At 46.5% G+C, this 72089-nt stretch overlaps 1 protein-coding gene across 2 annotated transcripts; it reads right to left on the minus strand.

Annotated features, from left to right (window-relative positions):
- Positions 1–11758: 11758 nt before the first annotated feature.
- Positions 11759–54215, minus strand: SNRPB2 (small nuclear ribonucleoprotein polypeptide B2). Of its 2 annotated transcripts, none has more exons than XM_063918522.1 (7): positions 54117–54215; positions 52868–52951; positions 36656–36828; positions 28878–29018; positions 26813–26854; positions 13341–13429; positions 11759–12078 (listed from the first exon to the last, which is right to left on the minus strand). In XM_063918522.1, the coding sequence occupies exons 1-7, from the start codon at positions 54193–54195 to the stop codon at positions 11919–11921; spliced, it is 768 nt and encodes a 255-aa protein (XP_063774592.1). In that variant the 5' UTR covers positions 54196–54215; the 3' UTR covers positions 11759–11918. The 2 variants fall into 2 exon arrangements, with proteins under 2 accessions (XP_063774592.1, XP_063774593.1); XM_063918523.1 differs by lacking the exon at positions 54117–54215 and adding an exon at positions 53978–54110.
- Between the last annotated feature and the right edge of the window lie 17874 nt (positions 54216–72089).

A 72089-nucleotide genomic window follows, 5' to 3' on the forward strand; every position in this document is an offset into this window, starting at 1 on the left:
AAAACGCGTCTGAATCCAAAACACGGCCGCGGAACCGAATCAAAAACACAAGACCTGAAAAATGTCCGGTGCACATCACTAGTTCAAACCAATGAGATTGAAGGAATTGCAACACCACGTTAAGATCCCACGGTGCCACAAGGGGCACAAAGGGAGGTTGGATGTGCAACACGCCTTTCACAAAAGTCTGAACTTCTGGAAGTGAGGCCATTTGTTTTTGGAAGAAAGATTCTCTGTAATTCTGTGTCCAGAATCATTCCCAAAAACAACAGCCATTTCATCAGAATTAACTGTGACTTTGGCAAGTTTAGGAGCCAACCATGTTGTTGCAGAACCGTCAGGGAGAGCGTAATGTCCTGCACCAGTTTGTCCTTGGATCTCGCCTTTATCAGGAGATCGTCCAAGTACGGGATAATTGTGACTCCTTGCTTGCGCAGGAGAACCATAATTTCCGCCATTACCTTGGTGAAAATCCTCGTAGCCGTGGACAGACCAAACGGCAAAGTCTGAAATTGGTAATGACAATCCTGAATGGCAAACCTCAGGTAAGCCTGATGCAGAGGATATATGGGGACGTGTAAGTAGGCATCCTTTATGTCGACAGAAACCATAAAATCCCCTTCCTCCAGACTGGAGATCACTGCTCAGAGAGATTCAATCTTGAATTTGAATTTTCTTAGGTAGAAAATTGAGGGATTTTAGGTTCAGAATTGGTCTGACCGAGCCATCCGGCTTCGGGACCACGAACAGACTAGAATAAAAGCCTTCTCCCTGTTGTGACGAGGGAACCCTGATAATGACTTGATTTTGACACAAATTTTGTATTGCATTGCATACTACCTCCCTGTCCGGAGGAGAAGCTGTTAACGCAGATTTGAAAAAAAATTGACGAGGGGGAATGTCTTGAAACTCTAGTTTGTAACCCTGGGACACTATTTCTAATACCCATGGGTCCAGGTCCGAACGAACCCAGAACTGACTGAAGAGTTTGAGACGAGCCCCCACCGGTGCGGACTCCCGCAGAGGAGTCCCAGCATCATGCAATGGATTTGGCAGAAGCCAGGGAGGACTTCTGCTCCTGGGAACCCGCCACGGCCGGAGATCTTTTACCTTTTCCTCTTCCTCTATTAGCAAGGAAGGAATAACGTCATCCTTTTTTGTATTTATTTTGCCGAAAGGACTGCATCGGATAGTGGTGAGCTTTCTTTTGTTGTGGAGGAACATAAGGCAAAAAAGACGACTTACCCGCGGTAGCCGTAGATACCAAATCAGCGAGGCCATCACCAAACAATACACCACCCTTATATGGGAGAGACTCCATAGCTTTCTTAGAGTTAGCATTAGCATTCCATTGATGAATCCACAATGCTGAAACTGCCATGGCATTGGCCTTTAATCCCAAAAGGCCAATATCTCTCGCCGCTTCCTTTAGGTAGGCTGCAGCGTCCCTGATATAACCCAGCGTTAAAAGGATGCTATCCCTATCCAGGGTATCTATATCAGATGACAAATAATCTGCCCACTTCAATAGCACTACTCACCCACGCAGATGCAATGGCTGGTCTGAGTAGTGTACCTGTGGTAACGTAAATGGATTTTAACGTATTTTCCTGTCTACGATCCGCAGGATCCTTAAGGGCTGCCGTGTCAGGAGACGGTAGAGCCACCTTTTTTAGACAACCATGATAGAGCCTTGTCCACAATGGGGGGGTGACTCCAACTTTTCTCTATCCCCAGAGGGGAAGGGATACGCCACCGGAATCCTTTAGGGAATCTGAAACTTTGTCCGGATTTTCCCACAGCTTTTCAAAAAGAGTATTCAGTTCATGAGAGGGAGGAAACGTTACCTCAGGTTTTTTTCCCTTATACATACAGACCCTTTTATCAGGAACAGTAGGGTCCTTAGTGATATGCAATATGTCTTTTATTGCCACAATCATGTAATGAACGCTCTTTACCAATTTTGGGTCTAATCTGGTATCACTATAGTCGACACTGGAGTCAGTGTCGGTATCTGTGTCTGCCAACTGAGTAAACGAACGCTTATGTGACCTCGAGGGTCTAGACTTGTGATAACACAACCTCCACAGATTTCTTCCATGCCTGGTTTTGAGACTCAGATTTATCTAATCTCTTACTAGTAACAGCCACATTAGCATTCAAAGCATTCAACACATTTACCCAATCAGGATTCGGGGAGCCGACAGCGTCACTCCCACAGTCGTTTCTGTCCCTAATACAGTCTCCTCCTGGGAAGAGCACTCAGCCTCAGAGATGCCGACACACGTGTACCGACACACTGGGCATATAGGGGACAGACCCACAGTAAAGCCTGTCAGAGAAACACAAAGGGAGTGTGCCAGCTCACAACCCAGCGCTTATCCCGGTTCTGAAACTTTTATATATTGCCTCAGACCTGTAGAGCTTATATAATTAACTTATTTTGCACCAAATTAACTGTGCCCTCCCCACCCCCCTCCCGTTTTGCATTCTGTTACTTGTACTGCAGTGTTGAGGAAGGACCAGCGTCTCTGGAGGTCTGCGAAGAGAAAACGGCGCTGAGTAGAGCTGTGAGGGCTAAGCCCCGCCCCCTTAATGGTGCGCCTCAGCCCCGCTATTTTTTTTAACATATTTATGGTGGCGGTAGTTAGGATTTAGTGCCTAGGCACTTATACCACTCTTTTCCAGTCTCATATGAGGTTTTATATGCTGCCCAGGGCGCCCTGTAGTGCCGCTGTGTGTGGGAGCATGTCGCGCAGCGCGTTTGCTGTGCGGTACCTCAAAGCAGTCAGTGAAGTCTTCTGATCTTCTTCTACTCACCTGTCTTCCGACTTCTGGCTCTGCAAGGGGGGTGACGGCGGGCTCCGGGAATGAACCCCCAGTCGTACCTAGTGTTCCAAACCCTCAGGAGCTAATGGTGTCCTGTAGCCAAGAAGCAGAGCCTTTAAACTCACTGGAAGTAGGTCTGACTTCTCTCCCCTAAGTCCCACGAAGCAGGGAGACTGTTGCCAGCAGCCCCACCTGTAAATAACAAACCTAACATAAGTCTTTTTCAGAGAAACTCAGCAGAGCTCCTCAGAGTGCATCCAATCTGCCTGGGCACAATTCTAAAACTGGAGTCTGGAGGAGAGGCATAGAGGGAGGAGCCAGTTCACACCCCTTAAAAGTCTTAAAGTGCCCATGTCTCCTGCAGATCCTGTCTATACCCCATGGTTCATGAAGTGTCCCCAGCATCCTCTAGGATGTATGAGAAATACAAATTTCCATATAAACTCTAAACAAACTCAAGCTGTGTTATGAAACTTTGTTGCCTCTATTTTCAAATTCAGCACTTTGTTATAAAACATGATAGAAACTTGTTCACCTTGAACAAAAATGACATAAAAAAAAAAATAATTATTAGTCCCTCGGCAGCGGTCCCAGGGAATTGTTTACATACTCTAGAACAATGTAGTAATAAATTAAAGGAATGAATGCAATGAAGCAAAAACAACCTTCTATTTCACTAGTCACATTTCAGTTTTCAAATGCTTTGACATAGGAACATCTAGATTAGAGGGACCTTGTATGTCATAATCACAGGAGATCGTTATTTAAGAAAAACTGGAGTTATTTCAAGCAGATGCACTTCCAAGGCTGTTACCCAGTGTCTGTAGCCGAGACATGGAAGAGTGGCTTCTTCTTGAAGGACGCACAGCGAGAAACCTTGTACATATTTTTAGAGATCCCCCCCCCCCCTCCTGTAAATTATTTACAGGGAGCAGAAACAAAACACGCAGGCTTGATGAGAAAAGGAGAAGTAGGTTTAGCATGCAAGAATGGTTCATTCAAATTAGTATTAAAAAACCACTAGTTTCATTTTTCTTCTTAACGGCAAAGTAGAGCGATGAATTGCAAAAATAAAACAGAAGCCTGCAGACAGCAGTGTATAGTTCTTTTACACGAACACCATGACTGAGCTCTGACAGGTGTCACAATATAATTGTACAATGGCACAGTCCGATTACACATCTGAAAAGCAGCTTTGTGGAACATTTTAATAAGACACTTCAAAAAACGAAAAAACACAGAATTTAAGGACACAGAAAATATTTACATATTCAAGTTTATAGTCTTATTATTGCAAAATGGATAGAGGACTGTGTAAGATGCTGGCTCCACAGAACAAATCTACATTATAAAGGCACACTGGGGCAGATGTATTAAGCCTGGAGAAGTGATAAAGCAGTGGTAAATGCAAGGTGATAGATAACACACCAGCCAATCAGCTCCTGTCAATTTACATATTGGAGTTGATTGGCTGGTGCGTTCTCACCTTGCATTTATCACTGCTTTATCACTTCTCCAGGCTTAATACATCTGCCCCACTGTCACTATAATAGGAGATGCACCTACTTGTGCAGGTTTAGGAAACCACCTGAAAATGTGCACGCTGTAAACTGCATAACATCACTTATGGGGACTAAAGTTAGATCACAATCAATATCCTAAAATACTGCTCAAGCCAGCTTCATTCATGTTATCCATGAGATTGAGGGGACATCAGGTCTGTCTTTATTACGCTTTTGGGTGGTTTAAGGTTTTTATTACAATCGGCTGAAGTGCACTTATTAAAGTTCAGCTGGAATTTGCCAAACACACTACATGTGCAGAAGTGGACAACAGGTCCTACCACCCATATGTACTCGTCAAACTGTTCAGTATTTTTGGATTGGTGTTAATGTGTAGTTTGTCCCTCACTGGTGTTATATCAACCCCCACCGTTCTGTGAAGGGTTTCCACTAGATCAGTGTTTTTCAACCACTGTGCCGTGGCACACTAGTGTGCCCTGAGCAGTCTCCAGGTGTGCCGCAATAGGAGGACAGCCAGGACTGTCAGTGTTTTGCCGCTACCGATGCCCTGGAACGATCATTACTGGTGGGTTTAGTGGTTGCAGAGCCAGTTCTAATTTTGGGCCTGGGCAGTGTTGGGCTCTTCTGGCTTTCTCAGATGTGGCTCAGTCGTTACCTATTGGAGAACATGGTTTCCTAGGACACTCAACTGCACCATGCATCACCATTATATTTGAATGTGCCTTGAAAATATTTAAATCTTGTTCAGTGTGCAGCGAGTTGTAAAAGGTTGAAAATCTCTGCACTAGATGTTGGAATATGGCTGTGGAGATCTACATCCATTGAGCCACTAGCATTAGTGAAGGCAGGCATGGATGTTTGGTGATAAAGCCTGGATCACATTCTGCGTTTCATTTCATCCAAAAGGTGTTCGATGGAGTGGAGGTCAGGGCTCTGTGCAGGACAGTCAAGTTCTTCCACTCCAAATTGGCAGTCTCTGCACCTCAGAGTACTGTATGTGGAATAGTAAATTCCTTTCAAGGGCAAAAAAATGCTGTAGGAAACATGAGATGTGTGTTCTCTTAAACTAGGCTTGCCATAATATACCTTTAATCCAGGACATGTATGAATTACACAGGTTCCGTGGCTGGCGAAATTAAGTCCTCCAATTCACCTGGTTTTAACAAGCAACAGAACCTGTCCAAATCATAGTTGTCCGGGATAAAAGGAATATTATGGCAAGCCTACTTTAAACCTGCTTTTAATCTACCCTTACCCCATTTCAATAATCGTGCCCTGTAATACTATTAGAAGAGAACATCAGGAGCGAAAAACAGACTTTTCTCTAACGTCCTAAGTGGATGCTGGGGACTCCGTAAGGACCATGGGGATAGCGGCGGCTCCGCAGGAGACTGGGCACAAAAGCAAAGCTTTAGAACTACCTGGTGTGCACTGGCTCCTCCCCCTATGACCCTCCTCCAAGCCTCAGTTAGATTTTTGTGCCCGAACGAGAAGGGTGCACACTAGGTGGCTCTCCTGAGCTGCTTAATGAAAAGTTTAGTTTTAGGTTTTTTATGTTCAGTGAGACCTGCTGGCAACAGGCTCACTGCATCGAGGGACTAAGGGGAGAAGAAGCGAACTCACCTGCGTGCAGAGTGGATTGGGCTTCTTAGGCTACTGGACATTAGCTCCAGAGGGACCGATCACAGGCCCAGCCATGGATAGGTCCCAGAGCCGCGCCGCCGGCCCCCTTACAGAGCCAGAAGACAGAAGAGGTCCGGAAAATCGGCGGCAGAAGACGTCCTGTCTTCAACAAGGTAGCGCACAGCACTGCAGCTGTGCGCCATTGCTCTCAGCACACTTCACACTCCGGTCACTGAGGGTGCAGGGCGCTGGGGGGGGCGCCCTGAGACGCAATAAAAACACCTTGGATGGTAAAAAAATTCATCACATATAGCTCCTGGGCTATATGGATGAATTTAACCCCTGCCAGAATACACAGAAAAACGGGAGATAAGGCCGCCGAGAAGGGGGCGGAGCCTATCTCCTCAGCACACTGGCGCCATTTTCCCTCACAGCTCCGTTGGAGGGAAGCTCCCTGGCTCTCCCCTGCAGTCACTACACTACAGAAAGGGTTAAAAAAGAGAGGGGGGCACTAATTAGGCGCAGTATTAAAAATACAGCAGCTATAAGGGGAAAAACACTTATAAGGTTATCCCTGTATATATATATATATATATAGCGCTCTGGTGTGTGCTGGCAAACTCTCCCTCTGTCTCCCCAAAGGGCTAGTGGGTCCTGTCCTCTATCAGAGCATTCCCTGTGTGTGTGCTGTGTGTCGGTACGTTTGTGTCGACATGTATGAGGAGAAAAATGATGTGGAGACGGAGCAGATTGCCTGTAATAGTGATGTCACCCCCTAGGGGGTCGACACCTGAGTGGATGAACTGTTGGAGGGAATTACGTGACAGTGTCAGCTCTGTATAAAAGACAGTGGTTGACATGAGACAGCCGGCTACTCAGCTTGTGCCTGTCCAGACGTCTCATAGGCCGTCAGGGGCTCTAAAGCGCCTGTTACCTCAGATGGCAGATATAGACGCCGACACGGATACTGACTCCAGTGTCGATGGTGAAGAGACAAATGTGACTTCCAGTAGGGCCACACGTTACATGATTGAGGCAATGAAAAATGTTTTACACATTTCTGATAATACGAGTACCACCAAAAAGGGGTATTATGTTCGGTGAGGAAAAACTACCTGTAGTTTTCCTGAATCTGAGAAATTAAATGAGGTGTGTGATGATGCGTGGGTTTCCCCCGATAACAACTGATAATTTCTAAAATGTTATTGGCATTATATCCTTTCCCGCCAGAGGTTAGGGTGCGTTGGGAAACACCCCCTAGGGTGGATAAAGCGCTCACACGCTTGTAAGAACAAGGGCTCTACCCTCTCCTGAGATGGCCGCCCTTAAGGATCCTGCTGATAGAAAGCAGGAGGGTATCCTAAAATGTATTTACACACATACTGGTGTTATACTGCGACCAGCAATCGCCTCAGCCTGGATGTGCAGTGCTGGGTTGGCGTGGTCGGATTCCCTGACTGAAAATATTGATACCCTAGATAGGGACAGTATATTATTGCCTATAGAGCATTTAAAAGATGCATTTCTATATATGCGTGATGCACAGCGGAATATTTGCCGACTGGCATCAAGTCTAAGTGCGTTGTCCATTTCTGCCAGTAGAGGGTTATGGAAACGACAGTGGTCAGGTGATGCGGATTCCAAACGGCATTTGGAAGTATTGCCTTATTAAGGGGAGGAGTTATTTGGGGTCGGTCTTTCAGACCTGGTGGCCACGGCAACAGCTGGGAAATCCACGTTTGTACCCCAGGTCGCCTCTCAACATAAGAAGACGCCGTATTATCAGGCGCAGTATTTTCGTTTGCAAGCGGGCAAAAGGTTCCTCATTTCTGCCCCGTGACAGAGGGAGAGGAAAAAGGCTGCAGAAATCAGCCAGTTCCCAGGAACAGAAGCCCTCAGTATGACGCTGGGGCTTTACAAGCAGAATCAGGCACGGTGGGGGCCCATCTCAATGAATTTCAGCGCGCAGTGGGCTCACTCACAAGTAGACCCCTGGATCCTTCAGGTGATATCTCAGGGGTACAAATTGGAATTCGAGACGTCTCCCCCTCACCGTTTCCTAAAGTCGGCTTTACCGATGTCTCCTTCTGACAGGAAGGCAGTTTTGGAAGCCATTCACAAGCTGTATTCCCAGCAGGTGATAATCAAGGTACCCCTCCTGCAACAGGGAACGGGGTATTATTCCACACTGTTGTGGTACCGAAGCCGGACGGCTCGGTGAGACCGATTCTAAATCTAAAATCTTGAACACTTACATACGGAGGTTCAAATTCAAGATTGAGTCACTCAGAGCAGTGATTGCGAACCTGGAAGAAGGGGACTACATGATGTCTCGGGACATCAAGGATGCTTACCTTCATGTCCCAATTTACCCTTCTCACCAAGGGTACCTCAGGTTTATGGTACAGAACTGTCACTATCAGTTTCAGACGCTGCCGTATGGATGGTCCACGGCACCCCGGGGTCTTTACCAAGGTAATGGCCGAAATGATGATACTCCTTCGAAGGAAGGGAATTTTAGTTATCCCTTACTTGGACGATTCCCTGATAAGGGTAAGATCCAGGGAACAGTTGGAGGTCGGTGTAGCACTATCTCAGGTAGTGTTGCGGCAGCACGATTGGATTCTCAATATTCCAAAATCGCAGCTGATTCCGACGACTCGTCTTCTGTTCCTAGGGATGATCCTGGACACAGTCCAGAAAAAGGTGTTTCTCCCGGAGGAGAAAGTCAGGGAGTTATCCGAGCTAGTCGGGAACCTCCTATAACCGAGCCAAGTCTCAGTACATCAATGAAATGGTTCTGGGAAAAATGGTGGCTTCCTACGAAGCAATCCCATTCGGCAGATTCCACGCGAGAACTTTCCAGTGGGACCTGCTGGACAAATGGTCCGGGTCGCATCTTCAGATGCATCAGCGGATAACCCTGTCACCAAGCACAAGGGTGTCTCTCCTGTGGTGGTTGCAGAGTGCTCATCTTCTAGAGGGCCGCACATTCAGGACTGGGTCCTGGTGACCACGGATGCCAGCCTGCGAGGCTGGGGAGCAGTCACACAGGGAAGGAATTTCCAGAGCTTATGGTCAAGCCTGGAGACATCACTTCACATAAATATCCTGAAGCTAAGGGCCATTTACAATGCTCTAAGCTCAGCAAGACCTCTGCTTCAAGGTCACCCGGAGTTGATCCATTCGGACAACATCACGGCAGTCACCCACGTAAACAGACAGGGTGACACAAGAAGCAGGGGGGCAATGGCAGAAGCTGCAAGGATTCTTCGCTGGGCGGAAAATCATGTGATAGCACTGTCAGCAGTATTCATTCCGAGAGTGGACAACTGGGAAGCAGACTTCCTCAGCAGACACGACCTCCACCCGGGAGAGTGGGGACTTCACCCAGAAGTCTTCCACATGTTTATAAAACTCGACAAGTATTGCGCCAGGTCAAGGGACCCTCAGGCATAGCTGTGGACGCTCTGGTAACACAGTGGGTGTACCAGTCAGTGTATGTGTTCCCTCCTTTGCCTCTCATACCCAAGGTACTGAGAATTATAAGATGGAGAGGAGTAAGCACTATATCCGTGGCTCCGGATTGGCCAAGAAGGACTTGGTAACCGGAACTTCAAGAGATGCTCACGGAGGATCCGTGGCCTCTACCTCTAAGAAGGGACCTGCTCCAGCAAGGACCCTGTCTGTTCCAAGACTTACCGCGGCTGCGTTTGACGGCATGGCGGTTGAACGCTGGATCCTGAAGGAGAAAGGCATTCCGGATGAAGTCATTCCTATCCTGATCAAAGCCAGGAAAGATATAACCGCAAAACATTATCACCGCATTTGGCGAAAATATGTTGCGTGGTGCGAGGCCAGTAAGGCCCCGACGGAGGAATTTTTCAACTAGGTCGATTCCTACATTTCCTGCAAACAGGAGTGTCTATGGGCCTGAAATGGGAGTCCATTAAGGTTCAAATTTCGGCCCTGTCAATTTTCTTCCAAAAAGAACTAGCTTCAGTCCCTGAAGTTCAGACGTTTGTGAAAGGGGTACTGTATATACAGCCTCCTTTTGTGCCTCCAGTGGCACCTTGGGATCTAAATGTAGTTTTTGGGTTCCAAAAGTCACATTGGTTTGAACCACTTAAATATGTGGAGTTAAAATATCTCACATGGAAAGTGGTCATGCTGTTGGCCCTGAATGTGGTGCCTGCGGCTACTAGGGACTTGGAGGACTCCAAGTTGCTAGACGTTGTCAGAGCCCTGGAAATATAGGTTTCCAGGACGGCTGGAGTCAGAAAATCTGACTCGTTGTTTATTCTGTATGCACCCAACAAGCTGGGTGCTCCTGCTTCTAAGCAGACTATTGCTCGTTGGATTTGTAGTACAATTCAGCTTGCACATTCTGTGGCAGGCCTGCCACAGCCAAAATCTGTAAAAGCCCATTCCACAAGGAAGGTGGGCTCATCTTGGGCGGCTGCCCGAGGGGTCTCGGCTTTACAGCTTTGCCGAGCAGCTACTTGGTCAGGAGCAAATACGTTTGTAAAATTCTACAAATTTGATACCCTGGCTGAGGAGGACCTGGAGTTCTCTCATTGGTGCTGCAGAGTCATCCGCACTCTCCCGCCCGTTTGGGAGCTTTGGTATAATCCCCATGGTCCTTACGGAGTCCCCAGCATCCACTTAGGACGTTAGAGAAAATAAGAATTTACTTACCGATAATTCTATTTCTCGTAGTCCGTAGTGGATGCTGGGCGCCCATCCCAAGTGCGGATTGTCTGCAATACTGGTACATAGTTATTGTTACCAAAAAATCTGGTTATTGCTGTAGTGAGCCATCTTTTCTAGAGGCTCCTCTGTTATCATGCTGTTAACTGGGTTTAGATCACAAGTTATATGGTGTGATTGGTGTGGCTGGTATGAGTCTTACCCGGGATTCAAAATCCTTCCTTATTGTGTACGCTCGTCCGGGCACAGTATCCTGAGGCTTGGAGGAGGGTCATAGGGGGAGGAGCCAGTGCACACCAGGTAGTTCTAAAGCTTTACTTTTGTGCCCAGTCTCCTGCGGAGCCGCCGCTATCCCCATGGTCCTTACGGAGTCCCCAGCATCCACTACGGACTACGAGAAATAGAATTATCGGTAAGTAAATTCTTATTTTTTTTGCAATGTTTCTTCTGTATTCTTTTTTCTTTGGACTATCCAATTTGGCAGCCTGAAAAAAATACATTCTCTCCCTAAAACACACCTGTTTTCGGGGACTTATTTCCCCTGCTTCAGGCATGAGAAAATCCCGGATAAGCGGCGGCTCGGCCGGTTTCTCATGGATAACTGAATAGTCCTGGCGCCTACAGTTACCTGCGGTCACTGACAGCAGGTAACTGAATTCCCCCCATAACCCAATTTTTACAGATAAGCGGCCAAGTAAGCCATTTCATGCACCTAGATTCTGCTCAGCAAGAGAAAAAACAAACTGTCAGCTCCTATCAATAGGTACAAATGTTCCATCCCAGCCATCAAGGCACAGAAAACCATAAATTTACCTGTAAAAATGGGCACAACTGTGTAAAGTTAGCTGCCGGAATTGGCAAAACAGCATTGGCACTGCCACTTGAAATCATTTTGAATTTGGGGGCATAATGCAAGGGAGATGAAACACTAATACCAGTCATTTCATATGAACTAATAACCCTTAGGAGTTTTTGACACAAAATGACATTTGCTTGTCATAACCCAACTCACTTGGAGTCACCATGTTGTACTACAGTAGTAAGTAACTACAAGTAACAGACATATAAAACACTTTAAAAGAAACAAAAACATTTATTTGTACAAAACTAGCATCAGTGTGAATTACAGCACATACAGAACCTGTAATTCCACTATAATCGAATGTTGCACCAGGCACTGTAAGTTCTTCCAACAATACAAAGTCATAAATAAATCCAGTAATCCCAAATGTTTTACTTTTTAGCATATGTAATCTTCATAGCGTGAGACGGCGTAATCTTAAATCCTTGAAGTGCATCACGCGCAGAGCCTGCCTGGTTCTCATTCTCAAATTCTACAAAAGAAATATCGTGTCTTCCAGGAACCAGACGCACTTCTTTGAAGCCAGGGAACCTGAGGGAAAGAAACATTAAATAATAATTACATAATTTGGAAGCAATCAAATACAGCAGTAACTTAGATTATACAGTAGTAGCAAAGGAAGACATAACTCAGTACAAAATTACATTTTGTATTGCTAGATCTGCTGAATCTGTCTCATAGCAAGCATTAGTAATACAAAGTAATCGCACATTCATTCAACGGATTAAAGTGGTGATGTGATCTAGTTTCCAACTTCAGTCAACAAGGTCAGGTGATGTCAGATCCGCAAACCAATGAGATTCAATGGAACGCTCTCTTGTGTACCCATTATTGATGCACTATCCCGACACTGTCATCACTTTGTTACTCGACTGATTGATACAAGCACGATAAGCATGTGTGCTATACATTTCCTCTGTTTCCAGGAATGAAAACTACATTTAGGTAGTGTATATTTAATTTTGTTTACTCAAATGAAAACCATCAACTTTACACAAGTCTTAGAACAACTGGAAAGCCAAATACACTTGGTGGCAGATTCAATAAGCCGTGGGACTTACTGCATGGCTGCAGCTCTGCCCCGAGCTATTAAATTGCTGCCCGCTACCCTGCAAGGTAAGTCCCAGAGAGTGCACTTAATGCTGATTTTTTTTCCTTGCAGCCTCTGCATCTGTAAAGAAAACTTTCCGTTAAGTGCGCCCTCTGGGGGCAATTCCATAGTTCCTGAAACCTAACATGACAGCTACGTGTTAACGCATGTTAGGTGTACCCATACATGGAATCTGCAAAGTAACTGATCAGCTGCGGGCATTGGTGGTAACTGAATCTGCTTCTTGGAGGCTGAATTCCAAACTTAACCTAAACTATATTGCATAGGCCCCAATAACACGAGTATGTGAGAGCTATACTGAGCATCTCTCTAAGGGGTAGATGTATTAACCTGGAGAAGGCATAAGGAAGTGATAAACCAGTGTTAAGTGCAAGGTGATAATGCACCAGCCAATCAGCTCCTAACTGTTAACTTACATATGGGAGCTGATTGGCTGGTGTGTTTATCACCTTGCATATATCACTGGTTTATCACTTCCTTAAGCCCTCTCCAGGTTAATACATCTGCCCCTAATTCTAGGTACTCTACATCCACTCATTACTGATCTAAGATATTCATGTAATATGCAACAGCGATACATCCATCTCATTCTGCAGGGCTGATCACATTTTATATTTTATTAATCGGACAACTGAATAAAATAGGAAATTAATATGTCTGAAATAAACTGTATAATACTTACTGGTTAAACAACATGGAAAGCATCATTTCATTGGTTTCCTCTGGTAGATTATTCAAGAAAAGGATGTAATTTGGCGGGTTGTCTGGCACCTAGTTTTATTGCAAGGTAAAAAGAAACGCAATTGAAAACACAATTGTAATAACAAGTACTGTAATTCTGTGTCACTAACTATTGGTGATACAGGGGGCTAACAGTAATAGTGGCACTTAAGGGTGAGGTTGTGGCACAAAGGGGATGCTGGACAAATACTAGCACTACAAGAACAAATAAAACAAAAAAAAACTAATTTGTATTCACAACTGTAAAATTAAGATTTTACTCACCGGTAAATCTATTTCTCGTAGTCCGTAGTGGATGCTGTGCACTCCGAAAGGACCATGGGGAATAGCGGCTCCGCAGGAGACTGGGCACAACTAAAGAAAGCTTTTAGGTCACCTGGTGTGCACTGGCTCCTCCCACTATGACCCTCCTCCAAGCCTCAGTTAGGACACTGTGCCCGGACGAGCTGACATAATAAGGAAGGATTTTGAATCCCGGGTAAGACTCCTACCAGCCACACCAATCACACCGTATAACTCGTGAAACTATACCCAGTTTAACAGTATGAAAACAACTGAGCCTCTCAACAGATGGCTCAACAATAACCCTTTAGTTAACAATAACTATGTACAAGTATTGCAGACAATCCGCACTTGGGATGGGCGCTCAGCATCCACTACGGACTACGAGAAATAGATTTACCGGTGAGTAAAATCTTATTTTCTCTGACGTCCTAGTGGATGCTGGGCACTCCGAAAGGACCATGGGGATTATACCAAAGCTCCCAAACGGGCGGGAGTGCGCGGATGACTCTGCAGCACCGAATGAGAGAACTTAAGGTCCTCCTCAGCCAGGGTATCAAATTTGTAGAATTTTGCAAACGTGTTTGCCCCTGACCAAGTAGCAGCTCGGCAAAGTTGTAAAGCCGAGACCCCTCGGGCAGCCGCCCAAGATGAGCCCACCTTCCTTGTGGAATGGGCTTTTTCTGATTTAGGATGCGGCAGTCCAGCCGCAGAATGCGCCAGCTGAATTGTGCTACAAATCCAGCGAGCAATAGTCTGCTTAGAAGCAGGAGCACCCAGTTTGTTGGGTGCATACAGGATAAATAGCGAGTCAGTTTTCCTGACTCTAGCCGTCCTGGAAACATAAATTTTCAAGGCCCTGACTACGTCCAGTAACTTGGAATCCTCCAAGTCCCTAATAGCCGCAGGCACCACAATAGGTTGGTTCAAGTGAAAAGCTGATACCACCTTAGGGAGAAACTGAGGACGAGTCCTCAATTCCGCCCTATCCATATGGAAAATCAGATAAGGGCTTTTACATGACAAAGCTGCCAATTCTGACACACGCCTGGCTGAAGCCAAGGCCAATAACATGACCACTTTCCACGTGAGATATTTTAGATCCACGGTTTTAAGTGGCACAAACCAATGTGATTTTAAGAAACTCAACACCACGTTGAGATCCCAAGGTGCCACTGGAGGCACAAACGGGGGCTGAATATGCAGCACTCCTTTAACAAACGTCTGAACTTCAGGTAGTGAAGCTAGTTCTTTCTGGAAGAAAATCGACAGAGCCGAGATCTGTACCTTAATGGAGCCTAATTTCAGGCCCATAGTCACTCCTGCTTGTAGGAAATGCAGAAAACGACCTAGTTGAAATTCCTCTATTGGGGCCTTTTTGGCCTCACACCAAGCAACATATTTCCGCCATATGCGGTGATAATGCTTTGCAGTTACATCTTTCCTGGCTTTAATCAGTGTAGGAATTACTTCCTCCGGAATGCCTTTTCCTTCAGGATCCGGCGTTCAACCGCCATGCCGTCAAACGCAGCCGCGGTAAGTCTTGGAACAGACAGGGCCCCAGCTGCAGCAGGTCCTGTCTGAGCGGCAGAGGCCATGGGTCCTCTGACATCATTTCTTGAAGTTCCGGGTACCACGCTCGTCTCGGCCAATCAGGAACCACGAGTATTGTTCTTGCTCCTCGTTTTCTTATTATTCTCAGTACCCTTGGTATGAGAGGCAGAGGAGGGAACACAAACTGACTGGTACACTCACGGTATCACTAGAGCGTCCACAGCTATCGCCTGAGGGTCCCTTGACCTGGCGCAATATCTCTCTAGTTTTTTGTTTAGGCGGGACGCCATCATGTCCACCTGTGGCCGTTCCCATCGATTTACAATCAGCGTGAAGACTTCTGGATGAAGTCCCCACTCTCCCGGGTGGAGGTCGTGCCTGCTGAGAAAGTCTGCTTCCCAGTTGTCCACTCCCGGAATGAACACTGCTGACAGTGCTAGTACGTGATTTTCCGCCCATCGGAGAATCCTTGTGGCTTCTGCCATTGCCATCCTGCTTCTTGTGCCGCCCTGTCGATTTACATGGGCGACTGCCGTGATGTTGTCTGACTGGATCAGTACCGGCTGGTGTAGAAGCAGGGATTTTGCCTGACTTAGGGCATTGTAAATGGCCCTTAGTTCCAGAATATTTATGTGTAGGGAAGTCTCCTGACTCGACCATAGTCCTTGGAAGTTTCTTCCCTGTGTGACTGCCCCCCAGCCTCGAAGGCTGGCATCCGTGGTCACCAGGACCCAGTCCTGTATGCCGAATCTGCGGCCCTCTAGAAGATGAGCACTCTGCAGCCACCACAGCAGAAACACCCTGGTTCTTGGAGACAGGGTTATTAGGCGATGCATCTGAAGATGCGATCCGGACCATTGGTCCAACAGGTCCCACTGAAAGATTCTGGCATGGAACCTGCCGAAAGGAATTGCTTCGTAAGAAGCCACCATCTTTCCCAGGACCTGCGTGCAGTGATGCACCGATACCTGTTTTGGTTTCAGGAGGTCTCTGACTAGAGATGACAGCTCCTTGGCTTTCTCCTCCGGGAGAAACACTTTTTTCTGGACTGTATCCAGAATCATACCCAGGAACAGTAGACGTGTTGTCGGAACCAGCTGTGATTTTGGAATATTCAGAATCCAACCGTGCTGGTGTAGCACCTCCTGAGGTAGTGCTACTCCCACCAACAACTGCTCCTTGGACCTCGCCTTTATTAGGAGATCGTCCAAGTACGGGATAATTAAAACTCCCTTTCTTCGAAGGAGTATCATCATTTCCGCCATTACCTTGGTAAACACCCTCGGTGCCGTGGAGAGTCCAAACGGCAGCGTCTGGAATTGGTAATGGCAATCCTGTACCACAAATCTGAGGTACTCCTGGTGAGGATAGTAAATGGGGACATGCAGGTAAGCATCCTTGATGTCCAGGGATACCATGTAATCCCCCTCGTCCAGGCTTGCAATAACCGCCCTGAGCGATTCCATCTTGAACTTGAATTGTTTTATGTATGTGTTCAAGGATTTCAAATTTAAAATGGGTCTCACCGAACCGTCTGGTTTCGGTACCACAAACAGTGTGGAATAGTAACCCCGTCCTTGTTGAAGTAGGGGCACCTTGATTATCACCTGCTGGGAATACAGCTTGTGAATTGCCGCTAGCACAGCCTCCCTGTCTGAAGGAGTAATCGGCAAGGCAGATTTTAGGAACCGGTGGGGTGGAGACGCCTCGAATTCCAGTTTGTACCCTTGAGATACTATTTGCAGGATCCAGGGATCCACCTGTGAGCGAGCCCACTGATCGCTGAAATTTTTGAGGCGGCCCCCCACCGTACCTGGCTCTGCCTGTGGAGCCCCACCGTCATGCGGCGGACTTGGAAGAAGCGGGGGAGGACTTTTGCTCCTGGGAACCTGCTGTTTGTTGCAGCCTTTTTCCCCTACCTCTGCCTCTGGACAGAAAGGACCCGCCTTTTCGACGCCTGTTTTTCTGAGTCCGAAAGGACTGTACCTGATAAAACGGCGCCTTTTTAGGCTGTGAGGGAACATGGGGTAAAAATGCTGACTTCCCAGCAGTAGCTGTGGAAACTAGGTCCGAGAGACCATCCCCAAATAACTCCTCACCCTTATAAGGCAAAACTTCCATGTGCCTTTTTGAATCTGCATCCCCTGTCCACTGGCGAGTCCATAAGCCTCTCCTAGCAGAAATGGACAATGCACTTATTTTAGATGCCAGCCGGCAGATCTCCCTCTGTGCATCTCTCATGTATAAGACTGAGTCTTTTATATGCTCTATGGTTAGCAGAATAGTGTCCCTGTCTAGGGTGTCAATATTTTCTGACAGGGAATCTGACCACGCAGCGGCAGCACTGCACATCCATGCTGACGCAATAGCTGGTCTAAGTATAATGCCTGAGTGTGTATATACAGACTTCAGGATCGCCTCCTGCTTTCTATCAGCAGGTTCCTTGAGGGCGGCCGTATCCGGAGACGGTAGTGCCACCTTTTTAGACAAACGTGTGAGCGCTTTAACCACCCTAGGGGGTGTCTCCCAACGTGACCTATCCTCTGGCGGGAAAGGGAACGCCATTAGTAACTTCTTAGAGATTACCAATCTTTTATCAGGGAAAGCCCACGCTTCTTCACACACTTCATTTAATTCTTCTGATGGGGGAAAAACTACGGGTAGTTTTTTCTCCCCAAACATAATACCCTTTTTAGTGGTACCTGGGTTTATATCAGAAATTTGTAACACCTCTTTCATTGCTTCAATCATGCAACGAATGGCCTTAGTGGACATTAGACTAGACTCATCGTCGTCGACACTGGTGTCAGTATCCGTGTCGACATCCGCGTCTGCCATCTGAGGTAGCGGGCATTTTAGAGCCCCCGATGGCCTTTGAGACGCCTGGACAGGCACGAGCTGAGAAGCCGGCTGTCCCGCATTTGGCATGTCGTCAAATTTTTTGTGTAAGGAGTCGACAAGTGCACGCAATTCCTTCCATAAGTCCATCCACTCAGGTGTCTGCCCCGCAGGGGGTGACATCCCTTCTATAGGCATCTGCTCCGCCTCCACATCATTATCCTCATCAAACATGTCGACACAGCCGTACCGGCACACCGCACACACACAGGGAATGCTCTAACAGGACAGGACCAACAAAAGCCCTTTGGGGAGACAGAGTGAGAGTATGCCAGCACACACCAGAGCGCTATATAATGCAGGGACTAACTGAATTATGTCCCCTATAGCTGCTGTTATATATACTGCGCCTAAATTTAGTGCCCCCCCCCCCCCCCCCCCCTCTCTTTTTTACCCTTTTCTGTAGTGTAGACTGCAGGGGAGAGCCAGGGAGCTTCCTTCCAGCGGAGCTGTGAGGGAGAAATGGCGCCAGTGTGCTGAATGAGATAGCTCCGCCCCTTTTTCGCGGACTATTCTCCCGCTTTTTTATGGATTCTGGCAGGGGTAATTATCACATATATAGCCTCTGGGGCTATATATTGTGGTATTTTTGCCAGCCAAGGTGTTTTTATTGCTGCTCAGGGTGCCCCCCCCCAAGCGCCCTGCACCCTCAGTGACTGGAGTGTGAAGTGTGTATGAGGAGCAATGGCGCACAGCTGCAGTGCTGTGCGCTACCTTGGTGAAGTCTGAGGTCTTCTGCCGCCGATTTTCCGGACCTCTTCTTGCTTCTGGCTCTGTAAGGGGGACGGCGGCGCGGCTCCGGGACCGAACACCAAGGCCAGTTCCATGCGGTCGATCCCTCTGGAGCTAATGGTGTCCAGTAGCCTAAGAAGCCCAAGCTAGCTGCAAGCAGGTAGGTTCGCTTCTTCTCCCCTTAGTCCCTCGCTGCAGTGAGCCTGTTGCCAGCAGGTCTCACTGTAAAATAAAAAATAAGATTTTACTTACCGATAAATCTATTTCTCATAGTCCGTAGTGGATGCTGGGGACTCCGTCAGGACCATGGGGAATAGCGGCTCCGCAGGAGACAGGGCACAAAAGCAAGCTTTTAGGATCACATGGTGTGTACTGGCTCCTCCCCCCATGACCCTCCTCCAAGCCTCAGTTAGGTACTGTGCCCGGACGAGCGTACACAATAAGGAAGGATCTTGAATCCCGGGTAAGACTCATACCAGCCACACCAATCACACCGTACAACTTGTGATTTGAACCCAGTTAACAGTATGATAACAAAGAAGTAGCCTCTAAAAAAGATGGCTCACAACAATAATAACCCGATTTTTTTGTAACAATAACTATGTACAAGTAATGCAGACAATCCGCACTTGGGATGGGCGCCCAGCATCCACTACGGACTATGAGAAATAGAATTATCGGTAAGTAAAATCTTATTTTCTCTAACGTCCTAGTGGATGCTGGGGACTCCGTCAGGACCATGGGGATTATACCAAAGCTCCCAAACGGGCGGGAGAGTGCGGATGACTCTGCAGCACCGAATGAGAGAACTCCAGGTCCTCCTCAGCCAGGGTATCAAATTTGTAGAATTTAGCAAACGTGTTTGCCCCTGACCAAGTAGCTGCTCGGCAAAGTTGTAAAGCCGAGACCCCTCGGGCAGCCGCCCAAGATGAGCCCACCTTCCTTGTGGAATGGGCATTTACAGATTTTGGCTGTGGCAGGCCTGCCACAGAATGTGCAAGCTGAATTGTACTACAAATCCAACGAGCAATAGTCTGCTTAGAAGCAGGAGCACCCAGCTTTTTGGGTGCCTACAATATAAACAGCAAGTCAGACTTTCTGACTCCAGCCGTCCTGGAATTATATATATATATATATATATATATATATATATATATATATATATATATATATATATATATATATATCAGGGCCCTGACAACGTCTAGCAACTTGGAGTCCTCCAAGTCCCTAGTAGCCGCAGGCACCACAATAGGTTGTTTCAGGTGAAACGCTGACACCACCTTAGGAAGAAACTGGGGACGAGTCCGCAGTTCTGCCCTGTCCGAATGGAAAATCAAATATGGGCTTTTGTAAGACAAAGCCGCCAATTTTGACAATCGCCTGGCCGAGGCCAGGGCCAACAGCATGGTCACTTTCCATGTGAGATATTTCAAATCCACAGATTTGAGTGGTTCAAACCAATATGATTTGAGGAATCCCAACACTACGTTGAGATCCCACGGTGCCACTGGAGGCACACAAGGGCTGTATATGCAATACTCCCTTGACAAACGTCTGGACTTCAGGAACTGAAGCCAATTCTTTCTGGAAGAAAATCTATAGGGCCGAAACTTGAACCTTAATGGACCCCAATTTGAGGCTCATAGACACTCCTGTTTGCAGGAAGTGCAGAAATCGACCTAGTTGAAATTTTTTCGTGGGGCCTTCCTGGCCTCACCCACGCAACATATTTTTACCACATGTGGTGATAACGTTGTGCGGTCACTTCCTTCCTGGCTTTGACCAGGTAGGTATGACCTCTTCCGGAATGCCTTTTCCCTTAGGATCCGGCGTTCAAACCGCCATGCCGTCAAACGCAGTCGCGGTAAGTCTTGGAACAGACAAGGTCCCTGCTGGAGCAGGTCCTTTCTTAAAGGCCGATGCCACGGTTCCTCTTGGAACAGACATGGTACTTGCTGAAAGCAAATCCCTTCTTAGCTCCCGAGGCCATTAGTCCTCTGTGAGCATCTCTTGAAGTTCCGGTTACCAAGTCCCTCTTGGCCAATCCGGAGCCACGAGTATAGTTATTACTCCTCTATGTCTTATAATTCTCAATACCTTGGTTATGAGAAGCAGAGGAGGGAACACATACACCGACTGTTACACCCACGGTGTTACCAGGACGTCCACAGCTATCGCCTGAAGGTCTCGTGACCTGGCGCAATACCTGTCCCATTTTTTGTTCGGGCGGGACGCCATCATGTCCACCTTTGGTCTTTCCCAACGGTTCACAATCATGCGGAAAACTTCCCGATGAAGTTCCCACTCTCCCGGGTGGAGGTCGTGCCTGCTGAGGAAGTCTGCTTTCCAGTCGTCCACTCCCGGAATGAACACTGCTGACAGTGCTATCACATGATTTTCCGCCTAGCGAAAAATCCTTGCAGTTTTGCCACTGCCCTCCTGCTTCTTGTGCCGCCCTTTCTGTTTACGTGGGCGACTGCCGTGATGTTATCCCACTGGATCAATACCGGCTGACCTTGAAGCAGAGGTCTTGCTAAGCTTAGAGCATTATAAATTTGCTCTTAGCTCCAGTATATTTATGTGGAGAGAATTCTCCAGACTTGATCACACTCCTTGTGTGACTGCTCCCCAGCCTCTCAGGCTGGCCTCCGTGGTCACGAGCATCCAATCCTGAATGCCGAATCTGCGGCCCTCTAGAAGATGAGCACTCTGTAATCACCACAGGAGAGACACCCTTGTCCTTGGATATAGGGTTATCCGCTGATGCATCTGAAGATGCGATCCGGACCATTTGTCCAGCAGAACCCACTGAAGGAGTTCTTGCGTGAAATCTGCCGAATGGAAGCGCTTCGTAATAAGCCACCATTTTTACCAGGACTCTTGTGCAATGATGCACTGACACTTTTCCTGGTTTTAGGAGGATCCCGATTAGCTCGGATAACTCCCTGGCTTTCTCCTCTGGGAGAAACACCTTTTCCTGGACTGTGTCCAGAATCATCCCTAGGACCAGCAGACGTGTCGTCGGAACAACTGCGGTTTTGGAATATTTAGAATCCACCCGTGCTGTCGTAGAACTACTTGAGATAGTGCTACTCCGACCTCCAACTGTTCTCTGGACCTTGTTCTTATCAGGAGGTCGTCCATTTTCTTTGAAGACGAATCCTCCTTTCGGTCATTACCTTGGTAAGGACCCGGGGTGCCTTGGACAATCCAACGGCATCGTCTTGAAACTGATAGTGACAGTTCTGTACCACGAACCTGAGGTACCCTTGGTGAGAAAAGGCAAATTTTGGGACATGGAGGTAAGCATCCCTGATGTCCCGGGACACCATATAGTCCCCTTGTTCTTTGCTATCACTGCTCTGAGTGACTCCATCTGGATTTGAACCCTTGTAAGTGTTCAAATTTTTCAGATTTAGAATAGGTCTCACCTAGCCTTCAGTACCACCATATAGTGTGGAGTAATACCCCTTTCCTTGTTGTCGGAGGGGTAATTTTATTATCACCTGCTGGGAATACAGCTTGTGAATTGTTTTCAATACTGCCTCCCTGTCGGAGGGAGACATTGGTACAGCAGACTACAGGAACCTGCGAGGGGGGAAACCTCTCGACATTCCAATCTGTACCCCTTGGATACTACTTGTAGGATCCAGGGGTCCTGTACGGTCCCAGCGTCATGCTGAGAACTTGGTAGAAGCGGTGGAGGGCTTCTGTTCCTGGGAATGGGCTGCCTGCTGCAGTCTTCTTCCCTTACCTCTATCCCTGGGCAGATAAGACTCTTATAGGGACGAAAGGACTGAGGCTGAAAAGACGGTGTCTTTTTCTGCAGAGATGTGACTTAGGGTAAAAAACGGTGGATTTTCCAGCAGTTGCCCTGGCCACCAGGTCCCATGGACCGACCCCAAATAACTCCTCCCCTTTATACGGCAATACATCTTTGTGCCGTTTGGAATCTGCATCACCTGACCACTGTCGTGTCCATAAACATCTTCTTGCAGATATGGACATCGCATTTACTCTTGATGCCAGAGTGCAAATATCCCTCTGCGCATCTCGCATATATAGAAATGCATCCTTTAAATGCTCTATAGTCAATAAAATACTGTCCCTGTCAAAGGTATCAATATTTTTAGTCAGGGAATCCGACCAAGCCACCTCAGCTCTGCACATCCAGGCTGAGGCGATCGCTGGTCGCAGTATAACACCAGCATGTGTGTGTATACTTTTTAGGATATTTTTCAGCCTCCTATCAGCTGGCTCCTTAAGTACGGCCCTATCCGTAGATGGTACCGCCACTTGTTCTGATAAGCGTGTGAGCGCCTTATCCACCCTGAGGGGTGTTTCCCACCGCGCCTTAACTTCTGGCGGGAAAGGGTATACCGCCAATAATTTTCTATCGGGGGAAACCCACGCATCATCACACACTTCATTTAATTTATCTGATTCAGGAAAAACTACAGGTAGTTTTTTCACCTCACACATAATACCCTTTTTTGTGGTACTTGGAGTATCAGAAATATGTAACACCTCCTTCATTGCCCTTAACGTGTGGCCCTAAAAGAAAATACGTTTGTTTCTTCACCGTCGACACTGAAATCAGTGTCCGTGTCTGGGTCTGTGTCGACCGACTGAGGTAAATGGGCATTTTACAGCCCCTGACGGTGTTTGAGACGCCTGGACAGATACTAATTTGTTCGCCGGCCCTCTCATGTCGTCAACCGGCTTGCAGCGTGTTGACATTGTCACGTAATTTCCATAAATAAGCCATCCATTCCGGTGTCGACTCCCTAGAGAGTGACATCACCATTACAGGCAATTTGCTCCGCCTCCTCACCAATATTTTCCTCATACATGTCGACACACACGTACCGACATACAGCACACACATAGGGAATGCTCTGATAGAGGACAGGACCCACTAGCCCTTTGGGGAGACAGAGGGAGAGTTTGCCAGCACACACCAAAACGCTATAATTATCCAGGGACAACCTTTATATAAGTGTTCCTCCCTTATAGCATTTTAATATATATACATATCGCCAAATCAGTGCCCCCCCTCTCTGTTTTAACCCTGTTTCTGTAGTGCAGTGCAGGGGAGAGCATGGGAGCCTTCCCACCAGCCTTTCTGTGAGGGAAAATGGCGCTGTGTGCTGAGGAGAATAGGCCCCGCCCCCTTTTCGGCGGGCTTCTTCTCTGGAGTTTTAGATATCTGGCAGGGGTTAAATACATCCATATAGCCTCAAGGGCTATATGTGATGTATTTTTCGCCATACAGGTATTATACATTGCTGCCCAGGGCGCCCCCCCCCAGCGCCCTGCACCCTCCGTGACCGCTGTGTGAAGTGTGCTGACAACAATGGCGCACAGCTGCAGTGCTGTGCGCTACCTGATGAAGACTGAGAGTCTTCTGCCGCCTGGTTCCGGACCTCTTCATCTGCAGCGTCTGCAAGGGGGGTCGGCGGCGCGGCTCCGGGACGAACCCCAGGGCGAGCCCTGTGTTCCAACTCCCTCTGGAGCTATGTCCAGTAGCCTAAGAATCCAATCCATCCTGCACGCAGGTGAGTTGAAAATCTCTCCCCTAAGTCCCTCGATGCAGTGAGCCTGTTGCCAGCAGGACTCACTGAAAATAAAGAACCTAAAAACTTTTTCTAAGTAACTCTTTAAGAGAGCCACCTAGATTGCACCCTTCTCGGCCGGGCACAAAAACCTAACTGAGGCTTGGAGGAGGGTCATGGGGGGAGGAGCCAGTACACACCATGTGATCCTAAAAGCTTGCTTTTGTGCCCTGTCTCCTGCGGAGCCGCTATTCCCCATGGTCCTGACGGAGTCCCCAGCATCCACTAGGACGTTAGAGAAAACCTAATTATATACTTTCTTTTTAGAAGCTCAGGAGAGCCCCTAGTGTGCATCCAACCTCGGCCGGGCACAAAATCTAACTGAGGCTTGGAGGAGGGTCATAGTGGGAGGAGCCAGTGCACACCAGGTGACCTAAAAGCTTTCTTTAGTTGTGCCCAGTCTCCTGCGGAGCCGCTATTCCCCATGGTCCTTTCGGAGATCCCAGCATCCACTAGGACGTCAGAGAAAATACAGAAACTCCCGTGCGAATAACGGGTAAAATAGCTAGTAGGAAATACATGGCTAATTAAATGTGTCTAGTTACTTAATAAGAAATCAGTGTAACAGGCAATAAGTCTCCAGGAAAGCCTCAAGTCCATATAATGATAAAGAAACGGTTGTACAGGTCAGTAAAGTACTATATTTGATACAAAGAAGCACTGTCATCATTTAAAATTATTGTATGAATATGGTACTGTATCAATTGTGCAGTTAGCAAAGTTCCTAGGCTTTTTAACTGAAGTCTCATAATATAACATTACAGGCTGTCTGCGTAAGTAGCCCACAAAGTTACTAATGTGAATAGGGCAAATATCCTAGTCCCCTCTCAGGAGCCTGCTAGTATTAATGCCTTCTCCAGGATTACAGCCATGTGCACGGAGCCTGGTCAATGAGAGCTGAACGCAGCTACAATCCCTGGCTATTCCAGCCGACTCAGACACTACTCTGTGTACATGGGCAGTTAAAAAAAACCTAAGCTTTGTCCCAGGTTATGACTACTCTGAGTTTCCTTCATGGAGACTGACGGACCTCACCCGTAGTTGAGATAGCGTGCCTCTCATCTTGACACATTACACTAAAGCAGCAGCCAGATGGGTGCCATGGTTTAAACCGTGCGTTCCCAACTCCAGTCATCAACTACTACCAATATGTCATGTTTTGTGGGTCTCTTTAATCACGCACAGGAGAGTTAATCTATGTTGCTGGGTCAGTAATCACCTGCTTCTAGACAGAAATCCCCAGAAGATGACCTGTTGGGAAAACTTAGGGGATGAGGCTGAGAACCCCTGATTTTAAATAGAAGATGCTCAATCACATGTACCACAGATATGGGGAAATTTGACCATTATTCTGAGAGCAAGGTTTTACATTGGGTCACAATTTAAGCAATGGAACTTGCACAGTAAAGACTTAAGGTGCATACACACGGTGCAATGTATTCTTGCGATTTTGACTATACAGTCAAAGTTAACACATATTGCACCATGTGTAGACAGCTTGCGATACCAATGCGCAGTCCCATGGGGTCAGTATCGCAAGAAAAAAAATAGGCAATTTTGACTATATTGTGTACAATCTAGTACAAAGTATAGTCAAAAACGTCCATAGTCAAAATCACACCATGGGCCTAATTCAGAGTTGATCACAGCAGCAAATTTGTTAGCAGTTGGCCAAAACTATGTGCACTGCAGGGGGAGCAGAGAGAGTTAGATTTGGGTGGGTGTGTTCAAACTGAAATCTAAATTGCAGTGTAAAAATAAAGCAGCCAGTATTGACCGTGCACAGAAACAAAATAACCGACCCAAATCTAACTCTCTCTGCACATGTTATATCTGCCCCACCTGCAGTGCACATAGTTTTGCCCAACTGCTAACAAATTTGAATTACCCCCCATGCGTATAGACAATATTGGTGCTTCTGGGCTCTGGGGGAGTTCAAGGGAAATCACAGTCAAAATCGGGCCGTGTATGCACCTTTATGCTACTGAAAATAACTGCAGAGAAACACTTAGCAGGCAGACATGTTTGCTGTAAGGCAGCATTCCATCGATTACGTATGCAATAGTGTCTTATCCACTGTACCCATGAAGGCCCACTGGAAGAATCAGCGAGGGAAGTTTCTGATTACGTAGGCCTATAAAGAAAGACTTGAAGCACTGCAGCTTGCTTTCTCACAAGATCTATTACGTGTATAGGATTTTTTTTTTTATTTTTTCTATTTAGTTTATTTTTTTTTTTAAATCCAGTTAAGCAGAAGGGAAGTAGTTTTCTTTGAGATAGTTATGTGAAAGATTAAAAGAGTTCAGTGTGACACTTGATGCTGCGTTACCTGTTGGTTCTGCGCCCCTCCCGGTGATGCATTATCCGTTTCCTGAAAATAGAACAGGGATATATTAGCACACAAACCAGGGTATAAAATAAGACCCAGTTTACAGGTGCTGAAGGAATGCAAAGCAATAGCAATTAACACAATGACATTTGCTTACAAATTAATATTATGCACACTACTATTCTCATAAATATTTCTTAATATTGGTATAAAAAAAAATAACAGACTCACCTGGAGCAAGTATAGAGATTCCGAGAGTTAGTGGTAAATCAGAAAGAAGGTGCAACTTTGCACCTTAACAAAACCATGTTTTAAATACTACAAGTCTAAAAACAAGTGGGCATCTACAGGGGCAGATGCAATTTATTCAGACGCGAACTCAATGAAATAAATTCAGAGCAAGTTGCAAGATTTTGCTTTACCATACAAAAAACAAAAACAACACACAACAGCTTGAACCTTTCAATTGAAAACACCAAGTCACTGACCTGTCACACCTTAATGTGCAAACTATGTGACGTGCATGGAGGAGGAAATCATCCTTAACCAGCAAAAAACGTTTGCAATTCCTATCTGCAAGATCAAAAATCCATTTTCCAGCAATACAACATAACATACATGCCCCAGGTAATTAAACCCATTTTGCTGCCTTTTTGAAAAACGTGCATGAATAAAATTAGGAACTGGACACATTTTACTATATAAGCACCTGTAAATCTATTATTAGACATTGGGGGGGTTGTACCAGAGGGCATCCAGATAGTAGGCTGAGAGATAAAAAGTCAACAAGGATATTAGGTTGACAGGTTTAAAGAGTTGTCGCAAAAAAAAAAAAAGGGGGGGGGGGGGGTGGGGGGAGACAATTCCCTACTCCCATCAAAAAGAAAGTTGGCACCCCCAAAAAAAGTTAGAGGAAACAGGTTGACACCTGGTTTTCCATGATTTTTAGGGTGAGTTAGGTTTAGGCACTTCGGGGAGGGTTAGGCTAGAATAACAAACAAAAAAAAAATCATCTTTTTCAAACGGTCGACCTAAGACACTGTCAGATATCTGGTGTCGACCTACTGACCATCTTCCTACAGTCGATAAATCAATCCACACCGGTACTGCACTGTGACTTGACATTGTTACGGAAAAAGAAGAACTTTCTCCATGGTCATCACCTAGTCTGGAGGTGCAAACTAAATCTGCTATTTCTCCACTAATAGAACATGGATTTCTAACTGGATAGCAAAAAGTAGCTCAATATAGTCCGTGGCAATTGGAATCTATCCCTTAAGAGTTTGGAGGGTACTCATGCTTGTAGAACTCTTAATAGCAGGGTAAAAACAAAGCTGACCCACAAGTGATGCTGCATTAGGCAATGCTATCCACCGCAGACTCTTCTATTTCCATTTTTGTGTTTTTTTTGTGTGCTATAAGCAAAAGCAGCCAATACGTTACCTGCATGGGGAAAGGGAACTGCTTTTGCAACCCTTGTATCACAAATTAGTTTATCTAGGGGCAAATGTGCAAACATTTTATGTAACTCTAAATCAGGCACAATATCTTAGGAACTATAAGTTTTTGTAAAGTATATGCTGCATGTTGCTATATAGAAAAAGAATGCTGTACTATTATCCAATAGAAAACCAGCACAGCAGGGATGAATCTACCAGGTGGGCAATGCCCATTATATAACTGATGTCAGCTCCAGGTCATGTTTTCAGGATTTCTGTAATCTTGTGTAGGAGATGTAATCTATTTTGAAGATAGAAAACATGACCTGATGGGCATACATGAGGACTGTAAAGGATAGCCTCTGAATTGTAAGAATAACTGGAATTAAAAACACTGCTAGTCAGACTTTGGGGCTCATTTACTAACCGCACACATATTTGCAAAATTTGTACGGAGCCACAGTAACCAATATACAATGAATCAGCTGCTAGGCTGCTATAGTTTACTGCACATCTTGTCACTGAACCCAGTGTTAGTAAAGGAGTCCTACGGAGTGCTAAATAACAGCTAACACTAGTACAGCAGCAGATTTACATCCGCATCATTACAGATTCCCGTCACTCACCTGTGCAGGCTTTTTATTCGCTGCATTAACGGCCTGTTCTTGAGCTTTATTTTTTTTCTTCTCTTTCTTCTTCTCTTTGTCGGCAAATGTTCCCCGCATCTTAGATATCACATCAGAGTCAGTCTTTGCATACTGAATGCGCTGCAGGAGACACCATGTGTTACAACAGGAGACTAGCCTACTGCACATCCTTTCTGGAAGGATAACAGTCACGCCAAATTTGTTTTCAGACACACAGGAATATTTACTTAAGTGTGGGATTATAGAAGTGAAGATGTTGCCCATAGCAACCAGATTCTAGCTAGTATCTTCTAGAACAGTGATGGCTAACCTTGACACTCCAGTTGTTGTTGAACTACACATCCCAGCATGCCCTGCATCAGTTTTAGCAAGGCCAAATAGTAAAACTGTAGAAGGGCATCCTGGGATGTGTAGTTCAACAACAGCTGGAGTGTCAAGGCTAGCCATCACTGTTCTAGAAGGTGCTAGATAAGTGATAAGTAGAATCTGACAGTTGCTATGGGCAACAACTCCACATCTATAAACCCTACACGTGTACAAATGCATGGATTTCAGTAGCTGTTACTGGTGTTAATGGCTATCAACATTCATGAAAATAACCTGTTTAAAAGTGTGACATCATACTTATAGGGAGTGATTCAATACTTGGCGATAAGCACAAATGTGTCCATTGTGATAATTAAAGTAGAGCAATATTGCAGATATTTCTGTGTACCGCTACCGCCTGCAAAGGAAAATCTGTTCAGACTGTAACCACGAGCTGCCGGGGAGACAGTAAATGCCGGCAACTTGCAGCCATCGCTAAACACTGAACCCCTGGAATGGACTTATTTAGCGAATTCCCCGCCACACTAAAGACACTGGCTGCTCAGCCACTTTATGCTGCCAAGGCCACATAAGCAGGAGAGAATAGACAGGAAAGCCACGAACCAGCGGGTAACATCTGTGTAGTATACAGTAAATGTAACCTGTACATTATGCTGGGCATTCCAAATCTCCACAAAGTTTAGACTGTTAAAGGACTCCTATTCTAATATGATAAGGGGTATCCGGTCTTTAGGTCGACCACTACTGCATTAGGTCGACACATCAAAAGGTCAACATGACTTGTTTTTTTACTTTTTAATACTTTACAATCCACGTGGACTACGATTGCGAATAGCGAATACTAACCTGTGCCGAGTGCAGTGGTAGCAGAGTGTGGCACCTTGCCGGAAGCATGGCGAGCAAAGTGAGCTATGCAAAGGGGCACGGTGCACTAATTGGGGTTCCCCGTCACTTTACGAAGAAAACAGCAATTTTTTTTAATTTATTTTTTAACTCATGACGACCCAACGATACACCCCCATGATAAGGACCTAGGAGTTCAGTAGCAATACATTTTGCTCTGTAATATTAGAACTGCAAATTAACATTACTTGTTAACCCCTGATATGTAATAAGCTACGGGAAACATTACGGAACATTTATTGCATATTCCATAAAAAGTACCTAAAAATAAGAATTTACTTACCGATAATTCTATTTCTCATAGTCCGTAGTGGATGCTGGGACTCCGTAAGGACCATGGGGAATAGCGGCTCCGCAGGAGACTGGGCACAAAAGTAAAAGCTTGAACTAGCTGGTGTGCACTGGCTCCTCCCCCTATGACCCTCCTCCAAGCCTCAGTTAGGATACTGTGCCCGGACGAGCGTACATAATAAGGAAGGATATTGAATCCCGGGTAAGACTCATACCAGCCACACCAATCACACCGTACAACCTGCGATCTGAACCCAGTTAACAGTATGATAAACGAAGGAGCCTCTGAAAAGATGGCTCACAACAATAATAACCCGAATTTTGTAACAATAACTATATACAAGTATTGCAGACAATCCGCACTTGGGATGGGCGCCCAGCATCCACTACGGACTATGAGAAATAGAATCATCGGTAAGTAAATTCTTATTTTCTCTAACGTCCTAAGTGGATGCTGGGACTCCGTAAGGACCATGGGGATTATACCAAAGCTCCCAAACGGGCGGGAGAGTGCGGATGACTCTGCAGCACCGAATGAGAAAACTCCAGGTCCTCCTCAGCCAGGGTATCAAATTTGTAGAATTTAGCAAACGTGTTTGCCCCTGACCAAGTAGCTGCTCGGCAAAGTTGTAAAGCCGAGACCCCTCGGGCAGCCGCCCAAGATGAGCCCACTTTCCGTGTGGAATGGGCTTTTACAGATTTTGGCTGTGGCAGGCCTACCACAGAATGTGCAAGCTGAATTGTACTACAAATCCAACGAGCAATCGTCTGCTTAGAAGCAGGAGCACCCAGCTTGTTGGGTGCATACAGGATAAATAGCGAGTCAGATTTCCTGACTCCAGCCGTCCTGGAAATATATATTTTCAGGGCCCTGACTACGTCCAGTAACTTGGAGTCCTCCAAGTCCCTAGTAGCCGCAGGCACCACAATAGGCTGGTTCACGTGAAACGCTGAAACCACCTTTGGGAGAAATTGAGGACGAGTCCTCAATTCTGCCCTATCCGTGTGAAAAATCAGGTAAGGGCTTTTATAAGATAAAGCCGCCAATTCTGAGACACGCCTGGCTGAAGCCAGGGCTAACAGCATTACCACCTTCCATGTGAGATATTTTAATTCCACAGTGGTGAGTGGTTCAAACCAATGTGATTTTAGGAACCCCAAAACCACATTGAGATCCCAAGGTGCCACCGGGGGCACAAAAGGAGGCTGTATATGCAGTACCCCTTTGACAAACGTCTGGACTTCAGGCACTGAAGCCAGTTCTTTTTGGAAGAAAATCGACAGGGCCGAAATTTGAACCTTAATGGACCCTAATTTTAGGCCCATAGACAGTCCTGTTTGCAGGAAATGTAGGAAGCGACCCAGTTGAAATTCCTCTGTAGGGGCCTCTTTGGCCTCACACCACGCAACATATTTTCGCCAAATGCGGTGATAATGTTTTGCGGTTACATCCTTCCTGGCCTTTATCAGGGTAGGGATGACTTCTTCTGGAATGCCTTTTTCCTTCAGGATCCGGCGTTCAACCGCCATGCCGTCAAACGCAGCCGCGGTAAGTCTTGGAACAGACAAGGTCCCTGCTGGAGCAGGTCCTTTCTTAGAGGTAGAGGCCACGGGTCCTCCGTGAGCATCTCTTGAAGTTCCGGGTACCAAGTCCTTCTTGGCCAATCCGGAACCACGAGTATAGTTCTTACTCCTCTCCTTTTTATGATTCTCAGTACTTTTGGTATGAGAGGCAGAGGAGGGAACACATACACTGACTGGTACACCCATGGTGTTACCAGAGCGTCCACCGCTATTGCCTGAGGGTCCCTTGACCTGGCGTAATATCTGTCTAGTTTTTTGTTGAGACGGGACGCCATCATGTCCACCTTTGGTTTTTCCCAACGGTTTACCATCTCTTGGAAGACTTCTGGATGAAGTCCCCACTCCCCCGGGTGAAGGTCGTGTCTGCTGAGGAAGTCCGCTTCCCAGTTGTCCACTCCCGGAATGAACACTGCTGACAGTGCTATCACATGATTCTCCGCCCAGCGAAGAATCCTTGCAGCTTCTGCCATCGCCCTCCTGCTTCTCGTGCCGCCCTGTCTGTTTACGTGGGCGACTGACGTGATGTTGTCCGATTGGATCAATACCGCCTGACCCTGAAGCAGGGGTTTTGCTTGACTTAGGGCATTGTAAATGGCCCTTAGTTCCAGAATGTTTATATGAAGAGATGTTTCCATGCTTGACCACAAGCCCTGGAAATTTTTTCCCTGTGTGACTGCTCCCCAGCCTCTCAGGCTGGCATCTGTGGTCACCAGGATCCAATCCTGAATGCCGAATCTGCGGCCCTCTAGTAGATGAGCACTCTGCAGCCACCACAGAAGAGACACCCTTGTCCTTGGCGACAGGGTTATCCGCTGATGCATCTGAAGATGCGATCCGGACCATTTGTCCAGAAGATCCCACTGAAACGTTCTTGCATGGAATCTTCCGAATGGAATCGCTTCGTAAGAAGCCACCATTTTTCCCAGGACCCTCGTGCACTGATGCACTGACACCTGGCCTGGTTTTAGGAGATTCCTGACTAGCTCGGATAACTCCCTGGCCTTCTCCTCTGGGAGAAACACCTTTTTCTGGACTGTGTCCAGAATCATTCCTAGGAACAGGAGACGTGTCGTTGGAATCAGCTGCGATTTTGGAATATTTAGAATCCACCCGTGCTGACGTAACACTAACTGAGATAGTGCTACTCCGACTTCTAACTGTTCCCTGGACCTTGCCCTTATCAGGAGATCGTCCAAGTAAGGGATAATTAAAACGCCTTTTCTTCGAAGAAGAATCATCATTTCGGCCATTACCTTGGTAAAGACCCGAGGTGCCGTGGACAACCCAAACGGCAGCGTCTGAAACTGATAATGACAGTTTTGTACTACAAACCTGAGGTACCCTTGGTGAGAAGGGTAGATTGGGACGTGGAGATAAGCATCTTTGATGTCCAGAGACACCATATAGTCCCCTTCTTCCAGGTTTGCTATCACTGCTCTGAGTGACTCCATCTTGAATTTGAACCTCTTTATGTAAGTGTTCAAGGATTTTAGATTTAAAATTGGTCTCACCGAGCCGTCCGGCTTCGGTACCACAAACAGCGTGGAATAATACCCCTTTCCCTGTTGTAGGAGGGGTACCTTGATTATCACCTGCTGGGAATACAGCTTGTGAATGGCTTCCAAAACTGCCTCCCTGTCGGAGGGAGACTTTGGTAGAGCAGACTTCAGGAACCGGCGAGGGGGAGACGTCTCGAATTCCAGTTTGTACCCCTGTGATACTACCTGCAGAATCCAGGGGTCCACTTGCGAGTGAGCCCACTGCGCGTTGAAATTTTTGAGACGGGCCCCCACCGTGTCCGAGTCCGCATGTAAAGCCCCAGCGTCATGCTGAAGACTTGGCAGAAGCAGAGGAGGGCTTCTGCTCCTGGGAAGAGGCTGCCTGGTGCAGTCTTTTTCCTCTTCCTCTGCCCCGGGGCAGAAATGAGTGGCCTTTTGCCCGCTTGTACTTATGGGAACGAAAGGACTGAGTTTGAAAAGACGGTGTCTTTTTCTGCTGAGAGGTGACCTGGGGCAAAAAGGTGGACTTTCCGGCCGTTGCCGTGGCCACCAGGTCCGAAAGACCGGCCCCAAATAACTCCTCCCCTTTATACGGCAATACTTCCATATGTCGTTTGGAATCCGCATCCCCTGACCACTGTCGCGTCCATAACGCTCTTCTGGCGGAAATGGACATAGCACTCACTCTTGATGCCAGGGTGCAAATATCCCTCTGTGCATCACGCATATATAGTAATGCATCCTTCAAATGCTCTATAGTTAGTAATATACTGTCCCTATCCAGGGTATCAATATTTTCAGTCAGGGAATCCGACCACGCCACTCCAGCACTGCACATCCAGGCTGAGGCGATTGCTGGTCGCAGTATAACACCAGTATGTGTGTATATACCCTTCAGGATATTTTCCAGCCTTCTATCCGCTGGTTCTTTGAGGGCGGCCGTATCAGGAGACGGTAACGCTACTTGTTTAGATAAACGTGTGAGCGCTTTATCTACTCTAGGGGGTGTTTCCCAACGCGCCCTAACCTCTGGCGGGAAAGGGTATAGTGCCAATAATTTATTAGAAATTAGCACTTTATCGGGGGAAACCCACGCTTTATCACACACCTCGTTTAATTCATCTGACTCAGGAAAAGCTACTGGTAGTTTTTTCACTCGCCACATAATACCCTTCTTTGTGGTACTTGTAGTGTCAGAAATGTTCAATGCCTCCTTCATTGCCGTGATCATGTAACGTGTGGCCCTACTGGACATTACGTTTGTCTCCTCACCGTCGACACTGGACTCAGTATCCGTGTCTGGGTCTGTGTCGACCCACTGAGGTAACGGGCGTTTTATCGCCCCTGACGATGTCTGAGACGCCTGGACAGGCACTAATTGATTTGTCGGCTGTCTCATGTCGTCAACAGTTTTTTGTAAAGTGCTGACATTGTCACGTAGTTCTTTAAATACAACCATCCAGTCAGGTGTCGACTCCCTAGGGGGTGACATCACTAACACAGGCAATTGCTCTGCTTCCACATCATTTTCCTCCTCATACATGTCGACACAATCGTACCGACACCCAGCACACACACAGGGAATGCTCTGATAGAGGACAGGACCCCACTAGCCCTTTGGGGAGACAGAGGGAGAGTTTGCCAGCACACACCAGAGCGCTATATATATATATATATATATATATATATATATATATATATATATATATATATATATATATAGGGATAACCTTATATAAGTGTTACTCCCTTTTATAGCTGCTGTTATAATTTAGCTGCCAATAGTGCCCCCCCTCTCTCGTTTTTACCTTGATTCTGTAGGGACTGCAGGGGAGAGTCAGGGAGCCGTCCTTCCAGTGGAACTGTGAGGGAAAATGGCGCTTGTGTGCTGAGGAGATAGGCTCCGCCCCTTCACGACGGCCTTATCTCCCGCTTTTTTCTGGAAAACTGGCAGGGGTTAAATACATCCATATAGCCCAGGAGCTATATGTGATGTATTTCTTTTGCCATCCTAAGGTATTTCTGATTTTTATTGCGTCTCAGGGCGCTCCCCCCCAGCGCCCTGCACCCTCAGTGACCGGAGTGTGAAGTGTGCTGAGAGCAATGGCGCACAGCTGCAGTGCTGTGCGCTACCTTAGTTGAAGACAGGAACGTCTTCTGCCGCCGATTTCACCGGACCTCTTCGTTCTTCTGGCTCTGTAAGGGGGCCGGCGGCGCGGCTCCGGGACCCATCCAGGCTGAACCTGTGATCGTCCCTCTGGAGCTAATGTCCAGTAGCCTAAGAAACCCAATCCACTCTGCACGCAGGTGAGTTCGTTTCTTCTCCCCTTAGTCCCACGATGCAGTGAGCCTGTTGCCAGCAGGACTCACTGAAAATAAAAAACCTAAAATAAACTTTTACTCTAAGCAGCTCAGGAGAGCCACCTAGCATGCACCCTTCTCGTTCGGGCACAAAAATCTAACTGAGGCTTGGAGGAGGGTCATAGGGGGAGGAGCCAGTGCACACCAGCTAGTTCAAGCTTTTACTTTTGTGCCCAGTCTCCTGCGGAGCCGCTATTCCCCATGGTCCTTACGGAGTCCCAGCATCCACTTAGGACGTTAGAGAAATCAGCATTACCTTTTCGGTGCTACGTAGTAATGGTGAGACACCAGGACATGGGCTCCAAGAAGAGCCCATTCTGCCAAACAACAGTTTAGCTCCAGGTCGAGACTCGGCTGAGCTACTGCACCCACAAGCAAGAAATAATGGGAAGGGGACACAAAGGCTAGAATAAGCCCACTCCATCTAAACATGGCATTAGCCAACGGGGCTAGGCTCTAACAACTTATGATTTTTAGGGCACGGCAGTACCTATAGAAGCATATGGGGGGGTGAATTTCCAGGTGTATCGAGGGGGACCACAGCATCTCTCTCTGGAATCTGGTGCAGGACTGCCTTGTTAATTACCCCCAACACACAAAACTGAGCCTATTAACAGGCCCCTAGGTACCAGATTGCCGATTCCTGCAAATGTCAACGGCTGCATGCACACAGGTGAAGCCAAGGAATACATCTCTACATACACATGATAGAAACCTTAGACACATAAATGTGCTTTATGCCTCTAGCTAAAGAAATGAAAGAAGGGCTGAGGGGGCGAGGAAATCACGCACCATTGGTTTATCATAAAAAGGAAAGCCTTGTAATTGCCGTAACGCGTTGGTGGCTGAGCTAAGCTCCTTAAAGATGACAAAACCCTGTCCTCTCATCTTCATGGTCTTTAAAGCCACTATATCCATTACATGGCCAAACTGCGAGAATAGTGCGTACATCGATCGCTTCAGCTCTGTGAATAAACAAAATCATAATACATTAAAGGGAAATGAATATAAAACACATTACAATGTAACAAATTTGTCACAGCAGAGAATAGCTTCATCATAACAAGGTAAAACCAGCTACTTTTAACTAAATTGGCAGCAGCAACAAAAACCAAACTGTACTTTCACAATGGAGAACTACAGACCCACCTGATTTATACCCCCGTTAGTGTAGGGTGTGGTATCATAGGTAGACAGTGTCTAGTTAGGCAGTCAATAGATAAACACCACGTTAGACGGTCAAAAGGTCGACATGAAAAAATAAGAATTTACTTACCGATAATTCTATTTCTCGTAGTCCGTAGTGGATGCTGGGGACTCCGTCAGGACCATGGGGAATAGCGGGCTCCACAGGAGACAGGGCACATCTAAAAAGCTTTTTAGGTCACATGGTGTGTACTGGCTCCTCCCCCTATGACCCTCCTCCAAGCCTCAGTTAGGTACTGTGCCCGGACGAGCGTACACAATAAGGAAGGATCTTGAATCCCGGGTAAGACTCATACCAGCCACACCAATCACACCGTACAACTTGTGATCTGAACCCAGTTAACAGTATGATAACAAAACGAAGTAGCCTCTGAAAAAATGGCTCACAACAATAGTAATAACCCGATTTTTGTAACAATAACTATGTACAAGCATTGCAGACAATCCGCACTTGGGATGGGCGCCCAGCATCCACTACGGACTACGAGAAATAGAATTATCGGTAAGTAAATTCTTATTTTCTCTAACGTCCTAGTGGATGCTGGGGACTCCGTCAGGACCATGGGGATTATACCAAAGCTCCCAAACGGGCGGGAGAGTGCGGATGACTCTGCAGCACCGAATGAGAGAACTCCAGGTCCTCTTTAGCCAGAGTATCAAATTTGTAAAATTTTACAAACGTGTTCTCCCCTGACCACGTAGCTGCTCGGCAAAGTTATAATGCCGAGACTCCTCGGGCAGCCGCCCAGGATGAGGCCACCTTCCTTGTGGAATGGGCATCTACATATTTCGGCTGTGGCAGGCCTGCCACAGAATGTGCAAGCTGAATTGTACTACAAATCTAGCGTGCAATAGACTGCTTAGAAGCAGGAGCACCCAGCTTGTTGGGTGCATACAATATAAACAGCAAGTCAGACTTTCTGACTCCAGCCGTCCTAACTATATTATATTATATTATATCATATATATATATATATATATATATATATATATATATATATATATATATATATATATATATATATATTTTTTTTTTTTTTTTTTTTTTTTTTTAGGGCCCTGACAACGTCTAGTAACTTGGAGTCCTCCAAGTCCCCAGTAGCCGCAGGCACCACAATAGGTTGTTTCAGGTGACAACGCTGACACCCCTTTAGGAAGAAACTGGAGACGAGTCCCAGTTCTGCCCTGTTCAAATGGAAAATTCTAATATGGGCTTTTGTAAAACAAAACCGCCCATTCTTTTTGACAATCGCCTGGCCGAGGCCAGGACTAACAACATGGTCACTTTCCATGTGAGATATTGGTCAACAGCATGGTCACTTTCCATGTGAGATATTTCAAATCCACAGATTTGAGCGGTTCAAACCAATATGATTTTAAGGAATCCCAACACTATGTTGAGATCTCACGGTGCCCCTAGAGGCACAAAAGAACTGTATATGGAATACACCCTTTACAATCTGGACTTCAGGAACTGAAGTCAATTTTTTCTGGAAGAAAATCTACAGGGCCGAAATTTAAATCTTAATGAACCCCAATTTGAGACTCAAAACACTCCTGTTTTCAGGAAGTGCAGAATCGACCTAGTTGAATTTCCTTCGTGGAGCCTTCCTGGCCTTACCCACGCAACATATTTTCACCACATGTGGTGATGACGTTGTGCGGTCACCTCCTTCCTGGCTTTGACCAAGGTAGGTATGACCTCTTATGGAATGCCTTTTTCCCTTCAGAATCCGGTATTCAACCGCCATGCCGTCAAACGCAGCCGCGGTAATTCTTGGAAAAGACATGGTACTTGCTGAAGCAAGTCCCTTCTTAGCTCCCCAGGCCCTTAGTCCTCTGTGAGCATCTCTTGAAGCTCCGGGTACCAAGTCCCTCTTGGCCCATCCGGAGCCACTAGTATAGTTCATACTCCTCTATGTCTTATAATTCTCAATACCTTGGTTATGAGAAACAGAGGAGGGAACCCATACACTGACTGGTACACCCACGGTGTTACCAGAACATCCACAGCTATCGCCTGAAGGTCTCATGACCTGGCGGAATACCTGTCCCGTTTTTCGGGCGGGACGCTATCATGTCCACCTTTGGTCTTTGCCAACGGTCCACAATCATGCTGAAAAACTTCCCTATGAAGTTTCCACTCTCCCGGGTGGAGGTCATGCCTGCTGAGGAAGTCTGCTTCCCAGTCGTCCACTCCCGGAAAGAACACTGCTGACAGTGCTATCACATGATTTTCCGCCTAGCGAAAAATCCTTGCAGTTTTGTCACTGCCCTCCTGCTTCTTGTGCCGCCCTTTCTGTTTACGTGGGCGACTGCCGTGATGTTATCCCACTGGATCAATACCGGCTGACCTTGAAGCAGAGGTCTTGCTAAGTTTAGAGCCTTATAAATTTGCTCTAAGCTTATTTATGCAGAGAGAATTCTCCAGACTTAATCACACTTCCCTGGAAATTTTTTCCCTGTGTGACTGTTCTCCAGCCTCTCAGGCTGGCCTCCGTGGTCACCGGCATCCAATCCTGAATGCCAAATCTGCGGCCCTCTAGAAGATGAGCACTCTGTAATCACCACAGGAGAGACACCCTTGTCCTTGGATATAGGGTTATCCGCTGATGCATCTGAGGATGCGATCCGGACCATTTGTCCAGCAGATCCCACCGAAGAGTTCTTGCGGGAAATCTGCCGAATGGAATTGCTTCGTAATAAGCCACCATTTTTACCAGGACTCTTGTGCAATGATGCACTGACACTTTTCCTGGTTTTAGGAGGATCCCGATTAGCTCGGAGAACTCCCTGGCTTTCTCCACTGGGAGAAACACGTTTTTCTGGACTGTGTCCAGAATCATCCCTATGAACAGTAGACGTGTCATCGGAAAAAGCTGCGATTTTGGAATATTTAGAATCCACTCGTGCTGACGTAGAACTACTTAAGATAGTGCTACTCCGACCTCCAACTGTTCTCTGGACCTTGCCCTTATCAGGAAAGCGTCCATGTTTCCTTTTAAGAAAAATCATCATTCCGGCCATTACCTTGGTAAAGACCCGGGGCGCCGTGGACAACCCAAACGGCAGCGTCTGAACTGATAGTGACAGTTCTGTACCAGGAACCTGAAGTACCCTTGGTGAGAAGGGCAAATTTGGACCTGTAGGTAAGCGTCCCTGATATCCAGTGACACCATATCGTCCCCTTCTTCCTGGTTCGCTATCACTGCTCTGAGTGACTCCATCTTGATTTGAACGCTTGTATGTAAGTGTTCAAATATTTCAGATCTCACCGAGCCGGTTGGCTTCAGTACCACAATATAGTGTGGGATACTACCCCCTTCCATGTTGTAAGAGGGGTACTTTGATTATCACCTGCTGGGAATACAGCCTGTGAATTGTGTGAGGGGGAGATGTCTCGAATTTCCAATGTACACCTGGGATACTACATGTAGGATCCCGGAGTTCCCTTGCGAGTGAGCCCCCTGCGTACTGAAACTCTTGAGATGACCCCCTACCGCACCTGAGCCCGCTTGTACGGCCCCAGCGTTATGCTGCGGACTTGGCAGAAGCTGTGAGGGGCTTCTGTTCCTGGGAATGGGCTGCTTGCTGCAGTCTTCTTCCCTTTCCTCTACCCCTGGGCAGATATGACTGGCCTTTGCCCGCCTGCCCCTATGGGGACGAAAGGACTGAGACTGAAAAGACTGTGTCCTTTTTTGCCGATATGTGATTCGGGGTAACAAAAAGTGGATTTTTCAGCTGTTGCCATGGCCACCAGGTCCGATGGACCGCCCCTTTATACGGCAATACTTCCACATGCCGTCTGGAATCTGCCTCACCTGACCACTGTCGTGTCTTCGTCTGGCAGATATGTAAATCACATTTACTCTTGATGCCAGAATGCAAATATCCCTCTGCGCATCACGCATATATAGAAATGCATCCTTAAAATGCTCTATAGTCAATAAAATCTTGTCCCTGTCAAGGGTATCAAAATTTTCAGTCAGGAAATCCGACCAAGCCCCCTCAGCGCTGCACATCCAGGCTGAGGCGATTGCTGGTCGTAGTATAACACCAGTATGTGTGTATATACTGTCATGATATTTTTCAGCTTCCTATCAGCTGGCTTCTTGAGGGCGGCCGTATCTAGAGACGGTAACGCCATGTTTTTATAAGCGTGTGAGCGCCTTATCCACCCTAAGGTGTGTTTCCCAACTCGCCCTTACTTCTGGCGGGAAAGGGTATACCGCCCATAACTTTCTATCGGAGGAACCCCACGTATCATCACACACTTCATTTAATTTATCTGATTCAGGCAAAACTACAAGTAGTTTATTCACACCCTACAAAATACCCTTATTTGTGGTACTTGTAGTATCAGAAATATGTAACAGCTCCTTCATTGCCCTTAACATGTAACTCGTGGCCCTAAAGGAAAATTACGTATGTTTCTTCACCGTCGACACTGGGGTCAGTGTCCATGTCTGTGTCTGTCGACCGACTGAGGTAAATGGGCGTTTTTACAAGCCCCTGACGGTGTCTGAGACGCCTGGACCGGTACTAATTTGTCCGCCGGCCATCTCATGTCGTCAACCGTCTTGCAGCGTGTTGACATTATCACGTAATTCCATAAGTAGACCATCCATTCCGGTGTCGACTCCCTAGAGAGTGACATCAACATTACAGGCAATTTGCTCCGCCTCCTCACCAACATTTTCCTCACACATGTCGACACACACGTACCGACATACAGCACACACACAGGGAATGCTCTGATAGAGGACAGGACCCACTAGCCCTTTGGGGAGACAGAGGGAGAGTTTGCCAGCACACACCAAAAGCGCTATAATGTATATAACAACCCTAGAGGTGTTGTTTCTATATATGCGCTCTTAATATATCATTATATCGCCAATTTATGCCCCCCTTCTCTTTTAACCCTGTTTCTGTAGTGCAGTGCAGGGGAGAGTGGGAGCCTTCCTCACCAGCGGAGCTGATCAGGAAAATGGCGCTGAGTGCTGAGGAGAATAAGCTCCGCCCCCTTTTCGGCGGGCTTTTCCTCCCGGTTTTTTAATAACTGGCCTGGGTTAAAATACATACATATAGCCTTAATGGCTATATGTGATGTATTTATTTGCCAAATAGGTATTTATATTGCTGCCCAGGGCGCCCCCAGCAGCGCCCTGCACCCTCCGTGACCGTGTCAGTGAGCCGTGTGACAACAATGGCGCACAGCTGCAGTGCTGTGCGCTACCTCTCTGAAGACTGTGAAGTCTTCTGCCGCCTGTTTCCGGACCTCCGTTCCGCCGTCTTTCTTCAGCGTCTGTAAGGGGGATCGGCGGCGCGGCTCCGGGACGAACCCCAGGCTGACCTGTGTTCCGACTCCCTCTGGAGCTCAGTGTCCAGTAGCCTAAGACTTCAATCCTCCTGCACGCAGGTGAGTTGCCAGTCTCTCCCCTAAGTCCCTCGTTGCAGTGATCCTGTCGCCAGCAGGAATCACTGATTAGAAACCTAAAAAAAAAACTTTACTAAATAGCTCCTTAAGAGAGCCATCCAGTTTGCACCCTTCTCGGACGGGCACAAAAACCTAACTGAGGCTTGGAGGAGGGTCATAGGGGGAGGAGCCAGTACACACCATGTGACCTAAAAAGCTTTTTAGATGTGCCCTGTCTCCTGTGGAGCCCGCTATTCCCCATGGTCCTGACGGAGTCCCCAGCATCCACTAGGACGTTAGAGAAAGAAGACAGTACAAAAGGTCACCAGGATCAAAAGGTGGGCGTGAAAATGGTTGACATAAAAAAAGGTAGACGCAATTTGACATTTTTGGGTTGTGTGGATAGTTTGGTAATCTGGGACACCTAATTGTAGAAAGGCATCCGCTCACCATGCTTAAGGCTTAGTGGCTCGCCACAAGATTTAGAACCAACACTATGCCGACATGGATAGAGAAGATAACTAAAAAAAAAAAAGTAAACAAATTACAAAAAAAAGGTCTAATTTTTTTATGTCGACCATTTAACCGTGTCGACCTAATGTCTAAATAACACGTGGTGTCTATCTATTGACTGTAACTAAACACTGTATGTTATCCAGATACAGTTAGTGTATCCTAGAACTTTCGTCCTTTTCCTGAGGGACTGGACTGAGACATCCACAAACAAAGAAGGTCTAGCAGAGAAATTCTTTGGCACTTGTCTACCTTACATACTTTAGCTCAGATGGTAAAATACTCTTATGGAGGTGCTTTCAGCTCACAACATGGTACAATTTACAGGTTTTAGATCATGGGGTGAGGAGGGAGTATCTGGGACGTTTTAGGACATAACCTGGTCTGTGGATGATGTTATCTAGCTGGCTATCACTGCCTTAATTTCTACTTTCTCTTTAGTAGACCATTACATCTGGTGAGAGTCCAATACAACCCTGTTTTGTATGTTTTTATCTGCACTCATTTGGATTAAATATAGTGTCACACTATTTGGAGCTCTCTCCATTTGTTTCACATGTATATACTAGAGGATGAGCAATTTGGAAGTGGAGTTGAGGTCAGTATCATCCAATTCTGATTTGGACATGTCACTCTCCCCCTTATGCGCACCCCGAGTTTTTCACTATTGAGATTGTCTGTTGCACAGCGGTACTACTCTATGAGGTTTGTTTTGTCTTTTGAGATATTTAATAGCATCCAGAGGCAATACAGTTACTGGACGCAAGGGAAAAAAAATTATTACTAAGGAGTCTTTGCTGTAGGACACTATACTACCTTAGAGCTGGCAGACCAATTTGGTGATATTTTCTGATTGTCTGTTTGGGAGTGTGGGGTGACACTGCTACACCTAGGGGGCCATATTTAGCTGCTTTCCAATGCACAATAGTCTGATCCACAATTTCCATATGTCTGTTCTGCACAATTGGTTACATTAAAAAGTCATAAGATGCTAAAGAGCGAGGACTTCCGGTTCCCGTGCCCATGTGAGGAGAAGCTGATTGCTGCAGCTCTCCTGCACCCTCGGTAACCGGAGCACACAGCGCCTCCCGCTCGCGGCTTTTCTCCGCACCTGGCGCACACTACCTGTGGGAAAGTGCTGGGGATTGGATGGAAAGGTTTCTGTCCTCCCCCATTCCCCCTAAAGCCCAGAGATCGAGGTCTGAAAAACGGCGGGGGGAATCCAAGATGGCCGCCGCACCTAGCTCACAAACGAGTCTGCAGGCTGCTGGCAGCATTAAACAGGCTTCTGCAAAACACATTTCTCCCTCAGGTGAGACTGACTGTTCCCCTGCCTCTCCAGTGACTTACGCTGATGTAGTGAGAGCTGTTAGGGATGCCATGGAGCCTATCATGGATGCACATGCTGCTAAAATGCAGCAGGCAGTAAAAGATCTAAAATCCCAAATCAAGCAGTTATCTAAGACTGTTCTTACAAATGAACAAAGGCTGGGGGAGACTTTTCAGGATGTTGGGTATCTTAAGCACAGATATGATGAGCTCCAGAAATCTCACTTCCAGCTGCTGAACAAGGTTGACGATCTTGAAAATAGAACGAGGACATCGAATCTTCGGGTGCTGGGGCTCCCTGAGTCACTGAAAGGTCCTGATTTGACTTTTTTTTACAAACGTCCCTCCTTGATTTGTTGCATATCCAAGATGAATGCTCTGGCTTAGTTATCGAGAGAGCCCACAGACTGGGTCCCCCACGTTCTTCACCTAATAGCAGACCACGTGTGGTTATATTTAAATGTCTGAACTTTCTCCATAAGGAGGCAATATGGACGGCATCCAGGAGGCATAGGAATTTACAATGGGAGGGAGCTCGTTTGGCCATTTTCCAGGACTACTCCGCGGAGGTATCCCGGGCACGTCGGGAATTTACCCCCCTTTGCTCCCGTTTGGTAAAGGCGGATAAAAAATTTGCTCTGCTCTTCCCTGCAAGACTACGCCTGTTTGATGGAAATTCTTTCCAGGACTTTACAAATCTTTTAGATGCAGAGGCTTATGTTTCTGAGGCATCCAAGGCAGATGACGACTCCTCTCAGGCGGATGACACCCTGGATCGAGATGGCCGAGTATTGCTCCTGGACTTCTCTGTTTCGGGTTATGTCTGCCAATTTAATTATTGCTGTAGAATCTGCTGCAGGTGTTTTTTTCCCCAAAAGAGACTTTGGTCTTATACAGCGGGCTGAACCTTTTTGCCTTGTTTTATGTTTTAGATTTTTCTTATTCATCTGTTGTCTTTTTGTGGCTATGTAATCTTTCTAGAATGGTTATATATGCTTAGCGGAGATATCTCCCCCTTCTTCTTATGTGACAGGCTGCGTTTTTCTTTTTCTGTAACATGCTCTGTGTGCTCTGATATTTTCTTGTTATTTTTCCTATGTATATTTTCATATAATATGTTGCCGAGGGTGGGTAAGGGCGCCCCCTCCCTCATTTTTTCCTCAGGTTTTCATAATTCTGGCTGGCTCATTGGCGGTCTATGACGGCCTCTGTGCTTGCTTGAACCGGTTGTTCTCGTTTTCTTAAGTTATGATTGTCCTTAGCAGGACTTTCTTTCACAGTGTTAATGTTATATTTTGTGTGTTTTCTATGTTTCTGTCCCTCTTTTCTTCTCCCCCTCCCCTTCTCCTCCTTATGTGTCCACCCCGGTATGATTTGTATCCGTTTTTCGGCGGCTGCAGATATCATGATTGCGGCTGTAGATATCATGATTACTGCGCAGGTTTTCAGGTTTTCCCAGTTCATTTGATGCATGGCTAGTTTGAGTGTCGGCACGTGGAATGTGGGAGGGATCAACTCCCCAGCTAAACGCAGAAAGATTTTGCTCTATCTTCGGAAGGTGGGGATGGATGTTGTTTTCATTCAGGAATCTCACCTTATGCCAAATGAGGTGGTAAAACTGAACACTATGGGTTGGTCTGTGGTAGCCTCTTCCTCCTTCTCTTCTAAGGCTAGGGGAGTGATTATTTTAGCACGGCACACGGTCCCTATCTCCGTCCATGCGATTTTAGATGACACTCAGGGTCGGTATGTACTGGCAGATGTCACATTGTATGCATCCAGGTTCCTACTTTGTAATATTTATGCTCCCAATCAGTACTCTAAGCAATTTTATACGAACATGGTCACTAAGCTACTCTGAAATTCCTATAATCTTGGGTGGAGATTTTAATTTATATTTTCTCCAACCTTGGATAAATCCCCTCCCCCTCCCCCCTCGTTACCACGTATTGGTATCCCCTATATTTGCTCGCAGTTGTCCTTAGTGGATGTGTGGCGCGCATGCTACCCATTAGAAAGGGAATTTACATGCCTCTCAGCTGCGCACCACACGTTCTCGAGGATTGATTATCTGCTGTTATCTGACTCCTTTTTCTCAAAAGTGGCTGACTCTAAAATTGAGGCTATCTGTATTTCGGACCATGCTTTATGCTGGATGAAATTGATGCTCCTCTCAGAAAAATCCCCTTTTCGCTCCTGGCACTTCCCCTCTCATTTAAGTGGCTCTCTGAAATTCCGCTCCTCATTAGATGCAGCGTGGCTGGATTATCATACGCATAATGGAAACGCTGAGCGAGGATCCTGCTCTTTTCTGGCAGGCGTCAAAATCAGTTATTCGGGGGCACATTATGTCCTATAGTAAAAAAAGGGATTTAGATTTAAACTCACAATATTTGGAAGCCCAGGCGGCTCTTACTCACTCTTTTCAGGAATTTAAATCCTCCCCCCTCCCCTTCTACTAGGGAACGGTACCTTACACAAAAAACACTGTTTGATACCCTCCTTTCTCAAATGGAAGCTAAATATTCATTTTCAAGAGGCTGTGGCATTTACAGATATGGCAATAAGTCTGGCAAACTGTTATCCCGTTTGTTAAAAGGCAGACACCCTAAAGTGGTCATTCACTCTCTGCTCATCCAAGGTGGGGACAGAGTACGGACCTCGGCCGAGATTGCTGAGGTGCTACAGTCTTTTTATACCACTCTTTATGCACGTCCTGTTATTAACCAGACCCACAAGTCTAGCTTTTGGTCTTCTACTGATCTGCCTCAAATGTCAGAGTCGCACTGTACCTCTCTTCTTGCACCTATCACCACTGAGGAAGTTTCTTTAGCAATAGCTGGACTGAAGACTGGGAAGACTCCAGGCCCTGACTGTTTTGCCAATGACTACTATAAAATTCTATCTACTAGACTGTGCGAACCTCTTTCTGTCTTATTTAATTCTTTTATGCAGGGTGCTTCCTTGCCCCAATATTTTAATTCCGCAGTCATAAAGGTTATCCCGAAACCTGGTCGGGATCCTGAGTCTCCCAGTTCTTATCGTCCGATCTCCCTTCTAAACACGGATTATAAATTGTTCACTAAAATCCTCTCGAATAGACTCAAATTCATAGTCCCTGATATAGTTCATACAGACCAGACTGGATTTGTCTGGGGTCGGCAATCAGTGAGCAATATCCGTAAGGTCTTGACTGTTATGCAGGCCTTTCAGCTTTCCAAACCCACTGACACTAATGTATTATTGTCACTTGATGCCGAAAAGGCGTTCGACATGGTACCATCTGAATGAAACGCTCCACCGCTTTGGTGCACCTGAGGACTTTGTCTCTCTTATTTCCCGATTATATGAATCTCCCTCCACTCCAGTTTTGGGGAATGGTATCCTCTCATCCCCTTTTCTTATCCAGAGTGGCACACGTCAGGGCTGCCCCTTGTCACCTTTATTATTTGCCTTAGCTTTAGAACCCCTAGCTGTTTCCCTGAGAAATTCTCCCAGATTTACAGGCATAAAAATAATGGACACAATGGTAAAATTATCACTGTATGCTGACGACATGCTTCTATTTATTTCTCATCCTGATACGTCCATCCCTGCGATTGTCTCCCCGATTGAACAATTTGGTTCCTTTGCGGGATACAAAATTAATATATCTAAATCCGAGCTTCTCCTCCTTTCAGGAGACTCTTCCCTCTTTCCATTACACCCGGTCCTGTCCCGATTCCCAGTGGCTCGAGATAGTCTTAGATATTTAGGGGTTCAGATCCCTACTTCCCTCCCGGATCTATATGCGGTTAATTTTGGTCCTATTTTGTCCAAGGTGTCTAAAATCCTTACAGACTGGGCGTCTCTGCCCTTGTCTCTTATGGGTCGAGCAGAAGTTATTAAATCTGTTGTTTTTCCCAAGATTGCTTATTTTCTTCTTATGCTCCCTATTGACCTTGTTGAGAAAGATGTCCTTTTTCTTAAACAGTGTTTCACTAGATTTCTATGGGCAGGTAAACGACCAAGAGTCCCCTACGCTAGGTTACAGCTATTACGTGAAGAGGGAGGTATGGGAATCCCGGATCCTGTTCTATTTAGTAGAGCAGCGATGTACCGGTATATCACAGACTGGCTTTGGGGCAGATCAGTATATACGAACTTGCCACTTGAACTGGCCGTATTCCATCCTTTCTCACCTGCTGCACTCTTACACACCCCAAACTCCCGTCTCCCATCCGAGATAAAACATAATATTTTATTTTGGTATACATATCGAGCATGGCAGGCCACTCGCACTAAAGCCCAGAGAAAACCTGACACCTCTTCACACTACGTTTTGGGGTAACCCATGTTTCCTTCCTGGCCTTGATAACGCACATTTTTTGAGTTGGAGAGAAAAGGGTATCGCAGCTATTAGAGACATATATGACCCAGGAGGCAACGCAGTGCTTTCTTTCTCTGATATCCAGATAAAATTTGGTATTTCCCACCGGGAATTTTTTATGTACCTGCAGGCTAGACACTTTGCTCAATCCCAGTCTCACCCAATGATTTCTGAGGCTATCACAGACCCGCTGCGCACCTTAATGGTGCTTACTAAAGATTGTCCTTACCATCTTAGTTACTTCAGAAACACCTTTAGGGTCTCATATAGAGACCGGCTCTGGGACTCCGCGTTGTCTTCATGGTCCAGAGATATCCCCAATATGGGATCGTGCGCTGAATTGTTAGATAACATTTTACCCACTTTTAGGTTCTTATACTCTGCCTCTTTGCAAGAGGTTCACTTGAAGACGCTCCAAAGGGCATATATAGCGCCTAATCAGAGGACACACATGGTCCCAGATGACACTGGCTGTTGCATCAAATGTACTGCGCAAAGTGCCACCTTGTACCACAATATGTGGTCTTGCCGGAAAATATCTAAGTTTTGGTACAAGGTGGTCGCTTATCTCAACACAGTATTTAACTTACGGTTAATAAAACGCCCGAGGGCTTGTTTGCTACTTGATTTTAGGGAGTGGTCTCTTGGGCCTGAAGATAGAGATATTGTTCCGGTACTCTCTGTTATCCTGACAATTGCCAAGAAACAAATTCTTAATAATTGGATCAAACCGTCTACCCCTTCTTTGATGGCTGTGAAACACATGACCCTCCGGATTATTTATTTTGAGAGGCGTGCTACTCTTCCCGATATTGAATTGGGGGTCAGGCGGTTTGCCAAGAAGTGGGAGAGGTATATTGATACTCTAGACCCGGATGTACAGTCGTTCATCTATAAACTTTTTGAGACCACAACGTGGTATCTATATAGACAAATCGATAGGGCCTCTTGACAACTTAAGCCCATGTACTGTTCCTTTGGGACCCCCTGCTGTTTTCTTAGGAAATGAAATTATATTAATTTAATACCCCATGCTGTATGTTTAGTCTGATGCCATATGGGTACTGAACCTTCTCTTTGGTTAGAATGGCTAACCATGCCTGAATTATTTATTTAATATTTTTACTTAGGACCTCTTTGGCCGCTACTCATTCATGATATGATTATACTTGTATTGTTTTCCCCACATGTGTCCCCCCCCCCCCCCCCCTGTCTGTCTTCTTTATTGACCTCTAGGGTATACGGATGTCCTGTGAATCCTCAGGTAGAATTGTATGCTTAGCCTTAGGTATATGGTGATTTCTTATGCTAAGACGCACGTCGGTAATGTCTTCATCATTTCCTAGACCTCATGTAGGTTAAGATTGTTTATCCTTTACCTCTTACTCAAGCCTACAAGTACCGACTATGTATCTGTGGTTTCACTGATGTGGCTTAAAAGCACCTTACGATGGATTATTGTAACTATACCGGTTTCTCTCTGGTTTTTGGTATGTCTGTATCATGAAGGTCTTCCCTGTTCTTGTATTTCTATAAAAAATCTAATAAAAATTGTTGAATTAAAAAAAAGATGCTAAAGAGCACAGCGACACCTTAAAATCTACCATAACAATACTATTCCTCAAGGTGTCTATGGAATAAATGAAGGGCTTGCAAGTAAGCTATTAACAAACAGCTTTACAAATGTGTGATGGTCCCTTACAGTCTATCTCCACCCAGATCAGCCATAACATTAAAAGTGTTCTCCCAACGTCCTGTTTGATGGGTGCTGATCGGTTCAGGCTGACCAAGATGAAAACGATGCTGAGGTAGATGCGAACAAAGACAGGTGTTTTTTTGTTTTTTTTAAAGCAGCCCATGATGTATTAAATGCAAAATGGCACTAACTGGGTGGAGATACACTTTAATATTAGGGTTAACCTGATTCAGTTACTATTGGATACAGCTACTTGTGTTTTCTTTATTCAAACATAACCCAGTGGTCGAAGTGAGAATTACCAGTGGTTGATAAGGGATAAGGGGGCAGATGTATTAACCTGGAGAAGGCATAAGGAAGTGATAAACCAGTGATAAGTGCAAGGTGATCATTTACATATTGGAGCTGATTGGCTAGTGCATTTAACAGTTAGCAGCTGATTGGCTGGTGCATTTATCATTTTATATCATGAGAGCCCAATCTCAAAATAAAATAAATTTAGGTGTGAAATACAACCTTCTCATACAGTTCTAGTCTGTGGAGTAGTAAGGCAGAAATTTCCTTGGTTATAGGGCATGGTACTAGTTAAAGAACAGACAGGCATCTCCAGTAAATGTATTACTGCAGAAGTCATAGCCACTTGAAGTGGGAAAAGTCAGTACTTTCTCAAAATGAATGAAATTGGTTAATCTGCTAATTCCGTCAGAGAAGGATTCTTCGAACGAGGTAAAACACAAGAGGTGTAACTACAAATACCAGCACTTCCTGTCAGTCCCTGCACTTCCATAAATCCTCAATGAGCTACAGGCTGTCTAACCTAGGTATACATACAACATACATCCAGAATATTTGATTCTAATAAAATAATGACTGGGTAGGTCAAGGCTCTGAAATCAAACAACATATAACAAGCCTTTACTGTGTTCCTATGAATCTCAATATGCTGCACTTGTGACCAGCACTTTCAGAGAGCACAGTGAAACATCTAATTGGAACATGTAAATGAGTGAGGTGACACCGCAGTGCAGGAGAGGTACCCACAGATGGCCAGGGAAACAAGGAAAATTCTCCCATTATAATCCGTTATAGCAATTACTCCATTTCTGACCATGGGCACAATTCAATTCTTAAGAGTTGAATAGCGCCAGGAGTTAGCTCCCGGTGCTATTCAATACAGCGCCCTGTGACACCCGACGACGGGATTTCTGCTCGTACACCCGGAGGGGTGCGGGCAGAAATCCGACAAAAGTGTCGGCGCGATGTTGATTTCTGCCGATAGCGCAGCAGAAACAGCATCGCGCCAAGCACTTAAGTTGGAGAATGCCAGTTCTCCCGACAAAACACCCTGTTTAGTCCAAAAGAATGGGCATTCTCTGACTTACCACTGCACTGTATTGAAGAGCCCCGGGAGCTATTCAACTCTCTTAGAATTGAATCGTGCCCCATGTGCACACATTGACCGTCACCTTAGGCAATGCATTTCTTTGTAAACCAGTGCACTTATGAAATGTATGTACAATATTAAAACTGGGGCAAAATAAAAAGATGGTATTGCCTATAGTAACCAGATGTTTCCTTTTTTCTAATAGCATTAAATGAAAATATAAAAAAAAAAATTAATCTGATTGTTTCCTATCAGAAATACCCAAATCGGTTTGCTCCAGTTTTCAGACATGTGCCCCTTATATAACTGCCAGCCAAATAGAAGCACACACATTTCTGCAGAACACTTACTATGGTTGTTGCAAATCTTTTCACAATGATTTATCAGTAACACAACACTCTGTTCCATGCTCCAAGCAGGCGGACGTTCCTCAAGGTCCCCCAAAAACCAAAACTGTAAATTATGCTAAAATTAAGAGTATTACATACTGGAGGCATGTTCTTCCGTAGCGGTGGGTTTACCGACACATCTAGCAGTTCACCACTGCCCTCCAGTACGCTATTCCTACTTGCCTGTTTCAGGCAGTCACTCCTACTGACCATGCCGCTGAATGCATGAAAGAATTACAGTAGAGCAGATGTAGATGGGTCTACTACGATATCCCGGCGCCCAGCATACCGGCGCAGGAATCCCGACCGACGGAATGCTGACACCGGGGCGAGTGCCATAGAGCCCCTTGCGGGCTCGCTATTTATTCTCCCTCCAGGGGTATCGTGGACACCCCAAGAGGGAGACTAGTTGTCTGTATCCCAGTTCCGGTATGCTTTGCAACTGGGATCCCGACAGCAAACATATCTAAAGCTTCCCGATGTCACTGCTCTGCTTCTACAAGCCAGAGGATGAGAACTAACCACTAGAACCATAAGCACACGTGTCAGTAACATTGATGTATGACGTGAACGGTGGAGGTCTAAGAAGGGCGACCTCTACCACAGTGATATTATTAGGAAGTGAGGGAAAATATTAAAATTCATATGCAAAGTAGAAAAAAGCTTCATGTTTTCAGTAAACGTCGCTTGAGAGTTTCTTACCATCTTTTTTTATTTTGTCATTCAAGTTGTTAATGTAAACCGTGTGATTTGGCCGGATATCCATTTTGCTGCCGTTTAGTAAACCTGTAATTATAAATAATATACAGAACATTATTAGTGCAGCATTAAAAGAAAAGCAACTATGCAAACAGTATTGTGGGCAGCAGTGTTGCTGCACTGAGGTCTTGGTCTTGAATGCCACCAAAGCCCTACAATGTGTGCAGTTTACATGCTCTCTCAATGGGGGCGATTCACTTCTATTAGCCTGTCCCTTCCTTCCCAATAAACAAACACTTCAGACAAGGCGAAATTCAATTACTGTTTCAGGCGCCCATTAATTTTTCTCGCTGGTCGCGTCCAAACAGACCAGATTAGCTGCGTATAGTGCCTAAACCCGTCTAAACTACTGACTGCATCAAAGTGCAAAAATAAAACCCTGACTTTTCGTACATTTCTGCTGGTTGCCTCAGGAGGGAGCGAGCAGAAATAACGAGCACTGTTGATATTTACGCCCGAACTGATTAACAATTGAATTCTCCCCATAGACTCCACTGTGGCAGGTTTCAGAATTACAGACATATTCTGAGTAAACAGCTGCATAATAGTGTATGGGGATGCCCAGCTGCACACATATCGGCCATTTACGGTAGTGCCAACATCGCAAGTTTCCCCCCTCTATGGGGTGCGAGAGACAACTTGCAATGCAGACAGGCAGAAAGTGGCGTTCCAGCATATCATGCAACATTCGCCTAGTAGAATTTAATTCCCCACATGTGTGCGCTACATAAATAACGGTTAATAAATAAATCATAGCTGGTTATTTCTATTGTACTGGATATCCTTTGAGCTTTGGATATACTGCAGAATAAGCGCAGGTGTATGAAAAGAGATCAGTCATCATGGATATACAAATAAACTATATATAAACTTGTCTTTATATATAATAAGTAAAATAATAGCTGGGATATTGATCTTCTGTGGAGTGGAGAGATGAGCACTAGCGTGGGGTGGGGGCGCATCTCTAGTGATCAAGTGTAAGCGCCATCTGTAGCCGGGGAGGGCCAGTGTACTGCAGCCCCAGGAGACATCACACGTCTGTACTATACCTACCTCCTCCTCCCCGGAAGTCCTGCGTACTGTACTGCCGCTCACCGTGCGCAGCGGGCTGACCACACCGGCCGCCTGGAGCACTCACCAGAAATAAATCAGTGTAGTCAAATAAAAATACAACGTAACTGCTTGTACTTACCGGGCACACACGCTGCCTGTCGCTTTACGGCAAACGCGATGACGTCTACAGCAGCGACCCCGTCGCCTAAGGGCGGCATGCCTTACGTAAAATGGACAAGTGGTTGGGCTGACATCTTTGTTTAGGGCAAGCCAGGAGGTGGGTCCTATGTGTTGATGTCTGCAGAGCTGCATTGCTTGCTTTGTAATAGCAGTGTGAGGCTATGGTCCTGCAGTGTGCTGAATAATCATATACGGAGGCAGATGTACTTGAGATTACACTGAAAGATATGAAGATCTTGTTCATTAATGAACGAGATATCGTTCATATCTTTTTAATGGGCCCTACACACTTGGCGATAATACTCAGAACGAGATATCGTTCATATCTTTCAGTGTGGAGGCACCAGCGATGAACGATGCGCGGCCTCGCGCTCGTTCATCGCCGGTGCCCCATCGCTTGTGCATGCAGGCCAATATGGACAATCTCGTCCATATTTGCCTGCACTGCTATGGAGCCGGGTGGCGGGGGAGTGAAGAAACTTCACTCCCCCCTTCACTGCCCCCCCCGCCGCCGCCGGGTCAGCCGTATCCGCCATCGGCCAGCTCGGCAGCGGATCGCGCAATGTGTAGGGCCCATTAGGGGGTACTCATGGAGCGATAATCTAAGCAATCTTGCTTAGATATTAAGCATGATCTGTCCGTGTGTATGCCCCACCGCGATAGCCGCGCGTCGCTATCGCTGGTGCTAGATTGGCCTGCATGCCGGCTCAATCTAGCAGGTCGCTCATTTCCCCCGCTGGGCCTGCATGTAGGCTCAATCTAGCACCGGCGATAGCGATGTAGAGGTCCGCGCATCGCTATCGCTGGGGGGCATACACACGACAGATCCGTGCTTAAAATCTAAGCAATGTAGTCAGATTGCTTAGATTTTAAACACGGATCTCTCCGTGTGTACCCCCCTTTAGTGTGTAGGTACCAATGATGAATGATGAGCGGCCCCGTGCTCGCTCATCATTGGTGCCGGCTCGTTTAGACATGCAAGCCAATATGGACAATCTGGTCCATATTAGCATGCAGTGCTATGGAGCTGGGTGATGGGGCAGTGAAGAAACGTCACTCCCCCCGTCACAACCAGCCCGCCGCTGGGCACCTCGGTGGCACATTGCGCTGTGTGTAGGGCCCATAAGACTTGGAGAGTACTCAAGTGGAGAGAGATAAAGTATCAGCCAATCACTCCTGTCATTTTTTTTTTTTTTTTTCAAGTACAGCCTGTAACATGGCCGTTAGGAGCTGGTTGGCTGGTACTTTATATCTCTCCACTTGAGCATTCTCCAAGGCTTAATACATACGCCCGACAGTTTTGTGCAGCGAGGTATCACAGGCTCAGGAGGCTTTGACAATGTGTGACTGACCAAAAAACATGATCTTTCCAGCTGACAACAAAGAATAAATAATATCCACACAAACAACCTAATTCAAAGTTGATTGCAAAAGCAAAATCTTCCTCTAATGGGCAAAACCATGGGGGATTATTCCGAGTTGATCGCTAGCTGTTTTCGGTCACTGCGCAGTGATGAGGCAAAAAAATGGCACTTCTGCGCATGCGTATGCGGCGCAATGTGCACACGCGTCGTACTACTACAGCGACCAATGTAGTTTCACACAAGGTCTAGCGAAGCATTTCAGTCGCACTGCTGGCTGCAGAGTGATTGACAGGAAGAGGGCGTTTCTGGGTGTCAACTGACCATTTTCAGGGAGTGTTCGAAAAAACACAGGCGTGCCAAGAAAAACACAGGCGTGGCTGGCAGGGCGTGTTCGTGATGTCAAAACAGGAACTGAATAGTCTGAAGTCATCGCAAGCGCTGAGTTGGTCTGAAGCTACTCTGAAACTGCACAAAAATAGGATTTTAATACCTACCGGTAAATCCTTTTCTCTTAGTCCGTAGAGGCTGCTGGAGACGCTTCAAGAACCATGGGGTATAGACGGGATCCGCAGGAGACATGGGCACTTTAAGACTTTTAAGGGGTGTGAACTGGCTCCTCCCTCTATGCCCCTCCTCCAGACTCCAGTTATAGGAACTGTGCCCAGGGAGACGGACATTTCGAGGAAAAGGATTTATTGTTAAACTAAGGTGAGATACATACCAGCTCACACCTCAAGCACGCCGTACAACATGGCATTTAACACAACGCAAGTCAACAGCATGAACCATGTCAGCAACAGGCTGACTATAACAGAAACACAACTTGTGTGTAAACATAACTAATAACTGCAGATAGAGTCCGCACTGGGACGGGCGCCCAGCATCCTCTACGGACTAAGAGAAAAGGATTTACCGGTAGGTATTAAAATCCTATTTTCTCATATGTCCTAGGGGATGCTGGGGACGCTTCAAGAACCATGGGGTTTATACCAAAGCTCTAGAACGGGCAGGAGAGTGCGGATGACTCTGCAGCACCGATTGACCAAACAAGAGGTCCTCCTTAGCCAGGGTATCAAACTTGTAAAAGTGTGCAAAAGTGTTTGAACCCGACCAAGTAGCTGCTCGGCAAAGCTGTAATGCCAAAACCCCCCGGGCTGCCGCCCAGGATGAGCCCACCTTTCTGGTAGAATGGGCCTTCACCGATTTCGGTAACGGCAATCCAGCCGTACAATGAGCTTGCTGAATCGTATTACAGATCCAGCGTGCAATAGTCTGCTTGGAAGCAGGAGCCCCAATCTTGTTGGGATCATACAGGACAAACAGAGCCTCCGTTTTCCTAATCTGAGCCATTCTGGCTACATAAATTTTCAAAGCTCTGACCACATCTAGAGAATTGGATTCCGCTAAGGCATCAGTAGCCACCGGCACCACAATAGGTTGGTTCATGTGAAACGATGACACCACTTTTGGCAGAAATTGCTGACGAGTTCTCAACTCCGCTCTATGGGGGTCATTCCGAGTTGTTCGCTCGCAAGCTGCTTTTCGCAGCTTTGCACACGCTAAGCCGCCGCCTACTGGGAGTGAATCTTAGCATATCAAAATTGCGAACGAAAGATTAGCAGAATTGCGAATAGACGCTTCTTAGCAGTTTCTGAGTAGCTCCAGACTTACTCGGCATCTGCGATCAGTTCAGTGCTTGTTGTTCCTGGTTTGACGTCACAAACACACCCAGCGTTCGGCCAGACACTCCTCCGTTTCTCCAGCCACTCCCGCGTTTTTCCCAGAAACGGTAGCGTTTTTTCGCACACACCCAGTTTCCGCCCAGAAACACCCACTTCCTGTCAATCACATCACGATCACCAGAACGAAGAAAAAACCTTGTAATGCCATGAGTAAAATACCTAACTGCATAGCAAATTTACTTGGCGCAGTCGCACTGCGGACATTGCGCATGCGCATTAGCGACTAATCGCTCCGTTGCGAGAAAAAAATACTGAGCGAACAACTCGGAATGACCCCCTATCTTCATGGAAGATCAAATAGGGGTTTTTGTGAGACAAAGCCGCCAATTCAGACACCCGCCTTGCAGAGGCCAAGGCCAACAGCATGATCACTTTCCAAGTGACGAATTTCAACTCTACCTTACGTAAAGGTTCAAACCAATGAGATTGCAGGAACTGCAACACCACGTTAAGATCCCACGGTGCCACAGGGGGCACAAAGGGAGGTTGGATGTGCAGCACGCCTTTCACGAAAGTCTGAACTTCCGGAAGGGAGGCCAATTCTTTTTGAAAGAAAATTGACAAGGCCGAAATTTGTACTTTAATTGAGCCTAACTTTAGGCCCGCATCCACACCTGCTTGCAGAAAATGGAGAAAATGGCCCAGTTGAAATTCTTCCGTAGGAGCCTTCTTGGATTCACACCAAGACACATATTTTCTCCAAATACGGTGATAATGTTTCACCGTTACTTCTTTTCTAGCCTGAAGAAGTGTGGAAATGACTTCACTGGGAATACCCTTTTGGGCTAGGATTCGGCGTTCAACCTCCAAGCCGTCAAACGAAGCCACGGTAAGTTTTGGTACACGCACGGCGCCTGCTGTAACAGATCCTCTCGTAGAGGAAGAGGCCAGGGATCTCCTGTGAGTAATTCCTGAAGATCTGGATACCAGGCCCTCCTTGGCCAGTCTGGAACAATGAGGATTGCATGAACCCTTGTTCTTCTTATGATCTTTATCACTTTTGGAATGAGTGGAATCGGAGGGAACACATATACCGACTGAAACACCCACGGTGTCACTAGGGCGTCCACCGCTATTGCTTGAGGGTCCCTTGACCTGGAACAATATCTCAGAAGTTTCTTGTTGATGTGAGACGCCATCATGTCTATTTGAGGAATTCGCCAACGACTTGTCACTTCTGCAAAGACTTCTTGATGAAGACCCCACTCTCCTGGATGGAGATCATGTCTGCTGAGGAAGTCTGCTTCCCAGTTGTCCACACCTGGAATGAAGACCGCTGACAGAGCGCTTACATGTCTTTCCGCCCAGCGAAAACTTTTGTGGCTCTGCCATTGCCGCTCTGCTCTTCGTTCCGCCCTGGCGGTTTATGTACGCCACTGCTGTTATGTTGTCCGACTGAATCAAGACGGGCAGATCGCGAAGAAGATGTTCCGCTTTTAGAAGGCCGTTGTAAATGGCCCTTAATTCCAGAATGTTTATGTGTAGACAAGCTTCCTGGCTTGACCATTTGCCCTGGAAATTTTTCCCCTGTGTGACTGCTCCCCAGCCTCGGAGACTCGCATCCGTGGTCACCAGGATCCAGTCCTGGATCCCGAACCTGCATCCCTCTAGGAGGTGAGAGCTGTGCAGCCACCACAGGAGTGAGATTTTGGTCTTGGAAGACAGGATTATCTGTCGGTGCATGTGCAGATGGGACTCGGACCACTTGTCCAACAGATCCCACTGAAACACTCTAGCATGGAACCTGCCAAACTGAATGGCCTCGTAGGCCGCCACCATCTTCCCCAGCAACCGAGTGCATTGATGGATTGACACTCTCACTGGCTTCAGAATTTGTTTGACCAGACCCTGAATTTCCAGAGCCTTCTCTTCTGGAAGAAAAACTCTCTGTAATTCTGTGTCCAGAATCATCCCTAAAAACGACAGTCGTTTCGTCGGACTCAACTGTGACTTTGGCAAGTTCAGGAGCCAACCATGTTGTTGCAGAACTGTCAGGGAAATCGTAATGCTCTGCAGTAATCAGTCCCTGATCTCGCCTTTATCAGGAGATCGTCCAAGTACGGGATTATTTTGACTCCTTGCTTGCGCAGGAGAACCATAATTTCCGCCATAACTTTGGTGAAAACCCTCGGAGCCGTGGATAGACCAAATGGCAAAGTCTGAAATTGGTAATGACAATCCTGAATCGCAAACCTCAGGTAAGCCTGATGTGGAGGATATATGGGGACGTGTAAGTAGGCATCCTATATGTCGACCGACACCATAAAATCCCCTTCCACCAGACTGGAGATCACTGCTCGGAGAGATTCCATCTTGAATATGAACTTTCTCTGATAGAAATTGAGGGATTTTAGGTTCAGAATTGGTCTGACCGAGCCGTCCGGCTTCGGGACCACGAAGAGGCTCGAATAAAAACCTTCTCCCTGTTGTGATGGGGGCACCTTGACAATGACTTGATTTTGACACAGCTTTTGTATCGCATCGCATACTACCTCCCTGACCGGAGGAGAAGCTTATTATTATTATTATTATTATTATTATGCTGTGTGTGAGTTTGGGGAGTGGTACCCCCCAGGTCTGGTGTGACTGGGCTACCTTGGGGTAGCACACCATATTATTTATTTAGCACTTAAGTAACACTCCTATTTTTCCACTAATGTTACTCTTTTGAGTATTTTATTAACACCCTTATCTTTGTAGTACTTTCTAACCCATAGCTTCTGCTTCTTTCTTAACACATATTAACACTTTAGTGTCTCAATGGTGTGCTGCCCTAGGGTGGTCGGGCCTGAGCCGACTTTGTGGGGTCCAAGCCCTGGACTTATGCTTGGTTAGGGACCTCCAGTAATAGAGCAGCCGTGAAGTGGCCTGGAGGCTTATCATATCTTTTGCAATACATATGTAACGAAGAGCTCTAGATTTTCTATTATTACATAGTATATAGTTCTTCTTACTAACAGCCAGCAGAGTGCGTGGGAAAAATCCCTTTTGTTTTTCCGGAAGAGAAGCTTGTAAGGCTGATTTGAAAAATCGCAGAGGGGGAACGTCTTGAAACTCCAGTTTGTGCCCTTGGGACACTATTTCTAACACCCATGGGTCTAGGGCCGAACGAACCCACAACTGACTGAAGAGTTGGAAACGTGCCCCCACCGGTGCGTACTCCCGCAGAGGAGTCCCAGCGTCATGCGGTGGATTTGTCAGAAGCCGGAGAGGACATCTGCTCTTGGGAACCTGCCACAGCCGGTGACCTTTTTCCCTTTCCTCTTCCTCTAGAAGCAAGGAAGGAAGACCCTCGTCCTTTTTTTGTATTTATTGGGCCGAAAGGACTGCATCTGATAGTGGTGCGTTTTCTTTTGTTGTGCAGGAACATAAGGTAAAAATGATTACTTACCCGCGGTAGCTGTAGATACCAGGTCAGCAAGGCCGTCACCAAACAAGACACCACCTTTATATGGCAGAGACTCCATAGCCTTCTTAGAGTCAGCATCAGCATTCCATTGATGAATCCACAATGCTCTTCTAGCTGAGACTGCCATGGCATTGGCCCTTGATCCCAAAAGGCCAATGTCTCTCGCAGCTTCCTTTAGGTAGGCTGCAGCGTCCTTGATATAACCCAGCGTCAAAAGAATGCTATCCCTATCCAGGGTATCTAACTCAGATGACAAGTTATCTGCCCACTTTTCAATAGCGCTACTCACCCACGCCGAAGCAACGGCAGGTCTGAGCAGTGTACCTGTAGTGACATAAATGGATTTCAATGTATTTTCCTGCTTACGATCTGCAGGTTCTTTCAAAAAGCGAGTTCAGTTCATGAGAGGGAGGAAACGTTACCTCAGGTTTCTTTCCCTTAAACATACAGACCCTAGTATCAGGAACAGCAGGATCCTCCGTGATATGTAACAAGTCTTTTATTACCACAATCATGTACTGAATGCTCTTAGCCAGTTTAGGATTTAATCTGGCATCACTATAGTCGACACTGGAGTCAGAGTCTGTGTCGGTATCTGTATCTGCTATCTGGGTAAATGAACGCTTTTGCGACCCCGAGGGGGTCTGGACCTGTGACAAAACATCCTCCACGGATTTTTTTCCATGCCTGGTTCTGCGACTCAGATTTATCCAATCTCTTATTTAATAGAGCCACATTTGCATTCAAAGCACTCAAAACATTTACCCAATCAGGAGTCGGCGGTGCCGACATGGTCACTCCCACAGCCGTTTCTGTCCCTAATCCAGCCTCCTCCTGAGAAGAGCACTCAGCCTCAGACATGCCGACACACGTGTACTGACACCCACAGACACACTCTATAGGGGACAGCCTATCCGTTTGATAGATAGACAGTGTCTAGTTAGACAGTCAATAGATAGACACCATATATTAGAAAGACATTAGGTCGACAGGGTCAAAAGGTCGACATGGAAAAGGTCGACGGGTCAAAAGGTCGACAGGTCAAAAGGTCGACATGAAAATGGTCGACATAAAAAAGATAGACAAATGTGTTTTTTTATGTAACATGTTTTTGGATTATTTCATACTTTATCCATGTCGGCATAGAGTTGGTTATAAACCTTGTGGCGATCGGAGCGAGCCACCGTGCCCGAAGCGTGGCGAGCGAAGCGTGGCGAGCGAAGCGTGGTGAGCGAAGCGAGCCCCGCGAGGGTATTAGAGATGAGCGGGTTCGGTTCCTCGGAATCCGAACCCCCCCGAACTTCAGCCTTTTTACACGGGTCCGAGGCAGACTCGGATCTTCCCGCCTTGCTCGGCTAACCCGAGCGCGCCCGAACGTCATCATCCCGCTGTCGGATTCTCGCGAGGCTCGTATTCTATCGCGAGACTCGGATTCTATATAAGGAGCCGCGCGTCGCCGCCATTTTCACACGTGCATTGAGATTGATAGGGAGAGGACGTGGCTGGCGTCCTCTCCGTTTATAGAGAAGAGAGTAGAGAGTTAGAGACACTATTTACTAATTTTGGGGAGCATATTAGGACTGGAGTACTACTACTTGCTGATAGTGTGACCAGTGACCATTGACCACCAGTTTAATTAATCCGTTGTCTGCCTGAAAAAAAACGATACACAGTGTGACACAGTCACATACCATATCTGTGCTCAGCCCAGTGTGCTGCATCATATGTAATACTGTATATCATTATCTGACTGTGCTGAGTGCTCACTGCTCACACAGCTTAATTGTGGGGGAGACTGGGGAGCAGTTAGAGCAGGAGTACATAAATAATATATTTTAAGTACAGTGCACACTTTTGCTGCCAGAGTGCCACACTGCCAGTGTGACTGACCAGTGACCACACTGACCACCAGTATATTGTGATTGTCTGCTTAGGACGGAGTACTACTTGCTGATAGTGTGACCAGTGACCAGTGACCACCACCAGTTTAATTAATCCGTTCTCTGCCTGAAAAAAAACGATACACAGTGTGACACAGTCACATACCATATCTGTGCTCAGCCCAGTGTGCTGCATCATATGTAATACTGTATATCATTATCTGACTGTGCTGAGTGCTCACTGCTCACACAGCTTAATTGTGGGGGAGACTGGGGAGCAGTTAGAGCAGGAGTACATAAATAATATATTTTAAGTACAGTGCACACTTTTGCTGCCAGAGTGCCACACTGCCAGTGTAACTGACCAGTGACCACACTGACCACCAGTATATTGTGATTGTCTGCTTAGGACGGAGTACTACTTGCTGATAGTGTGACCAGTGACCACCACCAGTTTAATTAATCCGTTCTCTGCCTGAAAAAAAACGATACACAGTGTGACACAGTCACATACCATATCTGTGCTCAGCCCAGTGTGCTGCATCATATGTAATACTGTATATCATTATCTGACTGTGCTGAGTGCTCACTGCTCACACAGCTTAATTGTGGGGAGACTGGGGAGCAGTTAGAGCAGGAGTACATAAATAATATATTTTAAGTACAGTGCACACTTTTGCTGCCAGAGTGCCACACTGCCAGTGTGACTGACCAGTGACCACACTGACCACCAGTATATTGTGATTGTCTGCTTAGGACGGAGTACTACTTGCTGATAGTGTGACCAGTGACCAGTGACCACCACCAGTTTAATTAATCCGTTCTCTGCCTGAAAAAAAACGATACACAGTGTGACACAGTCACATACCATATCTGTGCTCAGCCCAGTGTGCTGCATCATATGTAATACTGTATATCATTATCTGACTGTGCTGAGGGCTCACTGCTCACACAGCTTAATTGTGGGGGAGACTGGGGAGCAGTTATAGCAGGAGTACATATTTTAAGTACAGTGCACACTTTTGCTGCCAGAGTGCCACTGCCAGTGTGACTGACCAGTGACCACTGACCACCAGTATATTGTGATTGTCTGCTGACCACCAGTATATTGTGATTGTCTGCCTGAAAAAGTTAAACACTCGTCGTGTGGTGTTTTTATAAACGCATTCTGCAGACAGTGTCCAGCAGGTCCGTCATTACATAATATATACCTGTCCGGCTGCAGTACTAGTGTGATATATATATATTTTAATTTTATCTCATTATCATCCAGTCTATATTAGCAGCAGACACAGTACGGTAGTCCACGGCTGTAGCTACCTCTGTGTCGGCAGTCGCTCGTCCATCCATAATTGTATACCACCTACCCGTGGTTTTTTTTTTTTTTATCTTCTTGATACTAGTAGCTTACTTTAGGAGTCTGCAGTGCTGACAGACAGTGTCCAGCAGGTCCGTCATTACATAATATATACCTGTCCGGCTGCAGTACTAGTGTCATATATATATATATTTTAATTTTATCTCATTATCATCCAGTCTATATTAGCAGCAGACACAGTACGGTAGTCCACGGCTGTAGCTACCTCTGTGTCGGCAGTCGCTCGTCCATCCATAATTGTATACCACCTACCCGTGGTTTTTTTTTTTTTTTCTATCTTCTTGATACTAGTAGCTTACTTTAGGAGTCTGCAGTGCTGACAGACAGTGTCCAGCAGGTCCGTCATTACATAATATATACCTGTCCGGCTGCAGTACTAGTGTGATATATATATATATTTTAATTTTATCTCATTATCATCCAGTCTATATTAGCAGCAGACACAGTACGGTAGTCCACGGCTGTAGCTACCTCTGTGTCGGCAGTCGCTCGTCCATCCATAATTGTATACCACCTACCCGTGGTTTTTTTTTTTTTTTCTATCTTCTTGATACTAGTAGCTTACTTTAGGAGTCTGCAGTGCTGACAGACAGTGTCCAGCAGGTCCGTCATTACATAATATATACCTGTCCGGCTGCAGTACTAGTGTGATATATATATATATTTAAATTTTATCTCATTATCATCCAGTCTATATTAGCAGCAGACACAGTACGGTAGTCCACGGCTGTAGCTACCTCTGTGTCGGCAGTCGCTCGTCATCCATAAGTATACTAGTATCCATCCATCTCCATTGTTTACCTGAGGTGCCTTTTAGTTGTGCCTATTAAAATATGGAGAACAAAAAAAATGTTGAGGTTCCAAAAATAGGGAAAGATCAAGATCGACTTCCACCTCGTGCTGAAGCTGCTGCCACTAGTCATGGCCGAGACGATAAAATGCCAGCAACGTCGTCTGCCAAGGCCGATGCCCAATGTCATAGTACAGAGCATGTAAAATCCAAAACACCAAATATCAGTAAAAAAAGGACTCAAAAATCTAAAATAAAATTGTCGGAGGAGAAGCGTAAACTTGCCAATATGCCATTTACCACACGGAGTGGCAAGGAACGGCTGAGGCCCTGGCCTATGTTCATGGCTAGTGGTTCAGCTTCACATGAGGATGGAAGCACTCAGCCTCTCGCTAGAAAAATGAAAAGACTCAAGCTTGCAAAAGCACAGCAAAGAACTGTGCGTTCTTCGAAATCACAAATCCACAAGGAGAGTCCAATTGTGTCGTTTGCGATGCCTGACCTTCCCAACACTGGACGTGAAGAGCATGCGCCTTCCACCATTTGCACGCCCCCTGCAAGTGCTGGAAGGAGCACCCGCAGTCCAGTTCCTGATAGTCAGATTGAAGATGTCAGTGTTGAAGTACACCAGGATGAGGAGGATATGGGTGTTGCTGGCGCTGGGGAGGAAATTGACCAGGAGGATTCTGATGGTGAGGTGGTTTGTTTAAGTCAGGCACCCGGGGAGACACCTGTTGTCCGTGGGAGGAATAGGGCCATTGACATGCCTGGTGAAAATACCAAAAAAATCAGCTCTTCGGTGTGGAAGTATTTCAACAGAAATGCGGACAACATTTGTCAAGCCGTGTGTTGCCTTTGTCAAGCTGTAATAAGTAGGGGTAAGGACGTTAACCACCTCGGAGCATCCTCCCTTATACGTCACCTGCAGCGCATTCATCATAAGTCAGTGACAAGTTCAAAAACTTTGGGCGACAGCGGAAGCAGTCCACTGACCAGTAAATCCCTTCCTCTTGTAACCAAGCTCACGCAAACCACCCCACCAACTCCCTCAGTGTCAATTTCCTCCTTCCCCAGGAATGCCAATAGTCCTGCAGGCCATGTCACTGGCAATTATGACGAGTCCTCTCCTGCCTGGGATTCCTCCGATGCATCCTTGCGTGTAACGCCTACTGCTGCTGGCGCTGCTGTTGTTGCTGCTGGGAGTCGATGGTCATCCCAGAGGGGAAGTCGTACTCGTAAGCTCACTTTTACTACTTCCACCAAGCAATTGACTGTCCAACAGTCCTTTGCGAGGAAGATGAAATATCACAGCAGTCATCCTGCTGCAAAGCGGATAACTGAGGCCTTGGCATCCTGGGCGGTGAGAAACGTGGTTCCGGTATCCATCATTACTGCAGAGGCAACTAGAGACTTGTTGGAGGTACTGTGTCCCCGGTACCAAATACCATCTAGGTTCCATTTCTCTAGGCAGGCGATACCGAAAATGTACACAGACCTCAGAAAAAGACTCACCAGTGTCCTAAAAAATGCAGTTGTACCCAATGTCCACTTAACCACGGACATGTGGACAAGTGGAGCAGGGAAGGCTCAGGACTATATGACTGTGACAGCCCACTGGGTAGATGTATGGACTCTTTCCTAGGCAGGCTACGCTTTGTATCACCGCTTTCCAGAATACGCACACAGCTAAAAACCTCTTACGGCAACTGAGGAAGATCATCGCGGAATGGTTTACCCCAATTGGACTCTCCTGTGGATTTGTGGCATCGAACAACGCCAGCAATATTGTGTGTGCATTAAATATGGGCAAATTCCAGCACGTCCCATGTTTTGCACATACCTTGAATTTGGTGGTGCAGAATTATTTAAAAAACGAGAGGGGCGTGCAAGAGATGCTGTTGGTGGCCAGAAGAATTGCGGGACACTTTCGGCATACAGGCACCACGTACAGAAGACTGGAGCACCACCAAAAACGCCTGAACCTGCCCTGCCATCATCTGAAGCAAGAAGTGGTAACGAGGTGGAATTCAACCCTCTATATGCTTCAGAGGTTGGAGGAGCAGCAAAAGGCCATTCAAGCCTATACAACTGAGCACGATATAGGAGGTGGAATGCACCTGTCTCAAGCGCAGTGGAGAATGATTTCAACGTTGTGCAAGGTTCTGCAACCTTTTGAACTTGCCACACGTGAAGTCAGTTCAGACACTGCCAGCCTGAGTCAGGTCATTCCCCTCATCAGGCTTTTGCAGAAGAAGCTGGAGACATTGAAGGAGGAGCTAACACAGAGCGATTCCGCTAGGCATGTGGGACTTGTGGATGGAGCCCTTAATTCGCTTAACAAGGATTCACGGGTGGTCAATCTGTTGAAATCAGAGCACTACATTTTGGCCACCGTGCTCGATCCTAGATTTAAAACCTACCTTGGATCTCTCTTTCCGGCAGACACAAGTCTGCTGGGGTTCAAAGAACTGCTGGTGACAAAATTGTCAAGTCAAGCGGAACGCGACCTGTCAACATCTCCTCCTTCACATTCTCCCGCAACTGGGGGTGCGAGGAAAAGGCTCAGAATTCCGAGCCCACCCGCTGGCGGTGATGCAGGGCAGTCTGGAGCGACTGCTGATGCTGACATCTGGTCCGGACTGAAGGACCTGACAACGATTACGGACATGTCGTCTAGTGTCACTGCATATGATTCTCTCCCCATTGAAAGAATGGTGGAGGATTATATGAGTGACCGCATCCAAGTAGGCATGTCAGACAGTCCGTACTTATACTGGCAGGAAAAAGAGGCAATTTGGAGGCCCTTGCACAAACTGGCTTTATTCTACCTAAGTTGCCCTCCCACAAGTGTGTACTCCGAAAGAGTGTTTAGTGCCGCCGCTCACCTTGTCAGCAATCGGCGTACGAGGTTACATCCAGAAAATGTGGAGAAGATGATGTTCATGAAAATGAATTATAATCAATTCCTCCGTGGAGACATTGACCAGCAGCAATTGCCTCCACAAAGTAGTACACAGGGAGCTGAGATGGTGGATTCCAGTGGGGACGAATTGATAATCTGTGAGGAGGAGGATGTACACGGTGATATATCGGAGGATGATGATGAGGTGGACATCTTGCCTCTGTAGAGCCAGTTTGTGCAAGGAGAGATTAATTGCTTCTTTTTTGGTGGGGGTCCAAACCAACCCGTCATTTCAGTCACAGTCGTGTGGCAGACCCTGTCACTGAAATGATGGGTTGGTTAAAGTGTGCATGTCCTGTTTATACAACATAAGGGTGGGTGGGAGGGCCCAAGGACAATTCCATCTTGCACCTCTTTTTTCTTTCATTTTTCTTTGCGTCATGTGCTGTTTGGGGGGTGTTTTTTGGAAGGGCCATCCTGCGTGACACTGCAGTGCCACTCCTAGATGGGCCAGGTGTTTGTGTCGGCCACTAGGGTCGCTTAGCTTACTCACACAGCTACCTCATTGCGCCTCTTTTTTTTTTTGCGTCATGTGCTGTTTGGGGAGTGTTTTTTGGAAGGGCCATCCTGCGTGACACTGCAGTGCCACTCCTAGATGGGCCAGGTGTTTGTGTCGGCCACTTGGGTCGCTTAGCTTAGCCATCCAGCGACCTCGGTGCAAATTTTAGGCCTAAAAATAATATTGTGAGGTGTGAGGTGTTCAGAATAGACTGAAAATGAGTGGAAATTATGGTTATTGAGGTTAATAATACTTTGGGATCAAAATGACCCCCAAATTCTATGATTTAAGCTGTTTTTTAGGGTTTTTTGAAAAAAACACCCGAATCCAAAACACACCCGAATCCGACAAAAAAAAATCGGTGAGGTTTTGCCAAAACGCGTTCGAACCCAAAACACGGCCGCGGAACCGAACCCAAAACCAAAACACAAAACCCGAAAAATTTCCGGTGCTCATCACTAGGGGTATGCCTTTCTACAATTGGGGGTCCCAGATGACAAAACTATCCACACAAACCTCAAAAATGCAAAAAACATGGTGTCTACCTTTTTCATGTCGACCATTTTCATGTCTACCTTTTGACCCTGTCGGCCTTTTGACCTGCCGACCTTTTCCATGTCGACCTTTTGACCCTGTTGACATAATGTCTGTCTAACATATGGTGTCTATCTATTGACTGTCTAACTAGACACTATCTATCTTTCATACCGGAACCAGGGGACAGACCCACAGTAAAGCCTGTCAGAGAAACACAGAGGGAGTTTGCCAGCTCACAACCCAGCGCTTATCCCGGTTCTGAAAACCCTTATACAAAGCCTCAGACCTGTTAGCGCTTTTATAAATACATATATAGCACCAAAAAACTGTGTGTCCCCCCCCTGCTTTGCACCCTGTTACTTGATACATCAGTGTAGAGCAAGGACCAGCGTCTCTGCAGCTCTGTGAAGAGAAAATGGCGCTGATGAGAGCTGTGAGGGCTAAGCCCCACCCCCTTAATGGCGGGGGTTCGGATTTAGTGCCCTGGCACTTAAAAACCACCTTGGCAGTCTTATATGAGGTGTTTAATGTTGCCCAGGGCACCCGCGCCCTGCACCCTGTAGTACCGCTGTGTGTGGGAGCATGGCGCGCAGCGCGGCCGCTGTGCGGTACCTCAAAGCCGTCACTGAAGTCTTCTGATCTTCTTCTACTCACCTGTCTTCTGACTTCTGGCTCTGCAAGGGGGGTGATGGCGGGCTCTGGGAACGAGCATCTAGGCGTACCTAGCGTTCAGACCCTCAGGAGCTAATGGTGTCCTGTAGCCAAAAAAGCAGCGCCTTGAAACTCACATAAGGAGGTCTGCTTCTCTCCCCTCAGTCCCACGAAGCAGGGAGCCTGTTGCCAGCAGGTCTCCCTGAAAATAATAAACCTAACAAAAGTCTTTTTCAGAGAAACTCAGGAGAGCTCCTCAGTGTGCATCCAGTCTCACTGGGCACAGATTCTAAACTGGAGTCTGGAGGAGGGACATAGAGGGAGGAGCCAGTTCACACCCCTTAAAAGTCTTAAAGTGCCCATGTCTCCTGCAGATCCCGTCTATACCCCATGGTTCTTGAAGCGTCCCCAGCATCCTCTAGGACATATGAGAAAAATGTTTGTAGCCGCTGTGTGATCCTTTCATTCACACTTCTGCTAAGCTAAAATACACTCCCAGTGGGAGGCGGCATAGCGTTTGCACGGCTGCTAAAAACTGCTAGTGTGCGATCAACTCGGAATGTCCACCCATGTGCACTGCCGGGGGGGGGGGGAGATATAACATGTGCAGAGAGAGTTAGATGTGGGTGGGTTACATAGGCGTGCGCACGGGGGGTGCCTGGTGCGCACAGGCACCCCCTATTGTCCGGCACCCCCTCACACATGCCACTCCTGCACCCAGGGGCGTAGCCAGAACTTTGTGGGCCCCATAGCAACATTTTGAAGGGGCCCCTATCCCAATGCTTCTAGAGAGACACTTCTCTGCAGCAATTGTTCATTTATGCCCTATAATAGTGCCCTAGTTCATTTTTGAACCATAGTAGAGCCTTATTTAATGTTATGCCCCATAGTAGTGCCCTAGTTTCTTTTATGAATCGCAGTAGTGCTTAAGTTCACCCTGTGTCACATTTCAGATTAGAGATGAGCGGGTTCGGTTTCTCTGAAACCGAACCCGCACGAACTTCATGTTTTTTTTACGGGTCCGAGCAGACTCGGATCCTCCCGCCTTGCTCGGTTAACCCGAGCGCGCCCGAACGTCATCATGACGCTGTCGGATTCTCGAGAGACTCGGATTCTATATAAGGAGCCGCGCGTCGCCGCCATTTTCACACGTGCATTGAGATTGATAGGGAGAGGACGTGGCTGGCGTCCTCTCCATTAGAAATTAGATTAGAAGAGAGAGAGAGATTGTGCAGAGTCAGACAGAGTTTACCACAGTGACCAGTGCAGTTGTTGTTAGTTAACTTTTATTTATTTTAATATAATATATCCGTTCTCTGCTATATCCGTTCTCTGCCTGAAAAAAAACGATACACAGCAGCAGCCAGTCACACAGTGTGACTCAGTCTGTGTGCACTCAGCTCAGCCCAGTGTGCTGCACATCAATGTATAAAAGGCAAAGCTTATAATAATTGTGGGGGAGACTGGGGAGCACTGCAGGTTGTTATAGCAGGAGCCCCCAGGAGTACATAATATTATATTAATTTAAAATTAAACAGTGCACACTTTTGCTGCAGGAGTGCCACTGCCAGTGTGACTAGTGGTGACCAGTGCCTGACCACCAGTATAGTAGTATATTGTTGTATGTATTGTATACTATCTCTTTATCAACCAGTCTATATTAGCAGCAGACACAGTACAGTGCGGTAGTTCACGGCTGTGGCTACCTCTGTGTCGGCAGTCGGAACTCGGCAGGCAGTCCGTCCATCCATAATTGTATTACAATATATACCACCTAACCGTGGTATTTTTTTTTCTTTCTTTATACCGTCGTCATAGTGTCATACTAGTTGTTACGAGTATACTACTATCTCTTTATCAACCAGTGTACAGTGCGGTAGTTCACGGCTGTGGCTACCTCTGTGTCGGCAGTCGGCAGGCAGTCCGTCCATCCATAATTGTATTATTATTATAATATATACCACCTAACCGTGGTTTTTTTTTCATTCTTTATACCGTCATAGTGTCATACTAGTTGTTACGAGTATACTACTATCTCTTTATCAACCAGTGTACAGTGCGGTAGTTCACGGCTGTGGCTACCTCTGTGTCGGCAGTCGGCAGGCAGTCCGTCCATCCATAATTGTATTATTATTATAATATATACCACCTAACCGTGGTTTTTTTTTCATTCTTTATACCGTCGTCATAGTGTCATACTAGTTGTTACGAGTATACTACTATCTCTTTATCAACCAGTGTACAGTGCGGTAGTTCACGGCTGTGGCTACCTCTGTGTCGGCAGTCGGCAGGCAGTCCGTCCATCCATAATTGTATTATTATTATAATATATACCACCTAACTGTGGTATTTTTTTTTCTTTCTTTATACCGTCGTCATAGTGTCATACTAGTTGTTACGAGTATACTACTATCTCTTTGTCAACCAGTGTACAGTGCGGTAGTTCACGGCTGTGGCTACCTCTGTGTCGGCAGTCGGCAGGCAGTCCGTCCATCCATAATTGTATTATTATTATAATATATACCACCTAACCGTGGTTTTTTTTTCATTCTTTATACCGTCGTCATAGTGTCATACTAGTTGTTACGAGTATACTACTATCTCTTTGTCAACCAGTGTACAGTGCGGTAGTTCACGGCTGTGGCTACCTCTGTGTCGGCAGTCGGCAGGCAGTCCGTCCATCCATAATTGTATTATTATTATAATATATACCACCTAAC

Source organism: Pseudophryne corroboree, chromosome 4, assembly GCF_028390025.1.
Source record: "Pseudophryne corroboree isolate aPseCor3 chromosome 4, aPseCor3.hap2, whole genome shotgun sequence".
NCBI lineage: Eukaryota > Metazoa > Chordata > Amphibia > Anura > Myobatrachidae > Pseudophryne > Pseudophryne corroboree.

Excerpts from the sequence above, each read along its gene's own strand:
- SNRPB2 (XM_063918522.1), bottom strand. The coding sequence starts at position 54,195 with ATGCCGCCCTTAGGCGACGGGGTCGCTGCTGTAGACGTCATCGCGTTT. Across the intron at positions 29,019-36,655 it reads CTTTTTATGATAAACCAATG|CGCATTCAGTATGCAAAGAC; the intron begins GTGCGTGATTTC and ends TGTCTCCTGCAG. Across the intron at positions 12,079-13,340 it reads CTTTCCATGTTGTTTAACCA|GTTCCCTGGCTTCAAAGAAG; the intron begins GTAAGTATTATA and ends TCTTTCCCTCAG.